At 40.9% G+C, this 70,473-nt stretch overlaps 6 protein-coding genes across 11 annotated transcripts in view; 5 read left to right on the top strand and 1 right to left on the bottom strand.

Moving 5' to 3' along the window:
- Nucleotides 1-4,721: 4,721 nt before the first annotated feature.
- On the top strand, nt 4,722-14,692 carry LOC111217142 (beta-2 adrenergic receptor-like). Its single transcript, XM_022738877.1, has 4 exons — nt 4,722-4,896; nt 7,759-7,921; nt 8,088-8,379; nt 9,995-14,692. Exons 2-4 carry the CDS (start codon nt 7,762-7,764, stop codon nt 10,998-11,000), a joined length of 1,458 nt encoding a protein of 485 aa, XP_022594598.1. The 5' UTR covers nt 4,722-4,896; nt 7,759-7,761; the 3' UTR covers nt 11,001-14,692.
- A 13,845-nt stretch (nt 14,693-28,537) lies between these two features.
- Nucleotides 28,538-38,160, top strand: LOC111217248 (ubiquitin domain-containing protein 2-like). The gene is made up of 3 exons (XM_022739028.1): nt 28,538-28,660; nt 31,474-31,710; nt 36,670-38,160. Exons 1-3 carry the CDS (start codon nt 28,591-28,593, stop codon nt 37,179-37,181), a joined length of 819 nt encoding a protein of 272 aa, XP_022594749.1. The 5' UTR covers nt 28,538-28,590; the 3' UTR covers nt 37,182-38,160.
- Nucleotides 38,161-40,064: 1,904 nt separating this feature from the next.
- On the top strand, nt 40,065-44,124 carry LOC111217197 (interleukin-12 subunit beta-like). Its single transcript, XM_022738960.1, has 9 exons — nt 40,065-40,153; nt 41,077-41,170; nt 41,309-41,410; nt 41,628-41,810; nt 42,802-42,907; nt 43,136-43,305; nt 43,528-43,688; nt 43,798-43,916; nt 44,020-44,124. The coding sequence occupies exons 2-9, from the start codon at nt 41,077-41,079 to the stop codon at nt 44,045-44,047; spliced, it is 963 nt and encodes a 320-aa protein (XP_022594681.1). The 5' UTR covers nt 40,065-40,153; the 3' UTR covers nt 44,048-44,124.
- A 325-nt stretch (nt 44,125-44,449) lies between these two features.
- On the bottom strand, nt 44,450-49,696 carry ublcp1 (ubiquitin like domain containing CTD phosphatase 1). Its single transcript, XM_022738874.1, has 11 exons — nt 49,580-49,696; nt 48,987-49,274; nt 48,485-48,576; nt 48,046-48,131; nt 47,817-47,932; nt 47,396-47,494; nt 47,156-47,193; nt 46,876-46,974; nt 46,289-46,405; nt 46,048-46,175; nt 44,450-45,883 (listed from the first exon to the last, which is right to left on the bottom strand). Exons 2-11 carry the CDS (start codon nt 49,138-49,140, stop codon nt 45,856-45,858), a joined length of 957 nt encoding a protein of 318 aa, XP_022594595.1. The 5' UTR covers nt 49,141-49,274; nt 49,580-49,696; the 3' UTR covers nt 44,450-45,855.
- Nucleotides 49,697-50,745: 1,049 nt separating this feature from the next.
- rnf145 (ring finger protein 145) lies at nt 50,746-62,164 on the top strand. The gene is made up of 12 exons (XM_022738955.1): nt 50,746-50,876; nt 54,097-54,348; nt 56,039-56,147; nt 57,605-57,696; nt 58,349-58,584; nt 58,764-58,939; nt 59,239-59,379; nt 59,501-59,683; nt 60,147-60,294; nt 60,540-60,662; nt 60,798-61,031; nt 61,166-62,164. The coding sequence occupies exons 2-12, from the start codon at nt 54,165-54,167 to the stop codon at nt 61,841-61,843; spliced, it is 2,304 nt and encodes a 767-aa protein (XP_022594676.1). The 5' UTR covers nt 50,746-50,876; nt 54,097-54,164; the 3' UTR covers nt 61,844-62,164.
- Nucleotides 62,165-68,539: 6,375 nt separating this feature from the next.
- Nucleotides 68,540-70,473, top strand: part of LOC111217131 (transcription factor COE1) — an 89,070-nt gene continuing 87,136 nt past the window's right edge. For all 6 annotated transcript variants that reach the window (XM_022738865.1, XM_022738863.1, XM_022738866.1 and 3 more), the window contains exons 1-2: nt 68,540-68,896; nt 69,650-69,806. In XM_022738865.1, coding sequence (XP_022594586.1) covers nt 68,766-68,896; nt 69,650-69,806 — 288 coding nt within the window. In that variant the 5' untranslated portion in view covers nt 68,540-68,765. The remainder of the gene's footprint in view (nt 68,897-69,649; nt 69,807-70,473) is intronic.

The raw sequence follows: 70,473 nt of genomic DNA, 5'->3' as shown, positions 1-70,473 counted from the left end.
TATTATAGATTGGTCCCACAGCTTGGAAAAAAAACACTCAATACACAGACAGGCAATCTGTTATTTCTCAGGAATTTTTTTTTATAGCTTTTCACTTTTACTGTGTATTTGATTTAATGGAAAGTAGCAGACAAGATTAAAGGAGAAAATCTACAAAAAAAGACCTTGAGAAAGACTCAAATTAATGGTAACCTTAGATTATGTGTTATCTCTTCTTTCTTTACAGTCATTTTGAAGTAATTATACTGAACTGATAATCGAATGCAGGTTACCGGCAACAAAAAAAAATCATTGTTGCTTTGTTATCTTCAAAATCAGCCAAAAAAAAAAAACATATATATATAAATATAATGAACATAACCCATTCACCTATTCATCACTACTCAAACATAATTTCTAGGAGACAGGATTGTTGATAAAAGATCAATGAATGTCTGAGGTCACTCATTTACATTTTACTCAAACGGACTCTAGAAGGCACCAAGGACGAGGGAGTGATAAGGACAGGTGACAAGTTTAAAACACAGCACAGAAAGAACAATTTTTAGACAAAGGAGTAGAGGAAAAAATTATATACTCAGGAGCAGACTATAGAACCAGGGAACAGGGCCATAATATCAAGGGATGGATAGATTAGCAGTTAGAAAGTGTGGCAGGGAGGGGAGAATGTGGAGGGAGAGAGAGAGAGAGAGAGAGAGAGAGAGAGAGAGAGAGAGAGAGAGAGAGAGAGCAAGAGAGAGAGAGAGATAGAGAGATAGAGAGATAGAGAGAAAGAGCAAGAGAGAGAGAGAGAGAGAAAGATAGAGAGAGAGATAGAGAGAGAGCAAGAGAGAGATAGAGAGAAAGAGCAAGAGAGAGAGAGAGAGAGAGAGCAAGAGAGAGAGATAGAGAGAAAGAGAGATAGAGAGAAAGAGCAAGAGAGAGAGAGAAAGATAGAGAGAGAGATAGAGAGATAGAGAGAGAGAGAGAGCAAGACAGAGAGAGTTAGAGAGAAAGAACAAGAGAGAGAGAGATAGAGTAAGATAGAGAGAGAGATAGAGAGATAGAGAGAGAGACAGAGAGAGAGAGAGAGAGGAAGGGATAGGACAGGGAGAGGAAGAGGTGTGGGGAAGAATGTGCTGGGTCTAGACAGACAGGAGAATATGGCCATACTGACTTCCTGTGTCTCACTTCCCATAGAAAAACATATAAAAGGTGTAACAGAGACAAACAGAGGGGGAGAGAATGCATAGCAAAGAGATGTTGGATTAAAATGCACATGACCTTTTGCCTGTATTTTCTGACTAGCCATGCTCATTATGGTTCCGGCAGTAGTTTCCTCTGCAGGCTCTAACAAACTGTTTGCAGGCTCCACTGCATTTGCACAAATAGTCCTGACCAGAATAATGACTCCAGATAAGCTGGGTGGTCGAAATCATAATTGACGCAGGCGCTGGGGATGAATCATCACACATGCTATCACTAATCAGAGTTTTAGGCTACATGGATGTTGCTCTGGGCTCTGTGACAATAATGCCCCAAAGGATGGTGTGAAAAGAGATGAAACTGAAAGAAAGAGAAAAGAGAGAAGTTCTCACTTGGGTTTAAGTGGTTGTGTTTTAAACAAATATAACTTGGTTTACATGAACAAAAAAAAACTGGCCACATGAAAAAACGAATGACCTGCTTCTCTCCTCTTTGTTTGTGATTTTACATCAGCGTCAAACAAACACATTTCACATCATTAACACAAATGAGTATTGATTAGGCAGCATGAATTAACACTTTGTTTGTGTTGAGTTGTTCAGTTGCTGCTGAACTGCTGGAGCTCTGCTCTCAATGAGGCTGAGAGTGTTTGAACTATACCACATGTGGTGTGTGTGGGAGGGTTTTTGTCGTGTACATGCAGGCTGTCATCTGTATAGAGGATATAGAACATTGTGTTCAATGACGCAAGGAAATAACTCAGATGCTAGGTACATTCTGTGGTATGTGGAGACTTTTAACAGTTTCTGGTGTCTGTATATAGCTGTAATACTTCTGACTGAGACTACAGGGCTAAAAAAGAAACCGGATGACTGGCTGTAGTAAAACAGAAGAAACAGAAAGTTATTTATATTTTGAATTTTTATGTGTTTAAAAAATATTAGTATTTAATAAAGGGTTACGTTTAGATGACCCTTTATTGTGTTTTATTTTTCTTCTTTTCTTTCTTTTTGCATTTCAGTGTTTGGAGAGCATTTCCCTTATCGTTTGTGTTTATGGGGCCAAGACCAAGATAAACAACCACACGCTGACATTGTGGCAAAAATCTAGAAAAAGTACAGTGCAATAGTCAGGCCAGGGTGTAGGGTTTAAAAGACCAGTGTGTATGGATTTAGGGGGATACATTTGCAGATATAAAAAATAATATTTATGTATTAATTAGCGCATAATCCATTCAACAGTAGCCTATCACATTGTTTTACTAAGACCACTAGGGGGATCAGAGTTGGTAATTGTCAAAAATGTATAAAACTCTGGTCTCTAGTTCACCACGCTTTGTTCAAATATTTTCTCTCATCTTTTGAATGCTGAACAACATTACAAAGTACAAAGACGAATGTTATTTTGTATTCTGTATCTATGGCCCTTGATGTTTCTTCTGCAATTTTGTACCATCTATGAGCAATGGCATTTTGTAAATATCTGTAAAGAAGGGTTTATTGTGATGTTTTGTAAATGGGGTATCTATGGTGATTTGTTAGTCACATTACAGATCAGTTTATTATATGTAAGAAAACTGGTATAGCTTCAGCTTTAGATTCCACCCTGTTGAAGACAAGATGGTGAATAAATCATGGAATATGAGAGAAAAGTTGTGCTATGCGTTTTGATTTTCACGGACTGACTGGCACCACGCTGTGTGCAGTCTCATAGAAAGAAAATTTCAAAACCTGCAGACAGTGCCATATAATCCTTGAGGTTTTCATTATACTGAACCCCATTTTTGATATTCCACTAAGTGGTAAAGAATGACACCAACCAACAAGAAGATGATCCCAAATGTCACCCTGCATGACCTGCAACCTCTTTGCCAACAATACACACACAGCATAGCCGTTCCCTCGTGCTGTAACCATGGATATGGCTGCTTCTTTATTTACTAAGATTCCCATTAGCTTTTGCATTGCAGCAGCTATTCTTCCTGGTACTGCGTTAACCGTGTTGTTTGAAAGTAGCACTTTTTCTTCTTCACTGGCTCAGTTGGTCACCTGCACCCTCATCATCAGTTGTTGTGTCTGTGTCGGGACCTCTCGTTTTCTCTCCCTCTCCACCAGGCTCATTTTGCACGCACGTTAACTTAACAAGGGCTGCAGACTAAACTTTTCCTCTGGTAGCACTGGTGCTACCAACCCCGAGCACATGATTTGGTCACACTGTGAACAGATGTTCCTCTTTTGCTGTGTTACAGGCCGTTTTGAACTTAAGAACCATCTCATTCTCCTCCATGGAGCGACTGCCCTTATCAAACCACTGAAAGAGGTGGGGAGGGGCCCAGTGTTTGGCTCCCCCTCAGGGTTTGGGTTTCTTACTGTCGTTGTGCAACTTTATTTTTCAAGCTTGAAGTCATATGTAACTTTTCCACATTAAAGTGTCTAAAAATCCTACAATATATACTTGTACCTTTAATCAGTTTGAGAGAATGAAAAAAGTCTCAAAAAGATCAAATAATTATAATGAATCAAAATCTTTTGTGCTGAAATTTTATCCCAAACTAAATTGCCAGTTTTAATAGGTGTTCTTATTGTATTTTATTTGTACCTTAGAAAATCATGATACAGCTAAATGTAAATCAGCCTGCACTGCGGGTTTTGGCTTGGTTTTGACAACATCTTCAGACAAATGGTAAACCAGCTTTGAAGAAGTGAAAAATCAAAATCACACTAAGTCAGTTATCCATGTAGATTAAAAAACAGGAAGTTTGAGTAAACTCTGGAACAATGATTAGTATAGTCAGTCTAACTCAGTTTAAACTAATTAAAATAAAACTGTATTGGTTGATGAGAACCTGTCTGAGTCTGTTCTCATTAACTGTAAAATAATATAAAAGTAATGCAAAGCAATTCTTATTATAACCTATTTAACCACATAAAACAAGAGGAAGAGCTCATATTACTGTCTTGCAGTCTGAACTTTTGTCTTCAAGCTCCTCTAACCTAGATTCAACATGCAGCCATTTTTTTCAGCAGTACTTAATTTTTCAGTGTGCTTATTGTGGTGTCAGTGTTGTGTACCACAACTTCACCTATGTGAGTGTTTCATTGAAATATAGTGAAACTAACTGAAATGATCCGACTGATCTGATCTGATTGAGTAGGTTAGTGGGATGGAAACAAATGGGAATAAAGTCTAGTAGGGTTCAGGTTGAAGACTTGTTGAACTGCTACAGTACAGCTACCCAGCAGTCAAAAACAGAAGTGTGGTTTTTATTTGGCAGCTCAAAAGTGTGAATGTGAAGTAGGGTGGTGCTGAAAAAGAGCTCAGAAAACATTCCCTGAATATATAATGGTAAAAAAACTCAGGTTTCCCAGAGGGTACAGAGTGCTGTCGAGCTGTCATTGCACTGCAGCCATGAGATATACACTAAAAGCCAGTCCTTGTCCTCTGATTGGCTACTGTCCTGCTGTGATGTCATCAGAGCTTGATTATATAAAGGGTAACGGGCTCAGCTGCTTCAAAAGGGCAAGTGAGTGAGGAAAGAGAGAATGGCAGGCTGTGCGTGTGTCACACACAAAAGTAGGCATTCATAACAGCAAGAGGAAGAGAAGCTAAAAGCTGCTGACAAACACATTATGATGATACTTTGTGATGTGGATTTAAAGGCCTCTGGATTATCAAATCACTGGATTGTAAAGCACAGGACAGAGCCTGGAGGTAGGAAAATTAACTGCAGGTCTAAAGACATATGCTACATATACATCTATCTATCATCTATATATATGTATGTGTGTGTGTGTGTGTGTATATGTGGCACACAAGTGTCTAATTATTCACACAATTTACGAATTACTGAAGCATAAAAGGAGTTTAGTCTTGAATTACATGGTAATGGATAAACTAGTAGCATTAAAACGTTTATAATCATTTTTACACAGTAAAAGACTCAGATCTTCCCAAGTTTTAACAGTGTATTACAGTAGTTAAAAGCTGACGAATGAAATTATAAGATAAAGTTGAATCTTTTCTAACATATAATGAATTGATTTTGCACATACACGACAGGTGTTAAAACTTTAAAGTCCCAAATATTTCAAAAGCATCGTTCTGATTCTCTTTTCTTTATTCTAACAACAGCCAAATGAAAAGGGGATCTGGCCAAACATAATTGAACAGAAATTAATCTGATTTTTTCAGCGTGTTTTTCTCATATTAACAAATCCAAACTAGCTTTCATCTTTGACATATATGGTTTGTTTTATCACGACAGCAAAATGTTTCATGACATGTTACCAGAATGTTTGTGCTTTTCAAAGTGCACAAAGACATTTCTCTTCCCTCACAATTTGGTCTACTGTCGTCAGTTTATTCTACTAAGCGCTGCAAGAGCTGGGTGTTTTGTGTGCGTGTGTATTTTTGTGTTTGCACATGCACTTGTGCCTGTGTGTTGTGTTTGTGCATGGACTATTGTGGGCACTTTTGTGTGTGTTTAAGTGCTCAGTATAATTGCCACCACCAAGCTTCCTCTGCTTAAATATTGGGCTATTTATGTCTCTGTAAATCTTTTGTGTTTGATTCTTGGCCTAAGAGAGACGGTCAAGTTTCTTTGTGTGTGTGACTGTTTAAACAGCTCAGGGAGGGAGAAGAGCAGAGCCTCTTTGGCAAGCTTGACTATGTGTCAGTGGAGGTAGCCGCCCAGATTATTGATCTAATCAGTGGGGGCAGTGAATAGTCATGAGGCACCATGAAAGATCCATCGGTGTAAAAGTTGGCAGGGTTAGCTTTAGGCTTCATGAGGAAAGAAACAAGTGCACTAACCATTTTACAAACATGAATCTAGATGAAATCATTTCTGCGGTGACATTTAGCCTGGTATGAGATGTATGTATGTGCATTATTATCTGACTAGACGACGCCTCATCCATTACAATTGAAACAGCCTTCTAAGCATCAGTGATGAAACACTGAAACTTGCCCCACACACTGGCACCTCCATATTCTCTAAATGTAAACATGTTGATTTGGGGACACTTAGGAACAATGACAAATTTTGACACAAAGGTGTCTGATGAGGACAGCAGAGAGAGACAGATTGATTGACAGCACACCAACACTGATAATTAACATTCGCTGCCTTGTAACACTAATGTAATGACACTGTAAGGCTCTACTTGTGAGATGATTGTCATAAGAAAATAATCTCATTATGGTCCGCCCTGGCATTTTGACATGCATCCCAAAATTCAACACTTTGCTCATTGACCAAAGGAGAACTGGGTAAACACTTGTGGATCCATGTAACTATTTACAGCCTGTGTTAATATGTGTTGTGAGTGTGTTGGAATTAAGTCAACACGCATAAAAAACCCAAGTGTGCATGAAAACAGAAGATCCAGTTAACCAAACAAGCTCTGGAGGTGCATTGAAAAACAAATGCCGTACATAAGCTGTTCCCTTTTAACTGTGTGTATGAGAACAACGCAAAAAGAAAATAAACTGCCGCATAAAGTAAACAGATAAAATGCAGCTCGAACAGTAATACTGTAGGACCAGTTATGGTCCTAAACCATTGCTTACTACAGTACCATCTCTGCTGTCAATTAGACCATAAAAGAGCTTTTCATGCTCAGCCAGGCAACCCTGTGTAGATGAAAGCTAATGGCTTTTTTTCCTATACATACTGTTTAGCCTTACTATGAAAATAATTGAGCAATTAAAAATGCATGACATCAAAATTTCAATTTTATGTGGTGGTGCCTCTGAGCCAGTCCAGGCAGACTCATACACAACATACAGTATGTATTGTACTCACTGCAACATATGTTCAATGCAACCATAGCAATAAGACAGTATATTTAAGCTGCCTGGTCTTACTCTGGCAATGTTACTACTGCTGCTGCTCTTTTGCAGATACTATTGCATATCCTGCTCCTTTGTGAAAGTACACATATGTTCATATCTGTAAGATAATGGCAGAAACTTTAACCTGCTGACCTCCCTCATCATACTTGATGTTGACCTTATCTTCTCATATCGTATGGACACTCATCTCTCTCGCGCGCGCACACACACACACACACACACACACACACATATATATAGCATGTATACAGGCACAAACACATAGGTTTGGCACTTGCAGGAAACGCCCTTCTTCACTTACCACTACAGGAAACTGCTGCTGATGCTATAAGTGTGTTCACAACATTCAACTTGTAGTGCAACATATAGATAAGTGCAAGGATTTAAGGATGATGTAGACCATCTTCATCAACACTGAGGGAGTAAAGAAAGACTTTAAGCCTCAACTGGACACACAACCAATACTGAAGACGGCAAAATCCCACAAACAGTGCAAACAACTAAATCCCCATAACACACAAGCAAATGTAAAAACATAAGCCACCCATCTCTTAGAGGGGCTCCTCCTATTTAAACTGCTCTCATACAGGATGACTCAAATTCAAAAATGTAGCTGTTCTGAATTTCAATCACTTTAAAAACATATATAGCTAGTCTTTATTTGTTTTAATCCGTTATGAAGGAAGCCATGTTGTTCTGTGTGTGTTATGACTATAGATCATGGAATCTGTGAGCACTGTGTCAGCACAGGCTAACCAATCGCAGCACAGCAACTCCTCACTGGCCTCTGATTTGTCAGCGAGCTCGTCGGAGTACAGTGACCCTGAACTTGTGCTGCTGGGTGCTGCAATGGCCATTCTGGTTCTGGCCATAGTTTTTGGTAAGTTACAAAACATTTCATCGTTTCAGTTAGTCAGTGGATTTCTTTTTCGGATTAACTGATTGTAGGGGTCAAAACTAAAAAATATTTTTTACAGCTGATTTAGACGACATTCAAATGTCTCCTTAAGTTACATTACTCTGAATGTATATTTTCTTCTGTCAAGGTAACGTCCTGGTGATTACCGCCATCCTGCGGTTCCAACGACTCCAAACAGTCACCAACCTCTTCATCGCCTCTCTGGCTGTTGCTGACCTCATCATGGGCATGGTTGTGGTGCCCTTTGGCTCCAGCTACATCCTGCTGGAGCGCTGGCAGTTTGGAAACTTCATGTGTGAGTTCTGGACGGCCACTGATGTGCTGTGTGTGACAGCCAGTATAGAAACACTGTGTGTGATTGCTCTGGACCGCTACCTCGCCATCACCTCGCCACTCCGATACCCAATGCTGCTCACCAGGTATGACCCGAGATGCTGACATTTTGGTCTGGTTGTGTGGGTTCTGAATCAAAAGTAAGTCTTACTGAATAGGTAAACATATAACTTTTCAAAACTTCAGGCCTGAGCTGCTAAATGAATATGACATTTAATAGATAAATCTACAGTCAGTCACATAGAGACGATAACTGCCGCTCCACTCTGCATGTTCAAACCTTGCAGCATGTTGCACATCCAACCATGCCGCAATCAGTGATGTCACAGCAGGTGTTTTCTATCTTGTCAAAGGCTGTTGAAACAACACGTTTTGGGTTATGACCAAAGGTGCACAATGCTGGAAAATGTGAATCCATAAAGATTTACAATGGTAGCATTCTGCTCTGTATAACTCAGTGTGGTTAAATCCTTCCTCCAGCATAGCTGGATAGGTTCTGTAAATCGTCACTGCCACTAGATATCCCGCTAAACGACCAGCATCTCAGACCAAAACAAACGCTTCGTCGGCCACAGCTTCCCCTCCCCTCCCCTCAGTTCTCAGTCAGCAAGGTGTTAAGAAGCCCAGTGAAAGCGGCCACTAGGCACACAACAATAAGCACAATGGAATGCAGTTACCCTGTGTACATAAGAGCCAACAAAAAACAATCAAGCCACAGCCATTAACCCAAGCTAACATGGCCGTGATATGCTCCACAGCAATGCTAGCAGCTAGCCAGCTAGCGATAGCGACATTTGCCGAACAAATTCATAACAGCAGTTAGCTAACGTTACTATGGCAACTGTAGCTCGTCATTAATGGAAAAAAACGTGTAACATCATGTAGCCATTAAGTTACTTACATGCGGAGGAGAGGAAGCCATGTCTGAGTCAAGCTGGGGTCCTTTAGCCGCTGGTGGAGCTCTCCTCTGCTAAAGTCAGACCAGTACTGGCTCCAAGGTCCGACTGAGAAAGAACCGGACGCACAAATGAGACGGTAAAAACTTTATGGATGTTTTTATTGTCCACTGTCCGACCAGGATTTGAGCCGGTAGTCCCCATGTCCAGTCCCTGTGCCCTGGTTTTATCTCTTTCTTTGTCTGGGATGTTTTGGACGAAAATGTGGTTCTATCAGTGGATGACACTCTAGATGTTCGTTTCACCTGAATGCTGCACACTGCACTGTGCCATCTCACCTGTGGGCGGTCCATATGTGTTTATGAACATGGGGAAGGCCAATGGTTTAACAGGAGGGATCCACATGCACTGACGCGCACACACACATGCACTAACATGCACGTGTACATGCAGTAACAGGCACATGCTGCCAGACCAGATACCAAAACAAAAAACAGAAACTTAGAGTACAGCATACATAAGAGCTGTGTCTTAGAAAATAGTTGTTTGCTGCTACATTATTGTTTAAAATCTTAAAACCTTTGAAATTGCAATTGTAAAACGTTTGTTAAAACAGCTATAATTCATACTTTTTCTGAGCAATACCAATGCATGATGAACCTACAGAGAATTATCTCCTGAATCTGTAGCGCTCCTTGGTTTGACAGAGCTTTGTTAACAGTGATCATAATGTCAAACCAGCACAGTATTTCTCACTTATCTGTGTTTTTACTAACATATTTACAATATTGTCTCTTTCTAACAGGGGTCGTGCCTTGGCCGTGATCCTCGGGGTTTGGGCAGTGGCCTCCCTCATCTCTTTCCTGCCCATTCATCTGAAGCTGTGGGTGTCACGTGAGGATGAAGCTAAGCGGTGCTTGGCCGATATGTACTGCTGCGACTTCAACACCAATGCAGCATATGCTGTGTCCTCCTCCATTGTGTCCTTCTACCTGCCACTGGTGGTAATGATTTTCTTGTACAGCCGGGTTTTCCAGGAGGCGCAGAAACAGCTGGAGAAGATCAGAGGCAGGGAGAGGCATTTTTATAACTTGCATTACACTGCACAGCTGGCTTATCCCAATGATAGCCCTACAATGAATAAACTCAGGGTAGGAACTGAGGTGGGAGAACAAGCAGGGGAGGACAGACTAAACATGCAGAAAATGGGAGTAAGGACAGAAAAGGGGGAAGGAAAAAACTCCACTACAAAGCGTCTAAAGTTTTGTCTTAAGGAGCACAAGGCTGTAAAAACTCTGGGGATTATCATGGGAACATTCACACTGTGTTGGCTGCCATTCTTCATCCTCAACATCCTCATGTCCTTCCTCAACTTGGGTGACATTAAGCTGCTCTTCAGACTCCTCAACTGGCTGGGATACTCCAACTCAGCTTTCAACCCGCTCATCTACTGCCGCAGCCCTGACTTCAGACACGCCTTTCAGGAAATACTCTGTCTGAGGAGCAAAGTGGGAGGCTGGGGAGGGAGGAGAGGATGGGGATGGTGCAGAGAGAGAGATTGTTACTCCAAGTCCCCAGGTAGGACGAATGGGGACTCAGACCTGAGTGGTGTCAGGGGGGTGGACAATCAGCAGACGTCAGCATGGGAGGGCAGTCTGGAGAGCTCTATCCGAGACAGCCCGCTCACTCTGGCTCTTCCAACGTCTCGCTGTGAGCAGGTTTTAGAAGTAGCTCCAGGTTCTCTGACAAACTGGCGGGCCAACAGTTCTGCCAATGGGAGCTTTAAAGAAAATATGGCTTCTACTGCTTGACCAAATAAGATGTCAGAATTCACACTGTGCAGTAAACACTAGTTTGATGGAGCTTATATTGGTTGTGTCTTTTTGGTCATTTTGAGGCTGCAGCTCAGTGCGGTTAGCAAATACCCCATTAAGTGTGCTTCAGTCAATGTTACTTTTACTTGTGTTCATTGTTCCTCTTTGCTGCTCCAGATCACAACTACGACAGCGGCTACACAAGTAAACCATGTTTAGCAGGATTCATCAGCTTTAAAAGAGGCATGACTTAAACTTTTAAGTGAATATTCAAGGCATCGCAACACAATGTATTGAGGCACCAAAAATCGCATTCACAACGATTCAGTGCAAAAATGTGCAAAATGTATCGCCTCAAAAATAATGATAAACACACAACAAGAACAGCTGCATTCACAGAGTGAAACCAAACAGTAGGAGCTTCATCAAACTGGTATAACAGGTTTATTATTGGAAGGTGTTTCTGTTATTTTGTCAACCCCTTGTTTATAGAAAATGGACACCAGACAGGCGATGTCATAATGGACTGCATATGAATTGCTACTGAAATACAGGAAAAATAAGAGTAAATTATTAAAGGATAAGTGTGCTGTTCCCTTTATCACAGTAAAGAAGAGAAAAGGCTTTAATGACCGCTGTTTTTAACACTGCATACGGTATTTTGGCAATTTATACCAGGGCCCGATTGGTCAGTTTGGATGACTGGGATTCACATGAAAACACGCATTCTGCATTTTCTTAAAGCCTAAATAAGCATCAATCAAAGTTAAACAATACATTAGTTACTAAGAGTCAAAAACTCAGCTGATCTGCTCCATTAAGACTGTGTGGGTGTGATTTGATCGCAGAAATCTCTCATGTTAAATCATGAAAAATCGAACTTTGGCAGAAAATTGTGTGTTCTTGTGTGATCCCATCATCCACAGTAAGAACTGTGAGGTGAATTTGAATAAACATTTAGATATAATCCCGCTGCAGTCGTTAGGTATTTATTAATTAAGACCTGCCTGTGGCCAAGCTGCCACACAAGGCAGGAAGCACAAGCAGGAATTCAGCACCACATTTATAGTGCTAATAACTCTGTCTGCCAAGAACACAAGTGCAAGTCGCAGATCCAAACAAAGCCTCCACAAAGCAGAGATAAAAAAAACATTTTGTTTGCCCTGTGGCTAAAAGTCTTATTTGAAAGAGAGGGTCACATTTGAGGATCACTTGTAATAACCAACCTCAGACTATCAGACTATCTCCCTGTTATTCATTCCTTCCTAATAAACCTCATAGCTGGTGCAAAACCATTTGTGTATCAGACCTGAGACCCAAACTTGTGACTACTGCTCTTTCTCTCTCTACTGCTTGTTCCTTTCATCACATATTTGCTGGCTCTATTTTCTCAGTTTCTCTCTCCAAACATTTCTATCTATCAACTCTTAACTGTTATCCTGTCGGCTTTACTTCTTTTATAGTAAGGACATTGTAATCTGTCAGACGGAGCTGGGGAGATCACCAATTCATGCAGTGGAATCTGTTCCCATAACATCGTGCTGCTGCACTCTGTAAAACCATAGCAATCAAACAACACATATTTTAAGTGCTTACCTTTAACGTTTCTCAGAAACTTGGTTGAAGGGAAGATCAATATCATTATATTCCAAATTCATCCTAAATACTGTGTAAAGACTCCCTACATCAGATCACATTATACTCTTAATTACATTTGGGAAATACCCTCCCCAGCCCAGCCTCTACATGTATAGCTAATTATTTAATTGGAGTAAAAAAAAAACAAAACCTGAGGGTCAATAATTGGTGATGGTGTACTGTAAAAATGATCTACACGTGTCTGCTTGCATGTATGATTTGTGTACTTGTGATTATTGTGTACTTGTAATTATTGTGATTATTGATTATGTGTGCATTTTAAAAAAAACTTGAAACATGCCACTGAATATTTGTAATGTACTGAAGCGTGAGTGAGATTAGGATTAACCAAAAAGTCGGAAAAGACAGTAGTTTAGTTTTCTCTTTGAAATCCAATTGAATTTTCAAATTCAACAGAATTTGAAATGAAAAAAAAAAAAAAGAACAACTGAGTTTCAAATGCTTTCCGACGGTTGTCTGAATTTACAGGCATTGATTGCGCTGTCATGTGTAATAATCGAATTTATCCGAGCAAGAGTTGAGCCAAGAGCTGTTTTGTTGCGCTTTCTGTATCACATCTGTCTTCATCAGATTACACACGTCGAGCAGCACTGAAACACTGAGTCTACACTTATGGTATTAGTGTGTCTGTCTTGGGAAACTTAGCCACATCTGAAATGTGCTTTGTTGAAACTGAAGTGTAGCTTGTCAGTAAAGGAACAGGATTCTTTTCTACCTCCATCAGAGTCACATGAATGTCATCTCATCTCTGTAAATATTTATTCAAACGCTGTTGTACATGTCTGTGTGTAAAAGGACGAAATTTTGAAATTGTATCGTTTTGAAAGTGTTGCTAAGCTATGCCTGTGTGTGTGTGTGTGTGTGTGTGTGTGTGTGTGTGTGTGTGTGTGTGTGTGTGTGTGTGTGTGATCAACATAGTGAGGTCGAAGTTAAAATGTGCCAAACATGACTGCAGACAAATAAGAGTGCAGAAAATCAGCTTAATATCTAATAAGACCGTTCACAGCTTACTTTCTAACAAACGACCTGGGGCTATTTGGCCAAACAAGTCAGGCTCGCTTAGCCGTCTAGACAAGTCAACCAAATATGTGTAGCTTACAACCTTCTTTGGGATTTGTTGCGGTTGTTGTTTGGTTACAAATTGCTTGTGAAAAAGAGCAGTGCGGGAACAGATTCTTAGACTGATTGCTACTCTAATCCTTCCTTTTAACGGGGCCGGCTGCTGCATAACAACGTTCCCATCTTAGCATTGGCGCCCGCTGACAATCGATAATGGAAACAACGGTTTTGTCATGTAGCCAGCTGGGCTAAAAAATCATTCTGACAGAGAAGGAACTGCATGCTGTTGCCCAAACCCAGCATTCATCAATCTAATTAAAAAGCCGGCCATAGTTTAAAAAATTTCCATAACCCTGGAAACTTTGAAAAAACTTCAAGAGGCTCTTTGTCAACAAATAAGATGAGAATGGGAAACGTGATTCACATCGCACTGCAGCTTTAACCTTTTTAACTAAGCCCACTGGACAGACGCCTTTTGTGCTTATCCAGTCATCCAAGTTACTCTTGAAGACTCGGCTCGTCTGTTTGCATTCGAGTTTACGCCTGTGAGCGTGTGTTTGTGTGTTTGTGTGTGTGAGGCATGACGTACAGTGACAGGTGCAGGCGGTCACAGCAGCTACAGTATCAGCTGCTGCAGGGGAAATACAATCAGCTATACTGCCTCAATACACACTCACACACATGCACATGCACAGCAAGGCACTGTGTGTATGTGTGTGTGTGTGTATGTGTGTGTGTGTGTGTGTGTGTGTGTGTGTGTGTGTGTGTGTGTGTGTGTGCGTGTGTGTGTGTGTGTGTGTGACCTGTTTCCACGGAAGAACTTTCCACTTTAGGTATGTTAAAATTAATGTATGCCCTTATGTTGTGTGTTCTGTATACCAACTGTATGTACTAGTGTCCTGGGTATTGTGTTCATTTTCATTTGTGTTTGTTTTTTAGTAATAAAATGTGCAATACGATTGTCCTCAAAATGTTCGCAAGTTTTGTGGGTTGTCTTTTGTCAAGTTTACAAGTCTGTATCCACACACCTACCTGACACACAGTACGTGCGTCACTGCAGCAAGATGAGAACATCAGAAAGTCCATGAAAGTCCATTTTCATCTGGTGTTAAATTTAAATCATTAAATCTGTGCAGATAGTGATGGCAAAAATAAAAAAAATACACACTTCACGTCACATGGCTCTGACCTCGGTTTTGGAAAGAATCATGTGAAAAAAATTTCCCCTCGGTTGTTTGATTACATAAAACTGTTTGTTTTTAATACTGAGAATTTAATTTGAGGGATTATTTATTCTGAAACCATACCATAATGAAACCTTTAATTGAATGTTCTAATGTTTTATTTCATTTTAGATTGATACATCAGATATCACATGGATATTAATTGCAGATCCTATTCCTACTCTGTTTATTTACACAGATCTTTTCTCTCTGTGTCTGTTCATGATGTTTTTGCATTATGACACCAATTGAAAAAAGGACCAACTGAAGGAGGCATGTTTTGAAATGTTTTACATCCTGTCACCTTCCTTTTCCACACGTGAGGATCTGCTCTCACTTCCCTGTCAAACATTAGTCCGGACGTGTCTGTGCTTTGTCTTGTTAACTGGCATTACAGAGCTGACAACAGGCAATCACAAATATCCTGTGTGATCACTCACCCACAAACACACAAACATTTACACGCGCAATTATAGCCCCACACATACAAGAGGACACACACATATATGCACACAAACGCACCCCTGTTGACAGGCAGATGCAGTTTAATCCCTGTGAATCAAAACAGAGACCCTCTGGGCTGTGCCTCAGGCTTTTGTACACAGTACACAGGGTAGAGGTATGCCCTCCAGATAAATACAGGCACACACACAAACACACACACACACACACACACACACTGGAATACATATGTAAAAAGGCAAGACATGCACATGTGCACACACCCACAGATGCTAGCACATGTCATATGGCAAGCACACATTACTAGACACGCGCGCACATACACAGACACAAATGCTAACACACACACATACACGTGGCATTGCAGAATATGCAGTATATACATGCACGGATACACAATGTCCTGAATGTGTGTGTGTGTGTGTGTGTGTGTGTGTGTGTGTGTGTGTGTGTGTGTGTGTTACAGAGAGTTGTGCCAAGTGTATCTTATGATCACGTAGAGTTTATAGATGGGGAGCTTGTGTTGCTGCCTGAACTGAAGCCGACCCAATATCTCCTGCCAAAAAGCAGGAAAGACAGTGAGAACAGACAGGTCTTCTGTGTCACCGTCACACACATACAAAAAAACACATTTCTGAGAAAGTGTTGTGGGGCTTTCCAGCAACTAAACACAGCGATCCTCCTTCTCAAATATCAACAACCTGCATAGTATCTCTAGTTGTGACACATATTCATTTTTCTTCAATGGTAGGATCAGTTTTATACTTGTCAGTCACATAAAGGAGCTCCAGATACACGGGATCACACAGGTGTATGTAATGTTTGAGCTCATGACACCATGAAATACATAGTTTCATTGAAGCTAAAAAATAGCGAGGCGTGAACGATTCTAAGGCAGCTTTCCTCCCATTTTCTCCTTTTCGAAGAATGTATGCATGGGTGCCTGGATGCATCTGTTTGTGTGTACATGCATGTGTATGTGTGTCCCGGGCCGACTACTCTCCTACAGTGTGCTGCTGTTTGCACAGAGACATTACATAATGTTTGTCTGTCCTTGGGTGCTAGGGTGGAGGCATCTGAGAGTCATTTGATGCAAGTGTCCTCCCTGAACTGAAGCAATAAACTGAAAGACAGCAAGAGCGGAAGAGTGAAAGAAGAGACATAAGAGGCAGACACACATGCGCACACACACGCACACACACACACACACACACACACACACACACACACACACACACACACACACACACACACACACACACAAACACACAAATACAAAGCATCAGAGAAATGCCAACAAGTGCACATGTTGGTTTTGGTAATTAAGTCAAGTTTTGCACATCAACAACACTTTATGAATTGTACCCATAAGCAGTGGGTAATAAATAAAACCCTAAGCATATATCTTTGCTGTCTATGTCTTACTGGTGCAGTAAATCTTTTTATTTACAGATGGGTGGCTGAGAAATGTCTCAGAAGCTCATGTGTCTCACACCAAACACATTATGGTGTCTTCAAACAGTCAATCTCAATCTGGTTTGTCAGGCTTTGTCATAAACAGATTAAACACTCACTGCATGATGATCGCAAACTACATGGAAAAATCGAGAAAATAGAATTGACAAAATAAGATGATACATTGTGTAAAATTGTTGCTATAAAATGATAAAAAAATGGTATAAAATACATCTGATTTGTGAGATTTTAATGCATACTATGCGTCTATTTCAAACCATATAGCTTCAGAGAATACAGCAAAAAGGCACATGTAGTGTTCAGGTTTGCTTTCAGACACTTCCAGTGCAGTTGTGGCCACAGAGATGATGTCTTTTGTGTACTAAATTAGCCTTTTCTGCTATCAACAACAACGACAACAACAAAAGATGTGACAATTTTCTATCATAGCTTTACCCACCACCTATGCAAAGGTCTATTAAACAGCTTTTAGGAGCCCTCTGACTCTGAGACTCAAGGACACACACAGACATGAAGCCTAAAGATGATAATCTGTCCCTTGTTATAGCTGCTTCAGTCAGGCTCGTGTCCATAAGTGAGAGAAATCCTTTCACCCTTCACAAACTGAAAGCGCTGATGTGCTTTCAGTTTGCTTTTCACATCCAGCAGCAGTCTCAGATCATAATTAGCATATTCCTGTTTAAAGTACTCTGCAATCCCTGTGAACCAGGGGTTACAACCAAACAACCACACACATCAACTGATGGGAAAAAGCACAACCCTGTCCAGCCACAACATGACTCAACACTGCACTGATCAGTTGTAGTTGGTAGCTTTGGTCTATAAATAAGGCCTCGCTATCTTGCTCGCACGTCAGTCTGTGGTAGCACACACTGATCCAGTGAGTAACTGTAAATGAGACCCTTGATCTGGCTTTGGATCATGGCCCTGATCACTGCTGCTGTGCTCAATATGGAAGTGGGAGGTACATAAATTCTGTATTTGCTTTTTTTTTATTTTTAGGTTTTTGTTTTCTTCTATAGTCACACATAACTACCATTAATTTGATAATGTATGAGTTGTGATAAAATGTGATAGTCAAAAACACTTAGATTTTTGTAGAAATTACAACAAACAAGATCGAATCTGTTAATTAGTGAGATGTGGAGGTGCTGTTAGGTGGATTTCTTTTTAACTTTACAACTGAGAGTGCGCTCAAGCCTCTTAATTAACTCTTAGCAAGAAAGTAAATAAGCAGCATTTTCCAAATTGTGAGGCCATTCCTCAAATAGCTTGGAAACTAAGATGGACACGGGAGATGGTAAACATGGAGAACACTGAAGGTGAGGCATCTCAAGTGACACCTAATCTGGGCTGCACCATAGTTAATGCGCCAGAGTTCAGTTTACGTTCACATCAAACATCAGAAAGGGGAAAAAATGTGATCTCAGTGACTTTGACCGTGGTATTATTGTTGGTGTCAGGCGGCTGGTTTGAGTCTGAAACTGCTGATCTCCTGTGATTCACACACGACAGTCTCTAGAGTTTTAACTCAGAATGGTGAAAAAAACAAAAAGCTGCAGTCCTGTGGACGAGAGAGGTCAGAGGAGAATGGCCGGACTTGGTTGAGATGAAAAGCTATGGTGTTAAACCTTGAGGCGGATAAGCTACAACAGCAGAAAACCACGTCAGGTTCCACTCCTGTCAGCCAAGAGCAGAAACCTGAGGCTGCAGTGGAAACAGGCTCACCAACACAGGACAGCTAAAGACTGGAAAAATGTAGGCTACTCTGATGATCTGGATTTCTGTTGAGGTATGTAGATGGTATAGTCGGAATTTGGCATCAACAGCATGAATCCATGGACCCAACCTGCTTTGTGTCAACGGTGGAGGCTGGTCGTGTAATGGTGTGGGGAATGTTTACTTGACTCACTTTGGACTCTTAATACCAGTCAATCAAGGTTTGAATGCCACAGCCAATGTGACTATTGTTGATGACCATGTGCATCCATTTATGACACAGTTTACCATCTTCTAAAGGCTAATTCCAGCAGGATAATGCACCATGTCACAAAGTAAAAGTCGTCTCAAAGTGGTTTCATGAGCGTGACAGTGAGTTCAGTGAACTTCAGAGGCCTCCCCAGTCGCCAGATCTGGGTCCAACAGAACACCACTGGGATGTGGTGGAACAGGAGATTGGCAGCATGAAAGTGCAGCTGACAAATCTGCAGAAATGATGTGATGCAGTCGTGTCAACATGGAGCTCAAATGAATGTTTCCAACATGTTTTGGAATCCATGCCATGAAGACCTGAGGCTGTTTGGAGAGCAAAGGGAGGCCCCATGTAGTATTAGTATGGTGTTCCTAATTAAGTGCTCAGTGAGTGTGCAGTGTGAGCTGTTAAACACTCACAGCTGTCATACCAACACACACGGGACCTGTAGATCCTTACAGATGATGAGAAGTGGAGATGTCTTTGTACCACACAAATCCTAAGATCAACCTTCAAACTAAGAACAGCCACTCTTAAGTTGTGGATAGTGTTGGGGGCCTTAGTGGTGTTCTGGGAGTTGAAAGTCAAACAGTTCTCAGCTCGAGGTGTTGAGCCTCCCATACCCTCTGTATAGATTTCCATGACAGATCCATATCTTACTGAGGCAAGCAGGAGTTCCCATCCAGCTTTATGTAGCTGAGAGAAGAATTCCAAAAAATCTTTTTATGATATGTTTTATTCTACTATTCCTGTTTTCTATTTTACAGGCCACCCTAAGTCCACCCAAAAAATATATTTTAGTTTGTGTCTGGGAAGATTGAGATATTAACTTTTGTACTTGTTTGTTATTAAGTTAATACAAGTGAAAAAATGTGTTAGAGCCAAGTATTTTTTGAGATGTTCAAGGGAGTGCCACCCCGGAATAGCTTAAAGGAGGTATGTAAGTTCTGCTATCGCTACATAGCCAACGTTAGCATTAGGAGCTGTTTACTCACCAGTCTAGAAGAAACATTGTGGATCAAACCTAATCAAACCTCATTCCTTTACTCACCAAGAGTTGTCTCCAGTGATGGAAAGCAACGCCAATGTTAACTGTTGTCTCTCTCGCGTCTTTTCTTCTACTGAGGTTAGCATGCTAACCAGCTAGCCTCGGCTAGTCTTGTCACTCTTCCGATAGCAACTCACAGTAGCCTCCAATCAAGAAACCATGGTCAAATAGATAGATAGATAGATACTATTTATAAGTATTTTCTGTCAGTGTTTTATGCAGGTGGAAGTTTAATAGTTTTCAAACAAGTTTTGAACAAGTTGCATAGAGGTGATTTTCTTTGTTACATTGGATACAGCTTGATGCACACAGGAAGTACTAACGTATAAAAGCAGCCACCTCTGGACGTGCATGACAATATAACTGATGTTAAAAATGACATGAAAAGAATATTCAGTTATTGAACCGCTGTCATGGGTGCTTGAATATTGTGATTGTTTATCCCATGAGCATTGTGGTGACTGTGGGTTTTGATCGCTCAGTCACATGCTAGGTGCCACTTCTGCTCACTTTGCAGAGTCAAAAAAGGTCAGCGGACAGTGGTGAAAAGAAAAATTGATACTTGAGTTGTGTGTCTGTGTGCATGTGTGTGAATGTGTGTGTGATTCTGTGTGTGTGTGTGTGTGTGTGTGTGTGTGTGTGTGTGTGTGTGTGTGTGTGTGTAATCATTGTATAACCTTTTTGTGTCACAGCTTCAGACAGGTTTGTAGCTCACCGACTGGACACTTGTGGTGCTGCCAACACTGCAACATATGCCGTCACACCAGCTGACTGGGCTGCCTTGGCAACAGGCTCCATGTGTGTATGCATGAGTCTGTGTATGTATATGTGTGTGCATATTCATATGTGTGTGACACCATTCTGTGTGTGTGTCTGTGTGTGTGTGTGTCTGTAGCCTGTGACAATGAATGCGTCTGTGCAACACATACTGCCTGCCTACGTGTGTGTGTGTGTGTCCATGGTACAGTTCCAGGGGAGCACAGGAAGTTAAATATTCCTGATTGTCCTGCTGTCGGTCGGTATTCCATTTGGCAAACGCTGTTGGCTGTGTGCGTCGTCCACCATCCAACCGAGATCTGACCTACAACCAAAGGTAAATGTTGTATAGAGTTTATATGTTGTTGAATGCCATTTGCATCCACTCATTACACATACAAGATTAACTTTATTTCTCTCAGTACAAACTTGACACCAGTACTGAAGGGAGTCTTTGGCAAGAAAATGAATGATGATCGGAGTTTTCTCACACTGAGAAAATAAAGGTGACACTGACCTCAACTGTTGCTTCCACTGTACATTATGCTTGTCTGATGTCAACATAATAGTAGCACTGGTGTTTACAACTCATAAGTTGTCTGTCTCTGTCCCTAAGAAGCCACTGTACAATCACCGCAAATTAACAGCATCAGATTACATTACATCAGGCCCGATTAGATCTAATTATCTCAGGATTAGATCATCATCTAGACACCTTTTTACCCGGGCAGACTGAGCGCCACGCCAACAGAGAGAAGAGAGACTAAGCCACTTTAATTCACGCTGGTTGTCTGAGGTTGTCTTCACTCCTGTCGTTTCATTGTGACTTTTATTATCCAATCATGCCAGGATGCATTAGGAGGCAACTCTGACAGAAAAATCTAATTTGACTCACGCTGCTGCCGAATAATCCAAACGAGGCATGGAGGTGTCTCAGGCTCACATTGTGATCACATTGCTGTGTTGCCTGGAGGCAATCCAGCTGTGACACACACAACAGCAATGTAAACATACATAAGGAGAGGAATAATGGAGATACACAAGTAAGGAGGAGGTGCGCACTTTCAGGCCTCTGAATGCACCATCATGACAATCAGATCTCAGAAAAAATATGGACACAAGGCCTTCATGTTCAGAAGTTTTGTACCAAGCTACCAGTTAGTAAAGCACCTATTTAATCCTTCCCTTGTCAAACAGCAGACTCAGCTGGTTTATTTCATTATGCCGCTAATTGCCCTTTAAGCTCTGCCAAAGCCTGCTGGATTTTTCCACAACCAAGACAGAGAACAAACGTAGAACGTAGAATGACTTCTTTTTGTACTCAAGGATGGGAAGTACAGGATGATGATTGGATTTGGAACTTTCTCATAAAATTTCATCCACATTTGTTATAAATGACATACAGTGTATTCATAAATGCATTGATTCAATTTCCTGCCTTTCCATTTGATAACCAGGCTACTGCAGAACAAAATTTACAAAGGCTACTCAGAAGTCATCAAGATATGCACTATTCCTGTTTATGTTGAATTTAATATTTCGTAATAATCCACAACCCCTCTCTTTGTCTTCTTTCTGGTGGCGCCTGAAGCTGTGCTGATCAGGACGATATCTATCTGATCATGTGGGTACCTGCTGTAAAAGCTGAGCGACCATACGAGCAAATGACGAAAGTAAATGTTACGACCGTGAATGGCTAAACTAACTGCTCACAGTTGTGTCTTTGTAAAGTCTGATTTAACCTCCACGCTGTGTTATCTCCCTAACGTGGGTGGTGGATCCGAAATTTGAGACTGTAGCTCCTGAGGTTTATCACAAAAGAACATTTTATCAGACAAACTGAGAGAACACCAGCAGCCTAAAGCAAAGAAAATAAATGTCATAATCCTTTCATAGTCATATGTCAAGTTTCTTCGATATACATTGATACCATGCCATAAAGCTTTAAACAGATGCTTTGATGTGTTATTATAGAAACTTTGTCACTATTACTTCACTTATTAAAAATCATCCTAGATAGATAGGGACATAAATGTCTGCACCAACAACTTGGCAATCCATCCAGTAGTTGATGAAACATCTCCCTCAAAACTACAAATGTGAGCCGCATGGATTTATTGTATGGGAAACATGAATCCCCAAAATTTGGTGCCGATACTTAATAATAGTAGTTGTTGAGAGATATTTAATTGGATAAAGGGATAACTTTGACGTGCTGCTGGTGCAAGAAAAAAAAACAGAGATCACCTAAATTAGTGGGAGTCGTCCTCTGAGCATCATAAATGTCAGCACAAAAATTCATGGCAATCCGTCCAATAGTTGAGATATTTCAGTCAGGACCAACTGACCTTGCCATTTCTACAAACACACCACAAACATGGCTAAAAACAGTGTATTTGTGCAATTAAAATTGGTCAGAACTTATATTTGTCGCCATATTTGTGGTCACTTAATTCAGTGTTGTTACTCCTTTAAATGGGTCTTTGTTTGGCCTGTTGTATATTTGGACCTGATCGGGGCTCAGATGATTAGGTCCCTTTTTTGGTCACAAACGTGTAAGAACAAAAGGATGAATCATGCACAGTAATTTATCACACCTCAGGTTAGTATTTCACTGTTGAACTTACTCCTTGAAACACGCCACTGTCCTAAATCACCAGCTGCGAGCAGTGAAGTTATGTAACAAAGATTTGTCTTGGACCTCTGTGATACTCTGGCTGTGAGTTTACATGTGCAGCAGTGTAATGTACCGAGTGTAAAGGTTTACATCAAGGGAGATTAAAGTTGTCCTTTTCCAGCAAATGGAGCATATACAATAGGTGGTGAGAGAAAATGAAGATACATCCAGAAGAGAAGCAAATCTCCATATGACTGAGCTTTACCATAACAAGTCAGGTCTGTGTGAGGGCTTACACACACACACACACACACACACACACACACACACACACACACACACACACACACACATACACGCACAATAAGAGAGAGAAAAGCAGACTCTGGAATGATAAGATATACGAAGCCACCAGTACTGCAGCAGTAATGCCCAAAATTAGTAAGAGGAGGTCAGCTCTAGCTCTACCATCTCCTACCACTTCCCTCTCTCTCCCTCGCTCTCTCTCTCTCTCTCTCTCCCTCTCTCGCTCTTTTGTAAAAGTGAGTCAAAGCAGTCCTTTCAACCATAACTATGCTAATTTACGGTTTCATTATGGTTGTGTTGATGTATTAGTACTAAGTTCTGCAAACTGGACGTCAGCTATGGTCTCATGACGAAGTGTTGCATGTTGATAGTAATACTGATAACATATAGAGTAATTGTCTAATAAAGCATCCATTTAATTACATTACAGCACCTTAACGTCCAGGCAATGTCGTGTAATGTAATGTGATGAGTTCAAAGACTAAAGTTTAGATTTGTGACAGCACATAGAAGAACTCAGATACTTTTCCAAGACCTCTTTTGTTTCAGCATCGAACACGCCTTTGAGTCATCTGTGTCAGATTAGCGCGTCTGGATATTTGGATACTCCCTTTATTCCTCACAGATTTGTCCCGGTTTGGTCAAAATTTAAAGGGGAGTGTGCGTGAATCACATAGTTGAATTGGTTGGAAGGCTCCCACCCACCCACCACCCACCAACCTCACTTCACCAAGCTCACAATTGTTTTTTCAGCTGCGAAGCCCATCCCGACAACATGATGCTGCGCCCATGCTTCACAGAAAGGATGACACGGGAAAAGGAAAACACAAAGTTTTCAACAGAGCTCTAGTGCTGCTGTCACGTAGCTCTGGGCTCTGTTCTATACATTTTGGATTTCTAAAGCGTTTGCACATGTTATTGTCCTTCCATCGACATCTCCCGTTGCACCGCTACGCTGTTCACACTCTCAACGGTAATCCTCAGAGGGGAAGATATTTGATTTCATTGTGAGATTGGAGCTGCAGTTGTGGCATTGGAGACACGTATGAAAATGCATCTTTGCTGTCTGAGCATCTAAACCACTTACAAACAGAAAACAAAAGGCCCATAAACATACATACATACAAATGATCGATATATGAAAACCTTCTGCTCACCTAAAGGAAGCCATTTTCATCACCTATATTTCCCTTGTTTTGTTTTTCACAACAGTCAATCACATGATGATGAAAGTTTTAAATACTGAGTTGAGGGTCTAAGTTCAGCAAGAATTAACATTGTTTTTGTTTAGCAGGTCAAGTTTTAGATAGGAAAGAGCAAAACAAAGTGGCCACGTGGTCTTAGCTACATTTAGAGCATCTTACACTGAATGGCACTTTTATCCTCAGGGTTAACTTGACCTGAATCTTCACTCTGCCTCCATCCTGCCTTGTGTCTCCAACTCTCTCTGTCTTTTTCTTTTTTTCCCGTTTGTTTGTTTTATCAGGGAACTGTGACACACTGGAGAATCAGCGAGGGGTTGCAGTTGGAACTGAAGATGCAGGTAATAGCAAATCAATGAAGGGACAATCAACTGTGCGCCGCCTGTCATCCTCCTTTACACACAGCTGGATGTGAATGCATTTAAAAGCTCCGAGCAGCTAAGTCTCTCTAGTAATCATCAAATACGTTCCGTGGTCATATGGGTGGGGGGTAGTGCTTGACAGATAACAGTAAATCAATGGATCAACCAGCAGCGCTATCTCCAACACAGATGGGGCCGTTGAACAGCTTCAAATGGCCAGACAATTTGAACGGCAGCATCAGACAGATAATAGGGCAGATGTAAGGGTGCAGACTTTGGGCCAGTTCAAGAACCGCGCAGTTGAGAGTAAATCAATGACAAGCCTATTAACCTCTGTGTCAGCTGCTCCGGTGGCTGGATGAAAGAGGTAGAAGGAAGAGAGGCTGCTGAAGAAGAAGAAGAAGAAAAAGATGAATAGTGTAAGAAAGGATGTGGGTAGAGAAAGCAGAGATAGAGATTACAGAGAAATGCCAGATAAAGAGAGACAACTTCAAAAGTCTGTGAAAAGAAAGGAGTGCTGGTCAGTGTCTGGAAACGTCTGGCCCTTTTTTTTTTTTTTCCTTGATCTCTGTCACGTCTGTCTCATGCCCCCCGCCCCAAACTGAAAAATGATGCCCTGCATGGTTATTTGCCTGCAGAGGAGAGACAGCTGAGTAATTATTGCCTCAGTGGCGAGGCAGTGAACCACCGTGGTGTGGCAATTTGCAATTTTCTGCTTGTTGGATCAGATGCATCTGATCCATGTTTCTGTTTTGTTTTAACTGCATATGAATGAACGATACAAAATACATCAACATAAATGTGACAGTAGTTGGTTGACATCAGACATGAAAACCAACAAAAAGGGGCTGATAGGGCCGCAGTCTTTTAAGTAACTACAGCAGTAGAGCAGGTCTAATATATTTTATTGACTTTCAAAACACAAAAAAGAAAGCAGTGTTTCCTGAACACGGACACTTCACCACATAGCCTCATCACTCCGATTTTCTCTTTTTTCTTTGACCAACACACACACACACACACACACACACACACACACACACACACACACACACACACAAACACACACACCACAGGGTACCTCAGTCCGCAATTCACACTCTCCAGCACCATCTATTGACTGAGACGTGCACAAGCAGGAGCCTCTACATTTATTCTTTTGTATCATGATCATGCTTCAAAAGTTAAAGCCGCCTCACAGGACAACATTTCTAATTGATTCATGGCTGGAAAAAATATGTTCAGAGCGTATAAATAAAACCATCGGAAGAAATACTATCTGAACAAAGCAAACACTACATAAGTGTCCGAACGTGTGCATCTTTTACTTCTGCTCAGTAAGAGACAATATTTACTGTGGCAGGTTGCACACACACATAAAGAAGACGCTGCGTTTTTTTTTTAAAACCAGAATACGTCATATTACCGCAAAAACATTTCTGTCATATACATTTCAAACCTGTTACAGTAACACAGATGTGTTGTCTTAGCATACAAGGTCGACCAAAACTGAGTTTCATTCATTTCATTAAGAGAGCCATTTAACTGCCATCACAGTTAATTAGTCTTTCTGCTGATGAAATGCTTTAATGACACTTTGTGGGTACTTTGCCATGATAACTATAAAACAAGGTCACTAGAGGTCACTATAGTTCTCTCAAATGAACTCGTCACACTTTCCACGTGTGTTTAGTCAATAGCCTATTCTTGCCTTCAGTCAGTCTGTGTGGGTAATATTTCACAGCCTGCTGGGGCCTCTAACAATGCTACAGTGAACAAACAGCGCTAAGTCTAGTAGTCTGATAAAAGGAAACATTCAATCATTTGCATCCTGAATAGGAGTTCACATATATACAGTATATATATATATACTGTATATATATATATATATTTATAAGGCAGGACTGAGGATTCTGCTGAATCTCCTGCTGTGACCTTGATCACAGATACGCAGCAACATGTCAAGTGTATTCTCAGTAACTTGTTACATCATACTACGTCATGCAGACAGTCAGAAAAGGGTTTCTCCTACATAAATGTGTCTTCTTTCTTTCAGTTCCAAGCAATGGGAAATTATTGTAATTCCAGACAGCTTTGTTGTAAATTTACCCTCGCTATCCCGTTGCTGTTGTGTGTGTGTGTGTGTGTGTGTGTGTGTGTGTGTGTGTGTGTGTATCGGTGTGTGTGTGTCAGTGTGTCAAATTACACTCAAGTCTCTTTAGGACAGTCCTAAAGATAGTGACCAGGCAGGAGTGTGCTCATCTGGTGTAACATTGCAGCATTCGGATGCAGAAATAAAGAGAGTATAACTGCTACAGCATGACAGGAGGAGAAGAGAAGAGAAGAGAAGTGAAGATTACAACACATTGTACAACTGTTGAACATAAAAGAAGTGAAAATTAGAAAATAGGTGTTAAATCTGACAAACCTGTGTTGCACCTTAAAACCATTGAAATTAAAATCAATAAAATGCAAGAGAGAATAGAATAGAATAGAAAAGAAAGGAATAGATAGCACAATAACCACATGTCTATCACATATAATATATCATCATATAATAGACTAGATCAGATGAGACTAGACCAGAAAAGAAAAGAAAAGAAAAGAAAAGAAAAGAAAAGAAAAGAAAAGAAAAGAAAAGAAAAGAAAAAAATGTAACATTTCACTCTTGGCTTTTATCTTGTGAAATGTGCTCTGCCTATGCTGTGTACGCTTTGAAACATCAAAAACTACTGATAGTCTAACACCCGGAAGCCCAACTAAGCAAGGGAGAATAGAATAGAATAGAATAGAATAGAATAGAATAGAAAAGATGACCCAGGCCATCAAATGCTGGATGACAGGGCCCATCAGGACAGCAGGAGGGCTCCCTTGAAATTCAAGAATACAGGGATAACTTGATGTGTCTTCTTCAGGACAGCAAACTGCTTCTCTGAACACAAAACCGTACCGGCACATTTTGTCACAACACATTATCATCAACAGAGTCCAAACTCTAAAGCAAACATGTGCCTCCCCAAAGAAGATGGCATCCTTTTTTGTGTACTGTGCACTTCTCCTTTGTTCTCTCTTCCTCCTTTCTGCCCCTCTCTCTCTCTTTCTCACTCCTTCGTTCCTCTGTCGGTCACCTTGTCATGATGCGAGCCTCTCTCTGTCCTTCTTTCTTCCTCCGCCTTAACCACACAGATGAAGAAGATGATGATGCCTTCTGCGCCCCGCCAATGCTGAGAGGAAGAGGAGAGGAAGGAAGGAAGGAAGGAGGAAACTAAGGGAGGACGGGAGAGAGAGGCGGAGGGGGAGGGAGAGGAGGAAGGAAAGAAGGGAAGGGGAGGGGGGAAGAGAGAAAAACGAGAGAGGGGGGGAGGAGGGGGGCTAGTGGATGTAGCTCTAGCTGTGGGCCGGGGGGTGAGAGCTACCTAGCCCGGGCTGCTCTGCCGAAACATCCATGGGTGGCTGTGTCGGGAGCCACCACGACTCCTCGGGCAGCTTAAACGAGAACTCGGACGGCACTGGAGGTAACTTGCAGGGTTTAACAACGTCTTTAATGCCTACTAGCTTGGGTTTTTGGGGGGATAGGAAGAGGGGAGGGGGGGGGTTCCCCGAGGCTTTCTGCATGTTGTCCTGGCTGGAGGTCTTCTTCCCTTCCCTTATATCCGAGCCAGACAGAGCCGGAGACAGACTCGGCAGCCCTCCCGGGTATCCCCCTCTACACAGCGGGCCTTGAAGCGACAAATGATGCCTCGTCTCCTCGCTACTTTACAAACTGGGAAATATTTACTGTGCGACGCTGCCTCCCTTTGTTCTTTGGTGTTGACTGAGCTAGCCGGCTAAAACGTAGCCTGGTTAGCTTGCTAGCTTTTCTGCATAACAAATATGGGTCACAGACGGCGATGGCATGCAAGGGAAAGCAAAGAGGAGAGAGTCTGATTTGAATTAGGTCTGGACTGTGAGACTGCTTTTAGGTTATTCTTCGCGTAATGCAAGCTGCACTTGAGAGTACTGTTTGGCTTGTGTTTCCATCACATTTTGTTATGTATAAGCGATGTTGGGAGTATTTCTAGTGCTGCAAAGTGTTGAGGGGGTGTCAAAACTTACGGGGTGCTGCGGCTTTATGTAAAAGGAAGTGTGTGTTTGATACTGCAACTTGGACTGCGGTTATGTTTAGTGTACAAGGCCTGAGCGCAGAGAGCAATAACATGTTGTCCGTCGACTGTGAGCAGAGCAGAATAAATACATGACAAGACGTGTTTATTGAGCAATAAGCAGTAGTGCATGTATTGAGTAATACGTTACTCAATATTAATGCATTAAATAATGATAAAATGCTTATTTTTAAGGGTACATCAGTTCTTTTCTGGTGTAGAATAACTTGGATGACTGCTTTCAAACAATCAAGTTGCATTTTGTTTGTGGGCTGGTACAGTGTTACCTTCATTACGTAGTTTACAGAGGTGACACTGACAATTTTGGAAAGAGAGATGGCTCCAGTTTGCATAAAGGTCCCAGTACAGAATTAAACCGGGGATTGCAATTAGATAATATGCATCTTAACCACAAGGCCCATTTTTTTTTGTAGAGATTTCTATTAAGATGAGATGCTGTAGACAACTTTGCAGTGTAGTTTCTTGGTTTGTCTGGTCTGAGGAAGGGTTCAGCTTCTGGCCAGTGAGTTATTTTTAATCACAGATGGGGAGACAGAGTGGGGCTGGGGGCCGATCTCTTAGAGAGGCTGAGATATAGTGTGGCTTTTTTGATGTCAACCTTTTTTACCTCTGAATATGTTTTGACGACTTGCTTGACTATCTCCCAGACTTCCTACCTGTCTAGATGTCACATAAACAGGTTTCAGGGGTCCCTTTATCTGTGAAGTGTGTCGCTACAAGAGGCTATGCAGTGTTAAAACAGAAGCATCCAAGCACCTGGTACTTGACATCTCGCTTGATGCTGACAAGAGACAAGGCAATTAGACCTGAAGACATGTAAATTTATCTGCTTTCACCAAAGCAGGTGTCATAACCAGGTCTACCTACTTCAAGGGTGTTATTTTTTTGTAAAATTGTTACACGCACCTATCCCTATGTATTTTCTTGAGACTGAAACAGATTATGGGCAGACACATGAGCTGGAAAGTATGCAGGAGTATGAAGACATGGCTGAGCAGTCAGGTTAGCCATAACATAAGAGCCTATACACAGGAATTCATGCATGCAGTTTCTACATGTTACGATTTTGAGAATATTTTTAATGTGCATAACCTGTTTTCATTTGAGTAAAAAATGAAATCCATTAATTTATGTTTATATATGCTCTTATCTGTTTGAGTTTACTGCTACAACACCTGAATTTCCCCTCACGTGCATCTTAAATCTAATCCTGTACCACTGATCCACTGTCCCTCAATTAAGTGCCATAATCTGGTGGCTTCATTAGATATTTTTAAGAAAAGAGAGCACTCTCTTTGTGTGTAACAGTGTGAGTTATGGTTATACACAAACAAATAAGGAAAATAAAAGTGAGCATAAACCATCCGTTAGAGTTCTTACTTACTACAGCTAGTTGAAGGTTGGTTGTTGTTATCAGACTTTGCCATGTGATCATCACAGTGCATGTGCACCAGCAGCAGGTGTAATGCAACACCTTGATCCATCATCCTTGTCTCTCCTCTTCTCTCTCTTTCTCTCTCTCTCTCTCTCTCTCTCTCTCTCTGTGTTGCAAACACACACACACACACACATTCTGTACACAAAACACGTGTATACTCTGTCCTGTACCTGTCGTCCCCTTCAGTGGTGATCCAGATGGTGTTGTTCATCAGCCATTCTGCTGCAGATGTTAGAAGCTATAACGCTAAACCTTTAACTGGGCTTAGTAACATAACACTTCTAGCTTCAGTTCTGCTCACTGTGTGTGTGTGTGTGTGTGTGTGTGTGTGTGTGTGTGTGTGTGTGTGTGTGTGTGTGTGTGTGTGTGTGTGTGGTGTAGGCTCATGTTTAATCTGTCATTTGGACTTAGTTTTGTACTTGAGAAAGACTGATGATAAATCCTAACTCTTCTTATTCCCTCCTTCTCCTTTACTCTCCATCCCTACTCGTCATTTTTATCCTCTGTGAATTCCCCTACCTTCTCTTTCTGATTGACTGTGATCTTCCATTCCCCGTCTGGCTACTTTCTCTTCCTTACATCCACTATTTGTTTCTGTTTTTGTTATTTCCTTATTTTGGTTATCTTTTCCTCACCTACTTTCCCCTCTGCTTTTGTCTTCTTTATCCACCCTCCTGTCTTCCTCTGTCTTTCTTTTCGCTCCATCTCTCCCTTCCTCCCTTCCCAGTGGCTCTAGGGCGTAACCAGCCCCTGAAGAGAGAGCGGCCTAAATGGAAAAGTGACTACCCGATGACTGAGGGCCAGCTGCGCAGCAAGAGAGATGAGTTCTGGGATACGGCGCCAGCGTTCGAGGGCCGGAAGGAGATCTGGGATGCGCTGCGGGCTGCGGCCAGCGCCTTTGAGAGCAATGACCACCTGCTGGCTCAGGCCATCCTTGACGGAGCCAGCATCACACTGCCGCACGGTAACACACATTTCCACAGTGGTATACGCAGCAGATAGTGTTTGTTTGTAATCTCCATGAAATTTCAGTTGGGTGGAGGGGTTGGGTTTGTGGAGGACATTACAGTTGATGATTACCAAACTCAGGAATTTCAACTCCCTCTTTCCAAGATCCCTAGAGAAACTAAACTCAGGAAATCAGCTGTAGAGAATTTGTTTTTTTTGTTTTTTTTTACAGGATTGTAGATTTTGTTTTTTTGGGTTCGTTTTCATGAGAATCGGTTCCTTTTTTATTTAAAAAAAAAAAAAAACAGGCAATTAAATCTTTGGAAAAACATTTTTGATATATAATAGCGTATGATGCATAACTGGCAGTTTCTTGCCAAAGTTTTTCAGAGACTTTGGTGCACAGTCTCAGAATAGCCTTCATGCCTCTCCAGCTCAAAAAGTAGAAGCAAACCCCATGATGAAGCAGCAAGTTCAAGTACGTTTATGAATGGTTCATTTTGCTTATCTGGATGAAAGAGAGAGCTGTCAATCATCTATTGTCAAAAAAGAAACATCAGTTTGAAACTAACGCATCTATGGACCTACAAGACCACAATAAGATAACATTTTTGCCAGGTCATGACAGATGTTCCTGCCACCAGACAGCAGCCTGTACATTGATAAAGAAAGCTAAAGGTTGTAGTACAGCTTCTCCAGGAAGTGTCTTATACTTACTCTGTAGTTTCATCTAATGTTGAGCTTCATAAACAGGTAAACTGTGACACACATTACTGTTCATTTGTGTTTGAGTGAGCGGCTTCTATTTGCTATCTTACACAATAATTGACTTTTTTAGTGAATATGGATCTAATTACAAGCGTCTACAGAATTCAGCCTGCAGTTAAAAGGAGTTAAAGATCCTCTAAGTGTATCTCAGTGACCGCATATTAGAGCTTAGGCCATCACAAGGAACATCCTGAGAGAAGGAACCGGTAAATAATAAATGCAAAGGGGCGTGTCCTTGGTCTTCTGAAAGTAGGATTTAAAGAAGTAATCATTCACGTAAGTATAACAAAGATAGGGCATCTTTTAAAAAAAAAAACACACGAGAAAATTCACATCGAACAAATCAATACAATTGACATGGCTCAGATTCAGGAGGCCAAACAACTCCGCTCTGTAATTATAAGCTGCTTGTGGATGTGCGTCATTCTCTTTATTCCTTATTCATTTCACCTCAGAGTCATATTACCTCAACTGAGGAAAGGATGGGTTACCTTTTTTGTGCTGAAATGTTTTGTGAGTTTTGGAAGGTGTTGTGTTTTGTCCAGATGGTGGCATTTTCGGTTTCCACTGTCTCTCCAGACTTTCATGTAAGAGTCCAGAAGTGTATTTTTTTTTTTTCTTTTAGTGAAAGTAAACGTCATTAGCTATTTTAACACTAAGTCTCATTATAAATAAGAAACAAGCTGAAATGACTGGCTTGCTCTGATATAAAACATGTTCATGTCCATAAATAACACGGTGGTAAGCAGCACCTTTACTGGAATTATGATTCATTTCATGTTTATTAGAAGTAAATTATTTCTGAGGGTCTGGCTGGTAACCTTCGTTTTATCACAGGTGAACTCCCCTGCAGGGAACTGGGGGGTTGGGGGGTATTCAGTTAGCGGGCCACACTAAATCTCAATGTCTCAAAGATATAAAATTGCTTCACCTGAATCAGATTTGGGAGGAACAGTTACCAACAGATCCGTTTTTTTTTATTGCATGTAAACGTTGTCTGTGTCTTGCCGTGCTCCATTCCTCTCAGTAGTTTGGCCAGGTCAGATCAGAGCCCGCTGGGCTGCAGCTGTAGATTCCCCAGACCTGATGTCACCGTTGCTCTCATCCGGCACTCCAAGTACAAAGAGCAGTCAAATCGCTTTTCACCACTCGCAACCTAATGCTTCGCCCTTTTGCCTTTTAAGACTTTAAGAGTGACGGTAATGGTTGGTGTCAGATCTTAGTTTTGGTTTTCTGTCGCCCCCTTTTTTGTTTTCAACATTCCACCTGATTACTCTTCATGAACAATACATACACGCTTTCGCTCCACCACTTAGCGGATGAAAAAGATGTAAGCAGCTCGGTGTAACTGGTGATCAGTTTCCAGCTGTGCAAAAGGTGATTGTATTTTCATCATTTCATTACAATTCATCCTGAAGGGGACACTGATGGCAACGGGATGGAAACTCGTGGATCACCAAAGTCCGTAGACTTTGACTGTATAAAAATAGAAATTAATGGCAATCCAACCAGTAGTTACTCCATTACTATAAAAAAACATATTTTATAGTGGAGACGTCGCTGTCGCCATTCAGGAAATAGAACTGAGTATTTAAGGTTTTTTAAAAATCTCACTTTGTTCATAATGGAGATTTTTCACTCTCTTCATCAGATGCATCAATTGATGGGCTCATTTTTTCACTGTATATAATTTGATTGGAGACTAACTTGATCCGTGGTCATCAAATGTGTCTCTGTGAAGCCGATTCACGTCTTTGTACGCATGATATCTTTGTATTAACAACAGACTACTTCTATGGTGGTCATGCAGAACAGCACTGAAGCAAGAAAGCATTGCTCACGTAAACAAATGTGTTTCTCGCTTCGGTAAAAATCTGACCTCTTTAATTTGGTGCAGGTTTGATCCCTCCTCACAGGGATGTTTTTCAATCTGAACTCTTCTCTTGATTTATAATGAAAGTCCACTACCAAAAGCATTAGCACCGCCTGGAATCCATTAGCATTCTGCAGCTGAAACATAAACACCAAGGTGAAAGCCAAATGGAGAAGAGGAAAAAAAACAAAAAAGCAAGTGAGAATTACAGACAAAGAGATTTATATCCAAATCATGTTTATACATTGTCAGTGAACCGTGTTTACATTTATCTTGTATTTATAACAGCCTTTTGAGACGTTAGCTATGACAGCTTCCACATTTTCAACTCTCTGTCTCTGCTGGTATCTCTCTGTTACATGAAAGGGATTTAATGCATTTGTAATTCTGCAGTTGGGTGTGCTGACATATCGACACACGTCAGCCGTATCAGAGGCTGTTGAATCTCAGTCATCAGCTTTACTTGAACATGTTGATATTTCAGTTATGTTCCTGGCAGCAGCAGAGAGCTTTAATACTTTAAAAACATGCTTCCCAGTGGTGTCACTGTGTTGGTATGCCAGTAAATTATTTGGTTGCATAAGCTGAAAGAGTTTTCCTAGATATTGTTAAAAGCTTTCTCACGATCCGCAGTAAAGTATGTTGTTATGGGGCTTGAAGTAATTAATGTAGTTCAGTTCACACCAAGTGGACTGTGGTGAGGGCTGTTGTCATCGGCGTTACTACACAGTTCAGCTTTAGACACAGAGTAAGTGAAGTGCTTGCTCTCTGCCTCTCGCGCTCGCTCTGGTAGACCATATCCTGTGGCGCAGCGCGGCCTTAGCGTTCTCACCTTGACCACAGCAGCCGTCATCAAGAGCAACATCATGTGGGCCTCTGCTGACTCATCTCAGCCTCGCCTCGTACCACAAACCCACCTTCTCTCTCAAGTGGCTTGTTTCTCAGTTTAAGTCATGAAACAGCAAAAAAGCACCGGAGAAGTGGACTTTTTTTGATCCTGGTCTTTAATTATTTGGCTCTAGTTTTAAATGTATAAAGGGCAACATCATTACTGTCTTCCCAAAACTGTTAAGGGACAAACAGGCTGTTTTTTGGAATACTCTTAAAGGTAAAAAAGTAAGGCAGGTAATCCTTGAAATAAAGACATCTTATACCACAGTACAATTACTTTTTGTGTTCAGTTATGAAAAGCCGAGACGAATTATAATACGAGTGGACCTGTCTGAAATCCCCCTGACGACCCCTGGGGTCCCCCCCCCTGCGAATACCACAGTATCAAGTTTCTGTTTTCAGAATAATTTGACCTCTTCACTGCAGCTCTCTCCACTAACTCTTTACTCTCACTGTCTGAATCACAGTGGATCAGCACAGTTTTTTAATGTAGTACTCCAGCAGGCGCAGGACACTCCCTTCTCTCCTGCTTTCACTCAATGGTCTTCCCTCTCAGGTCTTGTTATCTGTTGAGTCCTACTCTCATTTCTCCATTTCATCTTCATTCTGTGAAATGTGAACTGGTTCTTGGCTTTGTTAGATGGAAAAATGATGTGAGTTTTTAACCTTCCGTTTATGAATGGACACATTTATTTCAATACAACATAAAAGTGCCAAAAAGTTACCCGGCTCAGATTTAAAAAAAAAAAAAAAAAAAAAAAAGTTCTACCCCAAAACTAACCCAGAAACTGACTCACCCAGAACAGTCATTTGAAGGGTGAGGTAGAGGGATGATAAAATGTTCCCTTTTGTTTATTGCTTTTATTGGAACTTCCCAGTTAAAAGCTAAAAACTAAAACTAATCTAGCGTATTCACCATAAAGATGTGTACACATTGTTTTGTTTATATTGATATGTGGGTTAATGTTAGCCGTAACCTGCTTCAGATGATGGTTAATAACTGAGTATACACTGTATACCTGCGTAAAAAAAGTGTGTTCATACAGCCATGATAAGTACAGTAGATCATTACAGCCGGTTGAATCCTGTAAACTGACAATGTTTAGCTTTTTTGCTGTGAAATAAATGATTTAGTTAACTGGGTTAAAATAGACTTGTTTCTCTGAGACTAGTGACCTGTGGCCCACCACACTCTCAGTGTGAGAAAGGCTCAGAGCCTCCTCTCTTCTGATTGGCTCTCTGAACTGTTGTTACTGGAGCTCCAGGAAGAAGCCTGAGAGAGGACATGTAAAATGACACCGAGATGGTTTTTGGTGTTTAAAACCACAAATCTATCTTCTTATGGATCAACATTTTAAATGAAAGACTGGAGAAGTGTGAAATATGGGACCTTTTTTAAATGAGGGGGATAAAAAGCGTTAACACTGGTTTCCTTTCTTCCAGGAGCTCTGACTGAATGTTACGATGAACTGGGGAATCGATACCAGCTGCCGGTCTACTGCCTCTCTCCTCCCGTCAACATGATTGAAGAGCGCTCTGATGAGCCTGACGGTTCAGATCCGGACTCTGGGGCTGCAGACCCGTCAACGGGCAGCGCCAGTGACCCCGACTCAGGAGGGGAGTGCCAGCTCCGGCTGCGGCTCTCCACGGGTCGCGACCTCCGGCTGGCGGTCCGCTCCACGGACACGGTGGGCATGATGAAGCGTCGTCTACAAAGTCAGGAGGGCGTGCCTGCCACAACCCAGCGCTGGTTTTTCTCAGGTCGGCCACTGACAGACAGACTGCGCTTGGACCAACTCAACATCTCCAGGGACTATGTAGTGCAGGTCATCCTCAGCCAGCCGCCACCGCCAGAGCCAGTAACTACAGCAGGACATATACCAGAGGCGTCTGGGTCAGTGGCAGTGGAAGGAGTGGCTGCATTGCCCCAGGAGCCCACACCAGTGGAGAACTAACTACCCCAACCTGACAGCCTGGAGGTGGGCTGGCAGTATAAAAGGAGGAGGATAACGAGGGAGAAAAAAAGAATAGAAGTTGACTTTTCTCTTTTGGTTTGCACTCTTCTTCTCTTCTCTTCTCTTCTCTACTTTCTTCTTCTCTTCTCTTCTTTCTTCTTCTCTTCTCTTATCTTCTCAGTCTGTTGTTTTTGCTGAGAAGGGCTCTGTTTGGGCAGACGTTGGCTGTCTGCTGGAGCAAAAGGACTCTTGAATTGAGAAAAGACTCCTTTTGGTTTTACACGTTAAAATTTTGACCTTTTTGAAGTCTTTTTAACTGTTCCTATGGAAACCAAACAACAAAAAGAGAACTTTGTCAGATGGCTCAAAGGGTTTTCTTAGCAACACTGATGTTCCAATGTTTCTGTGTTTCACTTTCCATTCAAGTTCTGCTCTCTGGCAAAGCTGGGTCAACAGAATTCTGTTTATGAGGCTACAGGGTTATACATATACATTTTCAGTAAGGACATTTTTAATTCAGATAGTTTAACAATCATGACAGTTATTCAGGCAGTTACTCTTAATAATGTGTGAATCAAATCATCAATCATCACTTCTTCACCTGTGGATTAAGTCAGTATGCTAACAGCTGTAAAAAGGTATTCTATTTGGTATGTCTAGTTAGCAAACAGAGGTGCCCTCCCTCTTGACAAGAGGTTGCAGACAGGGTGCGTGACTGGATTAGATATTTTATTTCACTCTGCTTCACAGAACAATCAGAGTAATCATGTAATAAACGTTAAGTAGTCGGCCTGTGTGTGTTTGTGTGTGTGTGAGTTGGTGTGAATAAATGTGCGCGCGTGTGCGTGGATGTTCATATATGATCGAGACACAACCACACTTCATGTGGCAAAAGGATGGACGTCAGAAACACAGTTACATATTTTGATTAAAAATAGAATGTTTTTAATTAAAATTGATCATTGTTTCTATTCCTTGATCCTTGTCTACTTGTTTGTTTTGAACATTTTCATGTCTTCTTTTTACTAAAAAAACCATAATCAGATCGATTCAATTTTATTTATATATCACGAAATCATAATACATTACTGTAACGTGTAAAGTAATGCTTCACTGCCCAACACTGGACACGAGTGGTTTCAATCTTCTCTTTTCACTCTTTTTACTTGAAAGAAAGTGAATAAATATCAAATTATTCCCTTAAAATCCCAGCTATGATATATTGGCCAATACTGATACAACAACAATAAGCTAATATTTGTCATTTATAACATCACAGCTGATTTAGCGGTTGAGCTCCTTCTCTAACAGGAAATATACTGTATAAAAGAACAGCTTCCCTTTTCCTTTTGATTTCCTCCTTTCCTTATTACAACTTCCTTCTTTTAAAGCTGCTCATCCCAGCCACACGGAACAGGGAAAATTTCTTGAAAAAAACACTATGATGTAAAGAGGCCTTCTCGAGAGAAGAAGCCATTGTGAGAGTTGCGTTTGAAAAGAAGTGCGGTGTCATTCAGCCAGTGATGGAATGAGGAACTTGTCCGCCCGCGAACGAGCTATCTATCCATCCACGCAGACGTGTGTAAACTAAGCTCTTGAGTTTGAATGTAGAGGAAGAAGGCGAGTTAATGACCCACATTGATGGTAAAAAAAAAATGTCACCAGTAATGTTGTGTGTCAGGCAGAAGGGAAGTGGATACGGTATATGGTCAGTGAGGTATTAATCTGAAACAGGTTAGTGGCTTGTTTTTTGGAAATACCTCTGAATATGACACCTGCTTGCAGTTACAATCTCAACATTTCATTTTCACTGCTCGGACACGCACAGCAAATGTCAAAAAATAGGAAAATATCTTGTATTACAGCATTGTGTGAATTTCAAATGTGTGGTAGGGTTTTCTTTTTTGTCAAGTTTCCAGTTTGGGACAAGTGTATGGTAATAAAGTGAGTGGAAATATGATTCAATACAAAGGTGAGTATGTTGAGTTGAGTAGTACACCAGCCTTGAGCAATACTCATCTATTACCTTTTTCCACCTGTACATACATAGCAATGTTGAATGAAATGAAAACTCTATAACTATAATTACATTTGAGGTGTACTTACAGGAAATGGCCTAATGTCATGACAGGCAGACCTACAGTGGTGTAGTTAAATGTTAACGTTATATATATAAGAGCAGAGTGAATGATGGAAACTCCTCCATAAATCATATTACTCGACAGGTAACTTCCCAAAATTGTTATTTACACGATTTTACTGTATGCTCAAAGATGTTCACAAAACGAATTCAAAGAGCCTTCAATGTGATTCTTTCCCTTTCATTTCATACTGACAACTTTATTCTCTTTTCCACTTCCATAGAGGTGTCAACATTGACACTTTTACTTTCTTGTACTTTTTCCTGATAACTGTCATGACCATTTTCTAGGGTACCTGTTGAGTTTCCAGAAATGCACCATCACACACTGTCATATGCAAACACATATCCAGTTCCCTTTCCCAGAGGTTTCTGTCTCTTTTGTTATCCTGACTTCCCACACATTGTGGCTGCACAATCACACACACGCTATGTCACAATGGAATATAGTCAAATGTGAATAACACTTTTGTCCTCAACTTTTGTCATCTTGCTCATGACTGAGTAAATCAAGACCAATAAAAGATGACTGAGAATCAGGTGAAAAACCACATCAATCTGTTCCTCACATTTATTAATGATTCATTTTATATTGTCCTCGTGTCTTTTGTCATCAGCCCTTGAATTCTCAGGTGGTAACACACACACACACACACACACACACACACGGGAGTTCCACTTCATGTTGGGATTTTTTTAACTGCCGTGCATAAATACAGCCGCAGCATGCTGAGTACAAGCAGACAAGCCGAACACATCTCACTTCTCTGGCGTGACGATCAGATCAGCTTTCATCAGCAGTGAGAATTTTGGATCAAATCCACTTGTCAAGGTAAGATCTACCATGCTCACACTCATTTTCTGTTATTCATCCGGTTTTTTTCTTTGCTCTTTTTTTTCTCTACAACAATTTATTTGGTGTGTATTTATATCAAAAGTAACACCTGTTTCTGACATTAGCTTCAAACTTTTATAAAGTTAGGCTTTCTTGAAAGAAAGTGACATATTGTTGATATAAAAAAATATTTATAACTTCAACACAACTGAATTAGAAGATGATTTTCTCATTCAGTTGGAGCACATTAAAGCATCTTTGGAATCACTTTTACTCAAGTACTTAAACCCCAGTCTGGGGATTGGGAGCCACTGAAGGGGACCTGAGGGGTCATGAGACTAAAGCAGATAAATCTTTTTGCCACACAAAGTTCAGTTTTTTTTTTTTTTTACAAATTACTGGCAAATTTTTGTTCAGCATCCTAAAAATATATTCCAATAAAAGAAAAAACAACAATCCATGGTTGAACTGGTCGCAAACATTTAGACATATACAAATGAAACAGGGGGTCACGAATAGACTTTAGTCTACTTTATTTTAAGGGGTGATAAGCCAAAAATGATATTGTTGGGAGACTGTATTCTTTCACTCTACGACATTTCAGGGAAAATATTATATGACTTTAGTTACTAGTTAATTTTCAAATTAAGACTTCACTTGTATCTTTTTAGACAACATGTACCCTTGTTATGGTTGGATAACAAATTAACCGGCTGGTGAAAATCCTTATTTGTTATCATATTTATGCTCATTGGAGAACTTCATCCGTATAGGATAATAAATTCAGCAGAACAGTCAAGGTTTAACTGAATATACCTTCCTCTTTTTATGTAGGTGCCCCAAATTAAGACATGGTTATAAATTAATTATAAGTTATGTCTTAGTCCCTGTACTATACTAACTTGTAGTCCTTCTTCCAGATGAGTTCATTGCTCCTCATGGTCCTGTATGCTGCACTGTGCAGTGCCAACACGGACAGCCACCAAGAAAACATAGAGACTCTAATGGATAATGGTTGGTAACTCCTCCTTTCTCTACTGACTATTCAGCTTCATTGCCATTTTTCTCCTCACCTCACATGAAGTAAATGTTGATTCAAGCCTGACTGTGTGTATATCTGTGTTTTGTTTTTTTTGCCTATGATTCAACTAGTTCTGGTCCTGAGGGTGCCTTATGGTCAGGGCAGCATGGTGTATGTTCCTCTGACCTGTGGAGAAGCTTATCAAAATCAGCCTGTGACTTGGAAGAAAAATGGTAATTCAACTGATACTATTATTATAGATACTAGATCTACTACAACTGGTGCTTATAACAGTACCTGTGCCAGTATGCTAAGTATGATATGATACCATACAATACCATACTATATGATTAATCTTTAAAAAACAAATGTATTTTTATTCAAAAGTAACATTTGTGACACTTTGAATCACTGACTTTGCTGCTTCATTGACTCATGTCCTTGTCTCAGGAATGGAGCTTAACCCACCTCTGCAGGGGAACCAGATCAAGGTTCTGGTGGAAGAGATGAACGGAGGAAACTACACTTGTCACCTCAGCCCCAACGGAGAGTACCTCAACCATACTGTGATCCTGGTCCAACTGGACCCAGATAACAGGACAGTCATACTGGAGGAAAAATCCCCCGAAGAAGGTAAGATAAGGTAGATGCAGAGAGCGAGGCAGGAGGGAAAATTACACAGAGGGTACATTCATACTGAGAGAGATAAAGATTTGTTGTGTTACTCAACTTAGCAAAAGGTATTTCACTGGAACAGACATGGGATAGATGTCGCTGAATGCCTGAGACAAGAAAGATGGTGTGAGAGGGAGATAAGATGGGCAGAAATAGGCAGAGGTGGAGGTCTGTGGCCCAAAAGGAGGCAACACTCAAAAGATAACAGACAGTGGGGCACACGTAAAGAGATAGGGAGGACCAGAGAACCGAATAGAAGAAAATAATTATGATACAGCAGCATGAATCCAAGAACAAGGAAGGAAAAAAAGAACATTAAAATGGAGAGACAGCAAAGAAAGTAAGACGGCACAGTATGGTGTGGTGATACTTGAATATAATTGCTGTAGCATAAACACACTGGGCAGGCTTCACATCCATCATCATATTGTTGGTGCTATAGTGATTCTCAAAAAGACTCCAACCCTGTTGCTTCTAGTCTCCAAAAGGATTTTCTTATAGGTCAAAGCTTTTTCTTTTCTGCTTTATTGACAAAACTATTCAAGTTTTTTTTTGAGGCCTTTTGCCACCTTTTACAAAATGCAACAACCTGTGAAAGCTCCGAAAGCGTTAGCAGTCATTGTTCTGAAAAAACATCATCCCCTCTCTCCGGTTTTGTGCCTTAAGTCAATGTTTTTTGTGGCTAATTTGAAGGAACAAAAATCTATATACAGTGAAGAGGCTAGTATGAAACCGGCAATCTTCTCCTCAGCTGTCAGGCTGTGTTCGCAGCAATTATATTAATGTCCTAAAATTGGTCTCGCAATGATTTATTGATGTTTAAATAATGGGATCTTCAAAAGAAAGTGCTCTGAAACAGAGAAAAGAGAGACATGAATTGTTAACAGGAAAATTAAACACAAAGAGAGGGAGGGACTCTAGAGCTCTAACAGAGTTTCTGTTCCCCCAGGTTACATCCACTGTTCCGCATCAAACTATAAAGGTGCCTTCGACTGCACCTGGACAAGAACACAATCCAGATCCAACGCTGCTGTGCTCCTGGTGAAGGCAGAACGGTGAGGACAAAAACAAAACAAAAAAACACTCAACTCATCCTCCTCATTTTAATCAGGAGTATAGATCAGCATGCATCATCTACAACCAGCCAGGGTATCTGGTATCTCATTCACAAAGGAGCCCCCCGATGCTGAAATATATATGGAACATTTCATTTATAAAGCGAAGATTACAATGTTCTCCTGCTGTAGATAGTATTGCACCAACCACTCCGTCTTTGTCTGCAGTCATCTGGAAAAGATACCATGTGAGCTGAACGCTGATGGATCAGGGGTTCACTGTGATTACGCCACCTGCCCATACAGAGAGGAACAACAACGCATCTCCCTCACCGTTTACATACACAGCTACTCTCGCCTCGAGTCCTACACAAAGGTTTTCTACCTGAGAGAGATTGGTAGGTGTTTGTACAGTACTTCAATGTCTGTGTCACAAAGAGGTTTCGGCAACATGTGTCATGATTTGTTTATAGGTAGCTGTTGGAATGTAATAATACTTATGTGATTATGTGACAATATTTTCATTCATCCACCTTTAATCCTTTCTGTCTTGTCCTCCCCCCATTTCCTTTTCCCTCCATTTTTCACCCTCATTCCTCTCCCTCCTCACCCTGTTTTAGTGAGGCCAGAAAAACTCTCTCACCTGCGCATCAGTGAGGGGAAAGTGTTCAGCTGGAGCTACCCTGACACGTGGGAGACCCCCGGTACCTTCTTTGGCCTGCAGTTCCAGGTCAAGTTGGTCAACCACGGACATTCCTGTAACAGCGATGTGCACATAATGGTAATCAATACATGCATGATTTATACCAGACTCGAGTTACTCTTCGCTGCAGTAAAAATTCAGTTGCTGACTTCCACTTTAACCACAATGCTTTTTCTCTCCTCTGCAGCATAGCATCACTGACGACACCAAGTATGAGGTTACAGTCAAAGCCAAGAAGTATGTTTTCTGTGTGCGAGCTCAGGACAAGTACACCAGCGGGCCATGGAGCCACTGGAGCCAATGCACGTAAGTATATTACTTTGATCATGAAATGTTTTTAACCGGGTTTGTTACCATTTATATTTTATCCAAATCCTCACTGTTTCATTTCAACCTGTCCTGTCTCCAGAGTGAACAAACAGGACGTGCACTGCTAGCTGTTCCCCTGGACTGCAGCCATAAGAAAATAAGGATAGACAAAAACCTTTTTCTAAATCTCTTTTTTTTTTTTTTACTTTTCATACATTTTTTAGAGCAAACCACACAAACAGGTGCTGTGCTTTGTGATTGAATGTACAGTATTTATTGTTCATTTATTCTAGGTTCATCTAGGGACCTAAAGTATTTTGTTAAACCAATTATTTTTATATGATTCCTTTATGCTTTTTGTAACTCTTCAAAAACATATTTAACTTTTAATAATAAATTGATGAACATGATAATTTACTGCACTTTCCTGTCATTTTCTCACATTTATTTGAATAACGGTGGTAATTTATTGTAATGAAATATTCTGTGATTACTCATTTTGAATGAACACTACAGACAGTTTAGGTACAAAAAAAAAAGTTTATTGTCGTATTTACAGCCAGGATGTCTGGGATGTGATGGGGGAACACATAAAAAGGCAGATCTCAAGAAATGAAAAAGAGAATGTCCAAGAGAGCTGTAAACCAGACATCATCTGAAAAAAATCACACCCCTAATGTTCCCAGGGAAAGGGGAACTTGTTTCATTATCCTCCCCCAGACACTTCCCCTTCTTCATCCATGACTTCAAATAAGTGTTGACAATGAGTGCAGACACATTAATTCCAGAAGCTACAAAAAAACAAAACAAAAACAAACACTAAATGCATGTTTTGTGCTGTCAGTTTCTGTCCCATCATCATCCCTCATCCTCACTTTGTTCAGTTCAGTAAAAGCTCTAAACAAAACACACTAATAACATTTTCATGAAAAAACAAACAAAATAGAACCCATCCCTTACATGGATGAGTGTGTGCGTCCAGCAGTGCAGCAGAGCCAGGACACAAAAACATTTCTGGGCAAATACTCAAACAAACTTAACCATTGTAAACTTTGACCATCTATGTGCACATTATGTGCATGTACGACGTCCTTGGCTTGTGTCCACTGACCTCTCCATACAAGTAACAGCAAACGGCAGATGTTTTCCATCAAAACGTGCACGGCAGTCAATTGTTTTGATGAAATATTTGCTTGATCTCTCTTTATGACACATCAAATTGTGTAGGTTACAGGCATCAGTCTGATGCTCATGGACTTGGATTTTGATCATTGCTCTCATCACGTCCTGCCATTCCAGTGTTTCACTTTAATTCTTCACCACAATTTTTAAAAAATGGACTTACCAGACTTGTTGGAGTGAAAATCATATTTGATATTGCCTATATTGGGGGTATATGCAGTCTTCTTGTTGAATTTCCCATTCAATTCTTACTTGGCTTATTGGCTTTTCAATAGAGAATCTCAGTCGCTTCAGCATATACCATCCGTAACAGCTCAACTTCCTAGAAAGCCACAGCAACGTGTTCCTATTTGAAAAAGATCTCAAGTATTTTCACGTACCATTTAACTGTGGACTTCGAGATGTGTTTTAAACACCTGATTGAACCTATGAGTAGCTTTTTAACCCACATGGGTACACTCTACGGTTACCACGCAATCACTGCCATCGTTATTGTCGTAAATGCAAACAACATTTGGAGAAAAAAAAGCCCATCAAGTTCCGGGAGAGACAGATAGCATGCAAATATATCAGTTGGGAAGCCCATCTCAGTCCTGAGCTTTTGAGTGTTGGCAGCTGCAGGATTAGTGTAGGATTTGTAGTAAGGTTTGAAATGAAGGACTTGTAATATCCAAGTTTGTGTGTATGTGTGTGAGAACTGGTTTAAGAGATGGTGGCATCCAGCCCAAGTCCTTGTCGCGGATGTAGTCCCTCTTCAGTGGTGCTGCCTCTTGGATAGGTACCTACACACACACACACACACACAGAGAAACACACACACGTTCAGTACATATTTCAGACATATTCTTGTGAATTTATGTTGATTTACTTATTAATTTCTTATATATGGTTCTAACAGCTGCTGCAAACAGTTGTTCATATGACTGTTTAGCGTATGTGTGCCAACCTCTCCCAGTGTTTGTGGTTGAGACCAGTGAAGTCCTCAAGCTTGGCGATTTCTTTGAGGTATTGAGCTAGTTTATATAGCTCCCTGTCCTTCTCCCTGTTAAGATGGGCCTTCATGAAGGGGCGGATCTAATATACAAACACACAAAAAAATAAGTTCTGGCAAAATATGTTATGTAACAATGACAATGATGATGAGAGAGGATAGGGTCAAAATGGTAATGATGACGTTGGCCGCCTACCTTCAGTCCGTTCTGTGGGTTCATGAGGAAGTTTCGTCCGATGTCATCAAACATAATGGTGTTCTTCCTGTTGTAAAACTCTCCATACTTCCCCCATATCACACCCAAGGGTTTCACCTGGAACAGAGCCATCAATCATCAGACAAAAACTCCATGGTGAGAAATGTTATTCCTGTGTGTGTGCATGTGTGTCTGGCCCTTTCTCAAACTGATCCGTCACCACTAGCACTTCACCCTAATGTTCTCTCCAGAACATAAACAAATAGGTGAAGCATGCAACACACATGTCACTCTTCACCTTACGCAGGAGTCGGCCCTCAGCACCGACAGAGTTGCTTGGCAAACATGGTGCCACATACATCCTCATACTGTTATTACAAGTCACCCCATTTCCCCTGTTCCCTAGTTTTGTCCTCACTCACATCATGGAGAGATGAAAGGCTGTATCAAATCTAACACAGATAAAGGCTCAATTCCTAATCCAAAAGGTAAACAACTAAATCTAGAAATAAACACTTTCTTTCTGCTGTGAAACATTTGTTTATATCAGTAATGTGTGTAACCACAGCAGATGTGCGTGTACCAACCTCTACGACCCCTCTCTTAGGGGTGTGCACTGTGATCATGGCTGCACTGTCCAACATGAACGTAATCTTGTAGTTGGGGTTGTCTGTCACTCCAAGCTCCTACACACACACACACACACACACACACACACACACACACACACACCCGCACAGTAGTGTTATTCTGTGTTCCTCTCTAAACCCAAACACTGTAGGTTAAATGGGTTAACACTGCCACCTTTTGGCAAACAATTGTACAGTGCAGCGAGAGAACCAGTGAAACAACAAATAGAATACTTACTTTCATTTTGGCATCAATCCACTTCATACTTGTAGCAGCTAAAGTGAAAAAGTACATATGTAAGATGTACAAGCCACAGGCAGAAACTGCTGTGTATCAGTGGACAAGCGAATTAGAACAACTAATGGCCACAAGATATGTACTTAGCAGTTAGTTAAGATGCACTAGTGTAAACTGCCCAATAAACAAAAAATTATTCTAAAAAACGATGTAAATAAGAAGAGAAGAGAAGAGACATACACCAGATGACAATGTCATAGTCCTCGTAGGCTGATGTCAGAAACTCGTGAAGGTATGGTCTCATCAGCTCCTGACCCGTCTCTGCACACGACTTGTGATCTAAACACACACAGGACGCAGACATCAAATGCACAGTGTCCAATTCAAAGTAGCAACTCATCACCTGATGAACAGTGATGAATTTCTATTATGCCAGTCATCCTGTGATTTCAACAACCATTGTGGCGGGGATCTGCAAAATACAGATTATATGTCAATCTGTCAAAATTTTACATCAGTCGGTCGACCCGAAGAGATGAAGAGAAAAAACAGTGGAGATAAAGTATGCAGGCAAAATGTTACATTGTGTGCTGCTTAAGTAAAACAGTCGTGTCCCGGTCAGATTCTTAAACAGACAAATGTTGGTGCCACAGTAACTCACCAAACAGCGTGTAGTCCACATCCAGTACCAGAAGCCTTTTGCCTTCTCTTGGAGGATTCATCTCCTCCACCTTGTAGTCTTTCACTCTGCGGGCAATTTTAGCCAGGTTCTCCTCTCTAAAGGCATCGACATTGTTTTCTCAGACAGACAAAGATACATTCCCATACACCCTCTCACAAATTTCATCTTTCTTCTCTACATCCACAGACACAGAAAAAAAAAATCTAACCTGTTCTCCACTTCAATGACCTCCTCCTCGATGTCAAAATCATTGACCACGTCATCATTCTCTGGGGGAGGGGCTAAAACCTCTTCCTTCACAAAACAAAACACGTGTACCAGTCAAGGGAACATTCGAGTCAATCCCATGAATAAGCAATTGTTTAGACTTAAGATGTCAGAGACTAGACCATCCAAATGGCTATGTGTCATGTAAGCCCACATAAATGACATCAATGTAGTCAACAGCTAGCAGCATCATTGCCTCAACAACCACTTATTGAACATTTGACAAGCTAGTTAGTGGCACTCTTCAATAACATTATCAGTTAGTCTTTCAATAGCTATCATGTTTGGTAGAACTGCAAATTAGCCAGTCACTCAGGCACTTAGCCAGTCAATCGGATATTTTTGGAATCAGTTCATTTCTTTGTCATCCTGCCACCTACCAGGCTCTCCTCTCTGGTACCCATCATCATGATCTTGGTGTTAGGCTTCAGCTTCAGAGAGCCCAGTTTCACCTCATCCTCTGCAGGTTTACCTGGGGGGCAGGGATAAAAGAGAGTGAAAGAAGGGAGAGAGAACATAGAGGTTCATTTAGCTTGACCCCCAACATATTCTATAATTAAAATAGAAATAATTTATAGACTACAGACAGGTGGAGAAAATTGACATTCAAGCAGACTGAGAAATGGACATGTTTGTACATATAAAACATCAGCTGATTATGAATGTGGATTCACATAGCCAAAGCCTAGGGAAATGTAGGGATGGATTTATTTGTTCAGTGTTATATTTCTCTCACGAGAAATATTTCTTACATATACAAAAGATAAAAATAACGCAATGATACAAGGGAAATAGCGTCCTGATTTCTTGTCCACCTGGTTTGGATATCATATGGCATAATTTACACAAGCTCCTCGGGTGTGATCGATGACGCCCTCTCACCTTTGACCTTGAGTCCCAGTAGTTTCTGTCTTTCGGGCAGCACCCCAGTCAAGGTCTTAATGGACTGTTTCAGGTCCATCACAGTGTCCTCCTCAGACAGAGAACTGATGGAGTACTCCTGACCTCCCCACTTTATGATCACTGACACTGACATGGCTCACACGGGCTCTTCACACACATACACACACACTCGGCTGCAGCTGGAGTTGGGTATGCACACGCACAGACAAGTGCACACACTTTCAAGCAAATATTCCAAGCTACAGTAACAAACATGCACACGTACACCTTGCAAAGAGAGGGGGATAGGTAAAGTAACAGGAGAGGTGTCAGGAAACACAGAAAGTAGCTAATAATGAAACAGAGAGCAAAACATGACATCACCGTTGTTAAGCATGTGTTGTTTTGACTGCCTATTTCCAGACACAATGGCCAAATGCCACCTAATCAGTGCAGACACTTTGACAGTCCCTGATGTTGATATTTTTAGCATGAGATGGCTAACACTGACTAGCAGCAATGTAAACACGAGCGGTAACCAGTGCAACTAGCTAACATTAGCTTACAAAGCTATATGGTTTGCGTATCCTTACCTGGTCAAGCAAGCTAACGCGTAACGCTTGGTTAACACTGTCAAATTTCGTCGAAGAGTTGAATGAATGAATGAAGTTTGCCGTTTAGTTTCATTCATCGAGAGGCGCACGCTCTGTTCTTCCTGGCGTCCTGAATCTTGCCGGTAGTGACGTAGGAACAAAAGCTTCGTTACCATAGTGACCATACCTCAATAGATTAATTAACGTAAGATCGTTTGATGGCTGTTTCCAAATAATTCATCCTTAAATGTTATCTATAAAATAAAATAAAATAAAATAAAATAAAATGAAATGAAATAAAATAAAATAAAATAATAAAATAAAACAGAAGACCACGAAAAAAATCAACACAAGTTGCTTTAGATATTTTCTCTGATTAATCACAATATTTAACAATGGAGAAATGTTTTCACTTTCCAACCCATAGATCCTGCAACCTACAATAAGTTCATTTAGGGCAGATAATGTAATGTAGTGTAGTGTTACAAATGTTTGGAATGTTTGGGCTACAACTACAACAATTATTTTCATTATCACCTAATGCGGCAATTATTTTCTCGATTAATTAATTGATTGTAGTATGTTGCAATTTATTTCTTGTTTGTCTTTAATATGTATCCTTGGAAACTATCAGTAATACTTATTATCATGGTGAAATTGAGTAATTGTAATTGTTGCTTATTAAACACAATATTTATAAATTGATAGACCGTTGTTTTCTTCTTCACTACCTAATTAATCACTTCATGACCCATCAGATATATCCACTGGTTAGGAACCACTGGGCTAATACCAAACTCTAATTACAGTGGATAATAGCAACTTATGCACTGATACATCAGTGTTGACAATCTAAAAATATATTACATTATAATATATCAGCCAGTATATCAGTAGATAGATACTATAATATACTGTAATTATCTGTACAGGTCGGGTGATTGTACTCAAGTATCATTTTGAATGCAGGACTCTTGCTTGTAATACCACTTCTTGCACCTCTGTCAAAAGTTGATCAAAATTGCTTGACTTTCCACTGTTGGCATAATAAGTGAGGGGCCAAAAGATTTACAATTTTAATGGGACAGACTATATATTGCGCATGCTCACTACATCCTTCTTGGTACTTGGATAATGGCTGCTAGGTGAGATGAGCGGATGGGCCGCATCGTTTGAGTGTGAGGCGCTTCCATCGAAAGGACCGTTAACTCGGGCGGTGCCGAGTTAAGATGGTCGATATCCGACCCGAAAAGCATCCCGAAACCGTTGTACATATTTCGAACATCGTCCTTCAAGTGTAAGTTCTGTTTTTTTCTTGTAAATCTTGGTCGGGCGCCATAGTCTGCCTGTTAGCCTGCCTACAGTTGGACTTAGTTGCTAGCAGCGGCACAGTTTGTGCTAATCTTCAAAGCTGTCTTTAAGCTATCTGCTTTTAGCGTTATGTGAATGATTGTTGACGTGTCTAAAGTAACAGCGTTAGGACCGAGCTAACTCTTCGGGTATGGTTTATTTCCGGTTGTGTTGAAGTGAGCTCGGTTGTTGACAGTAGCTAAGTGACAGCGATGCTAGCTGACTATGTTAGCTTGAATTGTTGGCACTGTGCCTGCTGCCTGCTCGTTGCAGCTCTTCATCTCTCCACAACACGTACACTGTTACAGCTATATTTCCTACTCGCCCTGAGAAACCGAAACCGTTTATTTGCTTTGCCTGTCCTATATTACACTGTTACATATAGACCAGTCTGGTTAGCAAAGTGTTTGCGGCAAAGCTAAGATATCTTTTTCTTCAGTCGAGACGGAGGGGTTACTAGAGTTCATGGCGTACCACAATCGATGCAGTACTCACTCATCCGTAACGTTTGTAGTGCCGGTGTTTGAGTTAAGCTAGTAATGGTATAAATATACCCGTTTAGACTAAGTACTACTACACCATACCCTGTAGCTGTTGGATTAAGACAGATAAAAATACAGTGGTAGACGGCTGCGTTATATAAGCTTGGATTCTGCGAAGTGATCTCACTCTGGCCAGTGATAGTCGTGATGAATTCACAGTTATGTAAGTTATCAGGATCCTGTCCCGGGGTACAGGGATATTAATGGATGGGAACTCTGCTATTGGTAACTTTGAAGTTGCCCTGGGCGTTATAAGCATATCGGAAACTTGTAAGTGCCACATTACAAGGTTGAAGTTGAATGATCAAACCTTGTTTCTCAACCCATTTGTTTGGAAAATAGCGCCCTGAATGAGACTTCCCTTAAAATGTTCCTCAAAGTGGACTCACAAGTGAAATGGTCGTTTAGCACCTTAATTGCAGGGTTGTAAACAAAGAATTTCCGCAAAGACTACAGGAGCTGGGTTGTTTGGAGTCAGTTACATTGACATTAAAGAAAGGGCATTGTCTTGCTTCCTGAAATTTCACTTTTTGTTACTGTGACTTTACGCGAGCTCATTTGCTGCCGCCGCAGGAGAGCGTGGTTAACGGTGATTGATTTATTTGAATTCCTTAAAATCAATCCATTTTATTGATTAGTTATTTTGATACATGAGAAGACACTTTGGTGTCTACTGTGTAAGGATTTAGAATCCAGGATTCAGAAATGGAAAGGAAACGATACAGAACTGCAATCTTTACTATAAGAATAAATAAACAATATATAAAGTACTATGTTACAACAATATTGATGACGACTCCAACACAATAACTAGATTGTAAAAGTGGGAAGTTACATGTGTTTTATTATAATGGTAAATCTCAGATCTTATGGAATAATCGAATTTTATGGAACATGTTACTTACTCATGCAAAGTCACATAGATGTAAGTAGATAGGCAAACATGGATCAAAAATAAATATTTGCTCTTCTACATGCAGGTATAAACAGTGTTGTGGTTTGGTGACAGAGTATACTGTGAGGCTGAGATGACAGAAATCTTAGCTTTCAGAGATTTTGTCATACTATTTACTGAGGGATAAATCTCTTTAATATCTTTGACAGTGTTAGGCCATTGTAGCTGGGCAATACTGCAAATCAATGAGCTGGACAGCTTTTATGGAAATATTGGGTTTAAGATTTTTGCATTAATGTGATGAGGTGCCTCAGTCCAGACTTATTAAGATATTTAATTCACGGACATTGCGACAGTGTATTCTCCCAGTTGCCTTTGCAGTGCTCATGTTAAGTTCTGTGCAGCTGGTAAGTGTGTGAAAGCAAACAGATAAGCCTGGACTCATTTTCATTTAATCAAGTCTAGGTCGATTATTGGCTGATAGATTTGACTATGCAAATCATAGTAGTGGGTGAAACAATTTTTCATTTAACCACTTCTCGTCCCAGCAAACCTTCTTAGTGTACTGTACCATACATAGTCTCACTTTTGGAACTGGAACGGTATTCCTCTGGAGCAGTTACATCCTTTTCCAGACTTGCTGTTTTCCCAGGTTCGTGCTTCCTGCATTTCTGTCTGAGCAGCAGAGATGTACATGACACTCATAAGTGAGAGAAGAGACACAGGAAGGGAAACAAAATTAGTTATATCTGGCACTAGTGTTTAGTTTTGTTAACGATCAGCCTGATCCACCCTGCACAAACAGACAAAAACAGGTTGTGGCACGCATTCATTTCAACAGCATGCTCAAGTTTCAGCACCAACCTGTAGCAGGAAGTTCAAAATGACCAGTGTTCACTTTTTCTGATTTAGAAATCATGTTAAGTGTAATTGGTTTCAGTGGATTTACCCCAGTCATGTATAGCTTGGTACACATTACCCTCTGGGGTTTAACTGTCGCCAGTAACATCACTTCTATAAACATATTTATGCGTCACATTGTAAGTGTATCAGTAATTCTTGTTCTTCTATAGACCGTGTTTGTCAGGAATAATTTCATGGACATCTGTTCATTCTTTAAAAGGCCGTTCTCAGTGTTACAACAAGGCTAATATAAATGGTGAGATATCAGTTTTATAACTTCCAAGCCAGGTGAAACAGTCTGTATCGTTTGACTCTCTCATATAAATATAACATCCACAATGAGAAGTTATATTGTTATTTTTCAAAGACTCTGCAGGTAGATGTAGGTGTTTGTTTAGCTTCATCTTAAAATATGAAAGGGCTCAATAAACATTATGCAAATTGTTACAACGGTGGGAATTTAACACTACCCATCTGCCAAATACAGAAAATATCTTCTGTTAGCAGGAAGTGAAGCTGTACAAGAGGGGAAAAAAATATTTTGGTTCTTAGAATAGTTAACAATTCATGTCAAAAAATGTGCTTTTTCATGCAGTGAGAAATGCATGTTTTTAGATGCATTTCTCACTGCATGAAAAAGCACTTTTTCTGATGTGATATCTTGCTTCATATAAATCTATTTATTTTCTCTTTGTCTCGCCTGCTTCCTTCTACACTCCCTCTGTCTCTCTGCCTTTCTGTGACCCCCCCCCCCCGTAATAAAGAACTGCATCCCACCTTCCTTGCATTATATTAAATCTTTTTCTGTGCCCTCTTTTTCTCCGCAGTGCACCCACTGTAAACATCCCATCTTAGTGGCCAGTTCTGCCTGCCAGTCAGAGGTTAAGCTGAGGCCATGGCAGTGAAGGACCGCGTTGAGGCGGTGCTCAATGTGGGACTGCGTGTTCCCAGCATCATGCTGCTGGATGTCCTCTACCGCTGGGATGTCAGCTCCTTCTTCCAGAAGATCCAGCGTTCCAGCCTCTCCAACAATCCCCTGTTCCAGTACAAATACCTGGCTCTTTACCTGCACTACGTAGGTTAGTGTTGGTTTCTCGCACACACAAACACACACAAGTTGTTCCGATATAAATACAATCCCCCTTTATTAACACTTGGAGGATTAGCACAAAACAAACACACTATACAAATGCTTAGCTCTGACAAAATGCATAGCCTTTTACACATTTGATAACGTAACACGTGTATAAAGAGCTGTAGCCGTTAGTTTGTCAGTGTTATCTCTCAAGTTATCATGACCTGCAATGGTTGTTTTGTTTGGACTGTTTGACGGGGTTATCGGCTAAAGTGGCTTCTGTTCTGCTGGCTTTATCAGTAGGTCGAGTGCCAACTGTCATGGTTTTACCTTTCTTAATTAGATTTGCATGATTTCTTTTTTTCAATCAGCATTGTCAGCCCTCTGTACCTAACCTGGTCAGTTTCAAAATATTGCATGGTGGTAGGCTGTAAGCCATGAGGTTGTGCATTGTAGTTAAGTAGTAGTAGTAGTAGTAGTAAGAATTGCTAGTGCAGCGACAAGGACATGATCCTCACTTACTTCACATACCGACACTAACAGTTGTTTGCCGGAGCAGCCGTCCGAAGCAGAGGCACCGCTGTCTGGATTTGTACTCTGGGAATTTGAGAAGTGTCTGTGATAGTGGGAGCACTGTTTACTTAGATTTTAAGTGAAATTGTTTTCTAAAATAATGACTGGAATCAGTGGATCTGTCTCTCAGCTCTACAATGGAGCTAAAATACACAAGCCTTGTAATGGTGGAAATCCCTTTTTTTTCTTTTTTCTTTTTTGGACCACCACCACAATTTTTCCTTATGTCAACAATGCTGTCATCTATTAGGCTTGTGGTGATATTTGATAATATAGAATATCATGATATTTCCAACCATATGCAATATTTATTTATTTATTTATTTATTTATTGCAGTTTTGCACAATCTCCTGCCGAGTCTGACCATCATTTCACTGCTTTGCTTTCTGTACATTGTAATTGGCAGAAAATATAGTAATGTAATTATATAATAATATTTATATAATAATTTTGTATTTTAAATATCCTTCAGATTGCCACAAAGCCAATCATGGACACTTAAAACAAGCTCTGTGCAGCACAGGGAGCCAGTCAGGTGTATTTTCCAGTGACACTGAAGCACTGAAAGACTAACTTTGATGTGAGAGTGAAGTTGACAGAACAAAGTCTGACATGCAGAGTGTGAAATGGCTAAAAGAAAACCGACAAGCATAGTGTTGAGTTTTCTGTGTGTGTTTTTATACGTCTGTGTTTGTGCGTGTGCGCTGTCAGACTTGGCTGCAGTTGGTTAATGAGCCAATAGGCTTGGTATGTGCTGATGTGTGCTGTGGGTGGACAGACAGAAAGAAAGGGGAGAGAGAGGCAGTAAAACCAAAGTAACTGTTGCTATGCACTGAGGAGTTTTTTGGACATGGTTTTAGGTAGTAGACTGTTGTACGATAAGCCTATTGGCAGCAGTGACTGTTTGATTGACTGTCAAAAATAGCTCCCTGCAATTACATAAGAAACATCTGTCACACACATGCACATTCGGTATATCACTTTTGTGATTGAAAAGAGGATACAGTCTGCAAAACAAGAAGCATTAGAGATGCTTACAAAAGGCACATATCTTCACTTTTTATGTATATCGGTTGTGTGTGACTGTTTGCGTGTGTCTGCATGTGTGACTGCCTTGCAGGTTACATCCTGAGCTTGGTGCTCCTGACTCTGCCTCGCCAGCACCTGGTTAAACTCTACCTGTACGTCCTTACGGCCCTGCTGCTGTTTGCTGGTCACCAAGTCTCAAGGTAAACACACACAGACAAGGGCTGCATGGTATGTCAGACACCAGACAACATGTATTGTTGGCTGATAAGTAGAAAAATTAAATTGTTGCAAATTGCTTCGATAATGGGCTTCCACCCGATAATGACGTCCAGTAATGCAGACCATGCAATGGACCAAGGATGCCAAGTAAAATCTGGTTCTGAGAGGGGATTTTTGCCTCTCTGCCTTTCTTCTTTCTCTTCTCTCCTCTGCTGTGTCAGTGCTTGTTTGCATGAGGGCGGGGTTGAGCTCCCCACACTCTCAGAGCGGACAGCAGTGTAACTTCAGAGAAGAGAGGTCACAGTGGAGCAGGTTATCTGCAGTTCTTGAAAAGTTCTCAGGCCTTTTATTTTTTTAAAGGCCTCTTAAATGTTTTCTTTAGTCTGTCATAGACAATAATGTTTGGCTGTCTGGACATGTTACAGACCTGTAAACTGAAAGTGGGATTGTTGTGACAGTGGATTGTGTGGACAGGGGGGTGTTTAATCCTAAACAAACCCATAGCAAAAAATCATTACTGCTAGCTACAATAGTTGGGAAGAGTGACAGATTTAGCAGCAACTTAAAATGAACTGAATTCCTAATTTTTCATAGATTTAATCTATCCCTTTTCTGCTGCTTATCCAGAACCAGGTTACATGAATTTAATTAATTGTATTGTTAGGAATTAGTATTGTACTGCTGGGAGGTATTAAAATAAGTTTGTTTATGCTAATAAATAATGCTAGACCTTATTATCAGCAGAAACCCTGCAGAGAGATGGAGATGGACTTTAAATTATATTTTACTTGAGTCAACAACGACAGCACTCTTATTCCATATGTGCCACAAAATCGTTCGGAAAGCAATTAACAAAACACCTGGTGAACAAGCAGAACATGAACTTGCAGAAATGCAATGTGTTTGACTGCTCCCCCTGCAGTCAACTCTCTGCCCCTTCCTAATCCACAGCTGGTGCAGTCCTAACTGATAATTGCATAAGTGATCATTTGTTTCTGAAATACCATATCATCAACATAGAGACGTGATTAGATGCAGCTATCCCATGTTCTGTTACTCAGTTAAATGCCTTCAAATGACAGAGAATGTTTTTATGAAACCTGCTATCCACATTTCTGAATCAGTGACATTTGCAGTGTGGGTGGTTATACTCTGTCAGATACACAAATGCATTTATGTCATACTGTCAACTCTAATTACTTGTCATCATTAGATTTACAAGGACACCAGTGCTTTAGTCAGCAGTCACTGTACAGTATAATGTACTGTATCTTTTTCAGTGAGCTATTCAACGAGTTTACTTGCAACATATAGCTATAGTTGGTTTTAGTTCATGTTAAGGGCTAGACATTTTCGGGTTGAGCTGCACTCTAGATCAGTTGTTTGTAATACAAAAGATTTTATCTGTTAATTGAGCATTTTGACCCCTCTTTGTCAGGGACTACGTCCGCAGTGAACTTGAGTCTGGCTATGAAGGACCGGTCTACCTGGAACCTCTCTCCATGAACAGATTCACCACGGCACTCATAGGTATAACGTTACACATGAATGCATGAAGACACACTTATAAAATATACATGATGAGACATGAATGCATCATGCTCAAACCCAGACATAGTTTGGAAGACGCACTTCAGTAGTTCCTTTGTGAGCTACATGGGTTACTCTTCCTCTGTTTCAATATGATCTCTCTTCTTCTCTCCTTCCTGGTTGCACATGCATCTGGGAAGTTTAGAGAAGTATACTTAGAAATAGTTTGGCTATATTAAAAGTCCCTTTAAGGTCACATCACCAAACCACTTTTAGCATAAATCTTACTCGAGACCAATTGCTACTCCCAGTACTGTCCATTTTGAAATGGAAAATGATGCTGCTTCTGGATCTATAGGACCTGGTTTCATCTTGCTACAGAGTAGTGATGGAGTCTCCTATACTATAAATAGACCATACTGAGTGCTGATTTCGCTGCAGAGTGAAAGCCTGAGAAAGCGAAAATAACATGGTTACAGTGACAAAGATACTGCTGTAGAGAGAGGTAGAGATTAAAGATACTAAATACACAAGTGGCCTCATATTGTCACCACTTTGGAAAAAAAAATATTCTCATAGGAGGTCTTTTAATTAGACAAGTATTACAAATAATACATCAGCATGAATCGTGTGTATGTGCATCCTCTTTCAGGTCAGCTGGTGGTGTGTACGCTTTGTTCCTGTGTGATGCAGACCAAGAGGATTTGGCTTTTCTCTGCTCACCTTCTCCCTTTGGTGGCCAGACTGTGTCTGGTTCCACTGGAGACCATTGTCTTCATCAATAAGTTCTCCATGATCTTCACTGGCCTGGAGGTCATTTACTTCCTGGCTTCTAACTTACTGGTACCATATAACCTGGCTAAGACAGCCTACAGGGAGCTGGCTCAGGTAATAAACTATTAATGTGGTCTAATGTTGCAAGCTTTTTCAGTTTTTATTACAGGATTTCAGCTATAGTAGTCCTGAGGGATTTCCTTATATGTAATATTTATGGTGTTCTGTCTTTGTCCCAATTACCTCCATCTCTCCTCTTTTCTATCTCTGTATCTATTGCTTTCTGTCCCCAGGTGGTGGAGGTGTATGGGCTGCTAGCTTTGGGCATGTCTCTATGGAACCAACTGGTCCTTCCTGTTCTCTTCATGTGTTTCTGGCTGCTGCTTTTTGCTCTGCAGATCTACTCCTACTTCAGCACCAGAGACCAGCCTACCTCAAGGGAGAGGCTTCTTTTCCTCTTTCTTACCAGGTAAGGCCATAGCACTGGTTAAGCTGTGAGGAACATCATAGATTGTACCTCACAGACTCTTATACGAGTCAGACCAGTGCATCATAGGACTATGATTTTTCTGAATTTACCTTGAGCAAATAATCATGTATCTGCTTCATAGCCTAACGGCAAAATATAATAGTCTTACCATCCAGCAAAAGCTCCATGTAACACAGAGGAAATGATTTCCATGTTTTCTGCTCAACTAAGTTGCCTAGAAGCTTCACCTTCACCTTTCTCCTCCTCTCACATGCTCTCTCCTCCCTTCCTCTTCCCAGTATTGCAGAATGCTGTAGTACACCGTACTCCCTGCTGGGTCTGGTTTTTACTGTCTCCTTTATCGCTCTGGGTGTCCTCACACTCTGCAAGTTCTACCTGCAAGGCTACAGAGCCTTTATGAATGACAACACCATGCACAGGTCAGTCAGTGTGTATGTCTATATGTGCGTGTGTGTCAGGTGCTATGTGCTGATGGTGTCAGTTGGTATGTATTTCTGCTTTTAATAACTTCTGGGGTTTGTTTTTTGTCTGTCTGTGCAGGGGGATGACGGAAGGCATCACCCTGCTGATCCTCGCTGTCCAGACTGGCCTCATCGAGCTGCAGGTCATCCACCGAGCCTTCCTCCTCTCCATCATCCTCTTCATTGTTGTTGCTTCCATCCTGCAGTCCATGTTGGAGATAGCAGACCCCATAGTCCTGGCTCTGGGAGCATCCAGAGACAAGTATGATAAATTTATCATAGGCCTAGTTTTTATTTTATTTTACTTATATAATTTTTTCTTTGGCTTTTATATTTAAGAAGCTTAAAATGTATTTTGATTAATTAAAAAATAAATGTATGCTGTTAAAAATGGCAAAATCAAAAAGTGTTAAGTCAGTAAAATCTAAATTTTGAACTTTGTGTGAGGGAACTTGGAAACGAATCAGGTATAAAATAAACTGGTATCTACATATCAACTTGTTCATTCTCCTGTCACATAATATCTCAGACACAACTAACTTGATATGGACAAAACTTGAAGAAGTGGTTTGGCATTTGGACCAAATACTCTAATGTGTGTTTTAAGAGTAGCTCAAAGAGCATGTAAAAGTGTCCTGACTGAATGTGTGCAAGAGGATTGCTCACATCAGCACAGATAAAGCAGATCGTCTTCATTTTTACTCTCTCCCCTGTCTGTCCTTCAGGAGTTTGTGGAAGCACTTCCGAGCGGTGTCTCTGTGTCTGTTCCTGCTGATCTTTCCAGCCTACATGGCCTATATGATCTGTCAGTTCTTCCACATGGACTTTTGGCTTCTCATCATCATCTCTTCGTCCATCCTCACCTCACTGCAGGTAACACACAAGCACATAACAGCTCATGCACACATACAGAACATATACACACAATACCGTTGCACAGTACTGTTGGTTTTGATTGAACTATTTTAGAACATTAAAAAACAATGAATGTAATTACTAATTTTGCTGAAATCCAGCTTTTAAAACAGTTTTATCTGCTTTGCCAAAACGTGAAGCTTTTAACATTTTGTGATTAATTATTGAATTGTATCCAAACACTTTTCCTCTGTCACCCCCAGGTTCTCGGCACTCTTCTGATCTACGTTCTCTTCATGGTGGAGGAGTTTCGTAAGGCTCCAGTAGAGAACATGGATGAAGTTATCTACTGTGTCAATGGGACTTATCGATTGCTGGAATTCCTGGCAAGTGTCCACACATGCAAACACCATATACAGTATTAAGTGAGCATAAGCAAGAAGGCAGCATGTGACATAGACAATGTCATATGATATGGTCTCAATCTCTGCCTCACTGTCACTGATTTCCTCCTTTGCCAGGTCGCAGTGTGTGTGGTGTGCTATGGCGTGTCGGAGACGGTGTTCGGGGAGTGGAGTGTGATGGGAAGCACTATCATCCTGGTCCACTCGTACTATAATGTCTGGCTCAGAGCCCAGCTGGGCTGGCAGAGCTTCCTGCTCAGGAGAGATGCTGTAAACAAGATCAAAAGCCTCCCCACAGCCAGCAACACACAGCTGGAACAGTACAACGACATCTGTGCCATCTGCTACCAGGTATGAGCTGAAGAACTAATTGGGGGGGTTCGAGTTAAAGCTAGGCCAATGTAAAATTTTATTTGATGCATGTTATCATTGACAAGTGGTTTTGAAATAAATGAAACATGTGTTTTTGTACTAATTCCTTCCAGGACATGAACACAGCTGTGATAACTCCATGCAGTCATTTCTTCCACGCTGGCTGTCTGAAGAAATGGCTCTATGTCCAGGAGACCTGTCCTCTTTGCCACTCGCAACTCAAGAGCCAATCAACAGCTGCTAGCGTCCCCAACCAAGACGCCCCTGCAGCCAATCAGAGCCCTGCAGGGCAGGAAGAAGCTGCAGCCAAGAATAAGGAGAAAGATGGCGCTCTTCCAGATGATGGGAGGGAGGAGGAAACAGGAGAGCAGGAACGAGGAAAAGGACCTGACATGCCAGCTGGAGAAACTTCTTCCTCTTCATCTGGTGTGCCCACTGCTCCCCAGCACCTTGTCAAGACTCAAATAGCTTCTTCTTCTCCTTCTTCCCTACTCATGACTGATTCTTTACAGAACCAGTCGCCCACAGATCACCCCTCTTCGTCTTCCTCCTCTTCCTCTGACACGTTGGACACACCCCCCTCTCCATCTTTCTCTCACACCTCCATCCCTTGCATCTCTCACCACTCATCCTCACAGCAACAGGCCCAGGCAGAGATAACCCCTGCTGAACCTGAGTTTAATCCAGCCTCCCCAGCGGACAGCCAGGAGTCATCTTCTGTTCCATCATCACAGCCTGACCAGCCCACTTACCCCTCTGAGGAACAGTCTCCTCCTCTGCACAGCCTCTGAACCCCTTCGTAACACACAGAACATACATGCATGCACATATAAACACTCCATTTAAATACTCCATCTGCCTATATTCTAGCAGTTGGCCATCATGTCATAAATTCAACTCCAAACCCCTTCATATCCATTTTGAGAGAAAAAATCTAGAACAATCTCTAAGCAGATATTCATCACTCAGCGTTAAGAAAAATTACAGATGATTCCAATGTCACAATATGTTGCCATTTTAAGGCAATTCTCTTGGAACAGTTAATCTAAATGTGTCTGAGTTTGACTCATGCCAGCAATGATTTCATCACAGTGGGCATAACTTTTCTCATGATTTTTTTTTTTTTTTTTTTTTTTTTTTTTTTTTTGGGGCTGGGGGTTTAAACTCAATGCAAAAAGGTGAAAGCAGTAATCTCATCTCAAAAACAACTGGGAGGTCTATATCATGTCCACGAAATGTGAAATCCCGAATGAAACTGAACATTTATTTTTGCTCTTTCCTAGATTTTTACATTGCTATGACACACACATTGACGTTTCTAAAAAAAACAAAAAAAAAACATGCTTTGTCCTTCTCATTTCAATCCCAGACTTTTCATGTGATGGTTGCTCCCACATCCTGCCTTTTGTTTGTGCAGATTCACTCTCATTGCTCTACATGTCATAGTGTTTGGGTTTTTCGCTGTAGTCCTGTATGTGCCATGATCTCATGAGGAATGGGTCAGAGGTTTGGAGAGCCTTGATAGACTATCGATAAGTGATGGTTGCATTTTAAACAGTGACAAAGTCTTAACATTTCATAAAGTCTACAGATTTCTCCATCAGTTTTGATAAAGAGTTTTGGTTTTCACTGTTGGATGACAGGAGTTATTTGTATTAATGAATACTAAGCACTAACAGACTGAATGTTGTTTCTTGAGGCCATCACATGACCTGAAGCCTGGTGCTAAGCAGAGGATACATGGTGGGGTCTAGTCAAGTGTTGCAGTGTGAACAAATCAATGGGTTCACATGGAGTAAGTCTAATTCATTTCACGTGTCAATCTTTCTCTATTATACTGCTTCAATATTTGAATCGAACTTGTTTGGCTGGTCCCAGCAAAAACAGTTGTACTCCTCATCGCCAAACTTTTGTATTATTGTTGAAGAGATGTTATTTTTAAGGTAATTTTTACATTACTGCTCTATTGGATAGCATGCAGTGCAGATGGACTGAAAACAGGGGAGGGGAAAGACAGAGGAGGTAGATAAAATGTAACAGAGGCCACAGTTTGTATTTGAACCGGCAGCATTGTGAAAATGTGGAGTGTAACTTTGCCCACTGAGCCGGCGAGGAGCCCGAACTTATATTTGTCGTTTGCCTCACTTCATTCCTGGTACTCATCCGCGCTCTTTCTCCCCGCTGAACCAGTCCATCCCAAGTTTGCCTTGGGTCCTGCAATTGTTGAGGCTCTTTCACAGCAGGAGCCAATCACCTCGCTCCATCCAATCACACCTAAGCACCCTGCTGTGTTTTCTAAGACCATCATTATCCTGCTGCTCAGTCACTTCACTCCATGAAATGTTACTACCAGCAAATTGAGCCGTTTGATAGCTTTGCTTTTTGTTTATTTTTTTTTTCCACACATGCTAGCACGCATGCACACACACACACACACACACTCAGTCAGCACCTGTGTTTAGCAAATGGGACAGGCCGGTGAGAAGTGTGTGTGTGTGTGTGTGTGTTGAAAAGTCTGAGTTTTTAAATGAAAGACTAAAACTTCAGAATGCTAAGTCCTGATGCACGCTTATATGTAGAGCTTGCACGCTGCCACTGTTACCATAGCATTTGTTTGTTGTCCCCAATGTGTTCTAACCTTGCTACCAATGTATTTCTGCCATTTCTTTCTTTTCTTTGAGTTGCATTTGCACTAATGTCATTTATACTAGCAATGCTCCAAAGCTGTTCTGTGGCTGTCAGCAACCAAATACCCTCTGATGTGTTTGTGGTACAAGGAAACAGCCCAATCTGTTTGTGTGTAATGTATATAAATGTTGCTCTGTATGGCATCTATATTAAACCAGAGGAGTGTTGTTATATAAACAAGATCAGGGCTTGAGTTTTCCAAAGCTTCCCAGCGGTTCAGTGTTCTTTGTTTCTTTACTTGCCTGTGAACAGAGACAAAACCTCTGGCTAAGAAGCTTTTGAGAAATCAAGCCCTCTGATCTGTGAGACCAGCCAGTGTTGCTGCTTCTCCGGTCTGTATGACGCGTCCCCAAGCTGGTGTGATCACTCCAGTGCCCTCTACTGTTAGGAGTGGGATCAGCATGGCGCAGATGGACAGGAGATGCACTAGTTAACCCTCAACAGTATTACTTAATACCACTATTACTAAAGGTCTTATACTATGAATGACTTTATTCTTGACATTGGGAAGCATTGGCTGTGGGGCTGAGAATGAATACATGATCAATGTAGGATCAAACCTGGCCAATGCTGTTTAACTGTTTGTGTTTTTTTTTTTTTTTTTTTTTTTTGTTTGTTTTTTTTTTTTAAGAGATGAAATGTAGAGTTTGATGTATTTTGCACATGTTCCTCTGAAAGGTGAACATTAGGACTTTCTGTATTCTTGAACGACTTCATATTTTTATTATTAGCTCCATTCCTTAGACTTTGATTTAAACAAAGCACTTGAAATGGTTACAAAGATTTGAACTGCTTCATACACATTTGGGTTTCATGGTGGAGTGTTTGAATTGTATCGTGCAGAGAGGTTACCTGCAGGATAAAATGTCAAATGCTCCACATGCGGATGTCATTGGCAACTGTACGTGGATTTGCATTGCTGTAGTAAGTGATAAATAACTGGCAGAGAAGCCTGTCAGCTGTTGATTCCACATGTATTTGCTAAGTTTATACTCCATGTTGGAGACATTGCAGTTGTTGCAGTCTCTCTCCAGCCTCTGAACTGTGACACTTTTTTTTTTATTTTTTTTTTTTTTAAATACTGTCTGGGACAGTTTCACATCAAATGTTTTACGATAATCTAAACTCAGTATCTAATATTTGATTATATAACCTATCCATTTGATACCTAGAGAAATCTTATGGACACTCAGTATTTTATTTTGAATCTTTAAATGCATTATTTGCATTCCAACACATCTCTGAGATTTCAGCTGTGGGACTGACTACATGTAAAATGCATCAGTGCCTGTTTAGGCTATTTGTCTGTGAGCTTAAGTGCCAAACAAATGCATCAAGCCTTCACTGCTGCTCCTCACGCTGGGCAACATCAATTTTGCATTTTCCCCCTCCACCCTGTCTGGAGCTTTTTTTTTTTTTTTTTTTTTTTTTTTTTCTTATTGACTTGCAAGTTGCCAGTGTGTCCTCAGCATCCTAATATTTGTCATACTGAAATGTTACTACTACCAGACATGTAGTTTAATTTGAAATTTTTCTCCACTGAAATTGCTGGAGATGAATACATATGATCAGTGGGATTGCTAAAGTCCCTGAAATCCAGATGTTTCTGAGACTCAATTTACCACAGTGCTTTGCAAAATCATAACTATTATGTTGGACATGTAAGCAAATATGGTAATGGAATCTATAGCTGCCATGTAGTACTCTGACCACATGTTTATTTTCTGAAGCGTTTTAGAAAAGGAAACAGTTAGCACTGCTGTCCGGTACTGTTGCCTCTGGCTGACAGATGTGTTGAGATTTACCTCAAAAGAGCCTGATTGTGTTCTGGGCTGCTCATACTGAGACTCCCTACAGAATTTAGATTCTCTTTTTATTTTTATTTTGTCTGATTAGTTTTTCCACACAGATTTAGGACCTTGCTCTGTAAAACCTGACTCTGAATGCCAGTTGTATTCTGTTAACCTTCTCCACGGTTGGTTTTGGATTCTATGCCTGGCATTGCCTTGGTTATTTTACAAAAATTGAATGTCAGAAATAAAATGAACCATCCACTCTAGACCCTGCATTTATTTGATTTAAGATTCTTCTTTTTACAGTATATTAAATTGCAGTAGGCTCGTCAAGTGTGAAATCTATTACTATTATTGTTATTTAGAGTAGTAGTTGTAGTCCTAGTATTTAAATTTCAGCTTGTAAATTAGTATAATTACAATAACATGCCATATATGATATATATTGATGATACTGTTGATGATGGGTCAGGTGCATGAGTTCTCCTGTAGTTGCACCGGTCAGGCACATGATGGCGCTGTTGTTGTTTTTTAAGACAGAGTGGGAGCCGATCCAGGAGACGAACCACCGCTGGAGAGAGAGACACACACCGAGGACTATTTCTGTCACAGTGCTGCAGGGAGTCACTGCGCACAACAGTGAGTTGTGGCGGGTTTGTCTCGGACATGATGTTGTGTTTCTCTTTAATCTGCCATGTTGCTCCTGTTCTTCAAAGGGCTCTTGTTTGGCTCGTGTTTCTTTCTGCTTTATTAGGTTCCTTAATTATATTTCAGCTTCTTATTATTTCTTGTGATTTTTGAAATGTTATTTTAATATTCATGTAGGTTAAATTATGCCTTATGTGATGTTTAATTCAACTTTAAAGTGGCCTTTTTATCCGCGGTTCATTTGTTCTTTACGAGACGATTACAGCTTTGTATTATATAATAATTCTAGTGGAAGGGAGAGCTATTTTAGCCGGTGTTCAATGCTGAATTTGACCAAATTAAAACAAACTTCAGGGTGCTCAGACGTGGATAATATCCCTCCCTAACAGTTCTTGCAGATAGATTGGATATTTTGAATAATTATAAAATTGTAGGCTTTTATTTTTAAGATAATCAACTTTAATTTCCTTAAATTAAATTGTAAGCTTTAAATTTTAGTTTGAGTTAAGATGCAGAGATTCATCTTTTCTTTTAATATTTTTCGATAAACCCTCTCCCATCGATCCAAGCACCAAACTCCTCCATTCACGTGCGGACCGTTTCTTCCCTCAGCTGTGAACTCGCTTAAATCTTATATGGGCTGATCCGCCACTGTCTGTCTCTCTCTCTTTCCTTCTATAAGCAGGAAACTGGAGCATAAAAGACTCTTATTCTCCATAATCAAGGTCAAGAGCGTTTTTCAATAACCTCTGGGAATTAAAGCCTGGAACGGCGCCAGTTCGTCCTGCCAGTCATTTCCACAGCCAGCTGAATAATATAAAAGTTGTTGACCTTTTGCACCTCGATGGATCAATACGTTGTCGCTTTATTCAAAAAAAAAAAAAAAAAAAGGAGTTCAGTGAATTATCTGTTAATATTTGTATTTTGTTTTGGATCCCCTCTCGGCGCTGTGATAAATAGTTTCAAATAACAGATGGTGCTGGAGGCTGAGACAAAGCAGCGAAATCTGGTAGCAATTATCCTCAATTATGTTCATTGTTATTTTGAGCTAATTATTGTTATTGTCACTTTAGTTTGTGTGTCTTGCGGCGCTGCAGCCTGCAATAATGGAGCCTACGGAAGACAATGGGGAGCAGGGACATGTTGTGACGGTGAAATATGGCTTTTATAATTGAACCCAACCAGCCGCTTTAAATAAAACAGAGATCTAAATGTACAGGCTGAGGTTTCACATCACATTCACCAAGTGTCTGCGGATTAAATAGTCTAATGGGCCCAACAGACTGTATGATGGCTGCACTGTTGTTTTCCAGTCAACTCTTCGTCGTGCGGCGCAGAGAGCAAAAGGTTAATTTGGTTAATGTGATAAAAATGAGAGATGTGTTTTATTAATAAAAATTAGAAATAATAAAATATTTTTTATGCATTAAAGGCCTCATATATTCAGAAGTCATTTCCCGCCCTATTTAATATTTCCATTTGTGTTGCTGTTGGTAGGCCTAAGTAAAAGTAGATGTGCAGAGACATGAGGGGTTTCTTCTGATTCCAGGTGAATGAGCGTCAGTCTGCAGCCCATCTGCTCAGGGAGAAACTTTCCCGGTCGTTTTTCAGCCTTGTTATTGTGCGCACATGAATTTATCAGCGTTTTTACCCCTGAATCATTTTTGTAAAATCCCTTGAACAAGGACAGAGCAGTTACCGGGCCAGGACAGCGGAGGACAGCGGGGGCAGAGCGGAGGAGAGGGGCTCCGTTGCCGCTGCATGAGGAGGACCAGTCTCCACTCCCGTCTTTGTTTGGGGGCGTCTCCTCTCCCTCTCCCTCTCCTGTCCCCTCCCCTCCTCTCCTCCGGTCCCCTCCCCTCTCCCTTCCCATCACTGGCTCCCTCTCCCTTCTTCCCCGCGGGGCGGGAGAAACCCGTGTTTGGTTCTCAGAGAGAGAGAGAGAGAGAGAGAGAGCGAGAGAGTCCTCTGGGAAGAGTCACAAAGCGTTTTCCTCAGAGAGAGAGAGAGAGAGCGCGGAGTGGCGAGAGAGCTCGGGAGTCATCCGCAGGAAGCAGCGCTGCTCTGGACCTCAACACACGTCCCGGACCAGTGGGCCGAGGGACGAGAAGAGAAAGCAGAAGAGCGAAAAGAGGAAGAGAGAAGTGTCAGACAATGATGACATCTGATCTAGGTGCTAGTTGAGCTCTCTTTTCTCTGTGACAGCTTCAAGTGTGGATCTCCGAGCGCGCCAGGAGTGTCTTTTTCGCACCTTTCCACGCTGGGTCAGTCCGCTTCCTGACGTCCCTCTGGCGATTTAAACCCGTGTTTTTAAGTGACTGGCATTTTTGGATCTTACTGTTCCGATATGATCCCCCCTCCGTCTTAAGCGCCCACTCCCTCCCCAGGACTAGAATTAAAGGAATTAAAGAGTTCACCGCTTGGTTTCCAGCGAAGCGCACGCAGCAGCAGCAGCAAAGAGCGCACCCACGTTACTCTGCCTGAAAATCAGAGTGAGAGATCAGGAGAACAAGTGCACAGCGAGGCGTGGGAGAGACACGAGGAAAGAAAAGAGGCACAGGCACTAAACTACGGAGGTTTGTTCATGTTTGGGATCCAGGAGAGCATCCAGAGAAGCGGCAGCAGCCTGAAGGAGGAGCCGCTGGGAGGAATGAACGCTGTCCGGGGCTGGATGCAGGGGGGCGGCGTGCTGGACGCCAACACGGCCGCCCAAAGGTGAGCTCTGCCCGGCTGGAGGAGACGCTACCACCCTCCATTTACCAAAAAACGTGGGAACAAGGGGATATTTCTGTCAGGACCTTTGCAGCTGCCTGTGCAGGACATGGGGAGAAACAGAAGCTGCTGTCCGGAGGAAGAGATTTGGATTTAACTGCTTCGATGATCATTTGGGAAATTTAGATTCTCTTAAGAGAATAATTAAGAGAATAACACATTGGTTTGACTAATTTTAAGACAACACACTCAACAATTCATAGCTAAACAGTTAAATTTCTACACCGCCTTTTTCCACAGTTCTGAGTTTAATGAACATGAAACTAAAAGAACAAATAAATAAAACTTTGTTTTGGGTTTAAATGAGGAAAAGAAAAATCGGTCCATCACCTGTCTTTTCTAAACAATCTCAGCTGTTTTCAAGGGGAATAAAATTCTCCTCTTGTCCCACAGTCAGTGATGTATACATTTTGAGCTCCTGTCACACATTATCATGAAGAACGACCTCCAGTAAAAAAAACAAATCTGCTTCTAATTTCAAATAATCCTCGTTTTTTTTAAATTTTGACAAACCGACCTCTCTTGAAAATCATATCTTAATAAACATGTTAAATATCAGCCTTAAAACGTCATTCAAAGCAAATTAAAAATGTGCACACACTGGATTCACTCTCGCTGTTATCTTTATACAAAGTCAAAACTTTACAGCCTCTCCACTGTTCTAACACCGACTCGCTCACGCCTGTGTGTCCGCAGTGGAGTGGGTCTGGCCCGGGCTCACTTTGAGAAGCAGCCGCCCTCCAACCTGCGGAAGTCCAACTTCTTCCACTTCGTCCTGGCTCTGTACGACCGGCAGGGTCAGCCGGTGGAGATCGAGAGGACCAACTTCGTGGACTTCATCGAGAAGGAAAAGGTCGGTGCAGAAACTCACGGTGCTTTGATTCATTTCTAGATTTAATAACCCGGAACATTAATTACTATTTAAATTTTTAAAGGCCTGAATATTCCATTGTTGCGTGTGACATTACTGATGTCAATGTTTAATAACACATTTGAAACATTTAAAAGAACTAAACTTATCAATTTATTTTTATTTATTTATTATGTTTTTTTTATTATCAACATATTTTTTATTTTTATTATTGACAATTCATTATAAGTGTAAGAGACCCAGATAAAAGGCAATATATAACACGTGCTGTAACTGTAAAACCTCCTTCGATTCATTTGTGCATTTGAAAAATAAAAAATCTCTTTCCACGTTGAAATAGTTTTAATTTACGGCTCAATTCAACACATCCACTTGTTCTGTATAAACAACGGTGGGCCGACCTTTCTCCTCATCAATTATGACACCGTTTAAATGAGATGAAATGCAGCGGGAGAATTTAGCATTGGATTTATTTGCCCTGCAAACACAACCAGTAATTACAGAGGAATTAAAAAGCCACAATAACACCGTGATTACACATGGAGAAATTACAGGGGCTGCCCCGCTTTAATATGTCCGCTGTGAACATAAATCTCATGTTTATTTAATGAATGACCGGTGTGAAGAATTCAATTACTTCTTGGGTGTA

Source organism: Seriola dumerili, unplaced genomic scaffold, assembly GCF_002260705.1.
Source record: "Seriola dumerili isolate Sdu_G_001 unplaced genomic scaffold, Sdu_1.0 BDQW01000040.1, whole genome shotgun sequence".
In the NCBI taxonomy this organism is placed as follows: domain Eukaryota; kingdom Metazoa; phylum Chordata; class Actinopteri; order Carangiformes; family Carangidae; genus Seriola; species Seriola dumerili.
The sequence above is the reverse complement of the archived record's forward strand: the minus strand, read 5'-3'. Positions and strand labels throughout refer to the sequence as shown.

Excerpts from the sequence above, each read along its gene's own strand:
- LOC111217142 (XM_022738877.1), top strand. The coding sequence starts at position 7,762 with ATGGAATCTGTGAGCACTGTGTCAGCACAGGCTAACCAATCGCAGCAC. Across the intron at positions 7,922-8,087 it reads GGTTCTGGCCATAGTTTTTG|GTAACGTCCTGGTGATTACC; the intron begins GTAAGTTACAAA and ends TCTTCTGTCAAG. Across the intron at positions 8,380-9,994 it reads TACCCAATGCTGCTCACCAG|GGGTCGTGCCTTGGCCGTGA; the intron begins GTATGACCCGAG and ends TCTTTCTAACAG.
- LOC111217248 (XM_022739028.1), top strand. The coding sequence starts at position 28,591 with ATGGGTGGCTGTGTCGGGAGCCACCACGACTCCTCGGGCAGCTTAAAC. Across the intron at positions 28,661-31,473 it reads GAACTCGGACGGCACTGGAG|TGGCTCTAGGGCGTAACCAG; the intron begins GTAACTTGCAGG and ends CTCCCTTCCCAG. Across the intron at positions 31,711-36,669 it reads CAGCATCACACTGCCGCACG|GAGCTCTGACTGAATGTTAC; the intron begins GTAACACACATT and ends CCTTTCTTCCAG.
- LOC111217197 (XM_022738960.1), top strand. The coding sequence starts at position 41,077 with ATGAGTTCATTGCTCCTCATGGTCCTGTATGCTGCACTGTGCAGTGCC. Across the intron at positions 41,411-41,627 it reads TGTGACTTGGAAGAAAAATG|GAATGGAGCTTAACCCACCT; the intron begins GTAATTCAACTG and ends TCCTTGTCTCAG. Across the intron at positions 43,917-44,019 it reads AGCCACTGGAGCCAATGCAC|AGTGAACAAACAGGACGTGC; the intron begins GTAAGTATATTA and ends TCCTGTCTCCAG.
- ublcp1 (XM_022738874.1), bottom strand. The coding sequence starts at position 49,140 with ATGTCAGTGTCAGTGATCATAAAGTGGGGAGGTCAGGAGTACTCCATC. Across the intron at positions 48,577-48,986 it reads ACTGGGACTCAAGGTCAAAG|GTAAACCTGCAGAGGATGAG; the intron begins GTGAGAGGGCGT and ends CCTGCCCCCCAG. Across the intron at positions 46,406-46,875 it reads CTAAGAGAGGGGTCGTAGAG|GTGAAACCCTTGGGTGTGAT; the intron begins GTTGGTACACGC and ends GCTCTGTTCCAG.
- rnf145 (XM_022738955.1), top strand. The coding sequence starts at position 54,165 with ATGGCAGTGAAGGACCGCGTTGAGGCGGTGCTCAATGTGGGACTGCGT. Across the intron at positions 57,697-58,348 it reads ATTCACCACGGCACTCATAG|GTCAGCTGGTGGTGTGTACG; the intron begins GTATAACGTTAC and ends ATCCTCTTTCAG. Across the intron at positions 60,663-60,797 it reads ATCGATTGCTGGAATTCCTG|GTCGCAGTGTGTGTGGTGTG; the intron begins GCAAGTGTCCAC and ends CTCCTTTGCCAG.